Consider the following 72089-nt stretch of genomic DNA (forward strand, 5'->3'; position numbering starts at 1 on the left):
AATAAAGCACTGACATTGTCACCAGCAAATCACCACCACACCTCCTCCTCCATGCTTCATTGTGGGAACCACACATGCTGAGATCATCCGTTCACCAACTCAACTCATCAGACCAAAGGACAGATTTCCACCGTTCGAATGTCCATTGCTCATATTTCTTAGCCCAAGCAAGTCTCTTCTTCTTATTAGTGTCCTTTAGTAGTGGTTTCTTTGCAGCATTTCGACCATGAAGGCCTGAATCGCTCAGTCTCCTCTGAACAGTTGAGATTTGTCTGTTACTTGAACTCTGTGAAGCATTTATTTGGGCTGCAATCTGAGGAGCAGTTAACTCTAATGAACTTGTCCTCTGCAGCAGAGGTAACTCTGGGTCTTCCTTTCCTGTGGCGGTCCTCATGAGAGCCAGTTTCATCATAGCGCTTGATGGTTTTTGAAATTGACTACCTTCATGTCTTAAAGGTAATGATGGACTGTCGTTTATCTTTGCTTATTTGAACTGTTCTTGCCATTATGGACTTAGTCTTTTACCAAATAGGTCTATCGTCTGTATACCACCCCAGCTTGTCACAACATAACTGATTGGCTCAAACGCATTAAGAAGGAAAGAAATTCCACTATTTAACTTTTAACAAGGCACACCTGTTAATTGAAATGCATTTCAGGTGACTACCTCATGAAGCTGGTTGAGAGAATTCCAATAGTGTGCAAAGCTGTCATCACGGAAAAGGGTGGCTACTTTGAAGAATATAATATAGAAACTGTATTTTGATTTGTTTAACACTTTTGTGGTTAATTCAAGATTCCATATGTGTTATTTCATAGTGTTGATTTGATGTCTTTACTATTATTCTACCATGTAGAAAATGGTAAAAATAAAAACCCTTGAATGAGTAGGTGTGTCCAAACTTTTGACTGGAACTGTGTATATCCATTTTAGATCGCAAAGGGGCTGAATACCTATCTATATATACAATACCTTCGGAAAGCATTCAGACCCCTTGACTTTTTCCAAGTTTTGTTACATTATAGCCTTTTTCTAAAATTGATTAACTTAAACATATTCCTCAGCAAGTAACACACAATACCCCATAATGACAGAGAAAAAACAGGTTTTTAGAAATGTTTGCAAATTCATTACAAATAAGAAACAGAAATACCTTATTTGGATAGGTATTCTGCCCCTTTGCTATGAGACTCGAAATTGAGCTGAGGTGCATCCTGTTTCTGTCACGCTTGCTCCCACTCCCCCACTCTGGTGCTTGCGGGCACCAGGATGTCCATCATTACGCACACCTGTCACCATCATTACGCGCCGCTGCGCAATATTGGACTCACATGGACTCCATTTGTTGATTACCCCTTCTTTATCTGTCTGCTCCTCACATTATTCCTTGTGTCAGCATTGATGTAGTTATTTTTCCCCTGTCCAGACGCTGTTCCTGTCCTGTTTCATGTCCGTTATTCTTTAAATGTTCTCCCTGTACCTGCTTTCTAAGGTCTCCAGTGTCGATCCTCACTGTTTCCAATGATCATCCTTGAGATGTTTCTACAACTTGATTGGAGTCCACCTGTGGTAAATTCAATTGATTGGACATGATTTGGAAAGGCACACACCTGTCTATATAAGGTCCCACAGTTGACAGTGCATGTCAGATCAAAAACCAAGCCATGAGGTCGAAGGAATTGTCCGTAGAGCTCCGAGACAGGATTGTGTTGAGGCACAGATCTGGAGAAGGGTACCAACAAAAAAATTCTGCAGCATTGAAGGTCCCCAAGAACACAGTGGGCTCCATCATTCTTAAATGGAAGAAGTCTGGAACTACCAAGACTCTTCCTAGAGACCAGCCAAATTGATCAATCGGGGGGAAAGGGCCTTGGTCAGGGAGGTGACCAAGAACCCGATGGTCACTCTGGTAGAGCTCTCCTATTCCTCTGTGGAGATGGGAGAACCTTCCAGAAGGACTACCATCTCTGCAGCATTCCACCAATCAGGCCTTTATGGTAGAGTGGCCAGACTGAAGCCACTCCTCAGTAAAAGGCACATGACAGACCATGAGAAACACAATTCTCTTGTCTGATGAAACCAAGATTGAACTCCTTGGCCTGAATTCCAAATTTCACTTCTGGAGAAAACCTGGCATCCTCCCTACGGTGAAGCACGGTGGTGGCAGGGACTGGGAGACTAGTCAGGATCGAGGCAAAGACGAACGGAGCAAAGTACAGAAAGATCCTTGATGAAAACCTGCTCCAGAAAGCTCAGGACCTCAGACTGAGGTAAAGGTTCACCATCCAACAGGACAATGACCCTAAGCACACAGCCAAGACAATGCAGGAGTGGCTTCGGAACAAGCGTCTGAATGTCCTTGAGAGGCCCAGCCAGATCCTGGGCTTGAACCCGATCTAACATCTCTGGAGAGACCTGAAAATAGCTGTGCAGTGACACTCCCCATCCAATCTGACAGTGCTTGAGAAGAATGGGAGAAACTGCCCAAATACAGGTATGCCAAGCGTGTAGCGTCATACCCAAGAAGAATCGATGCTGTAATTGCTGCCAAAGGTGCTTCAACAAAGTACTGAGTAAAGGGTCTGAATACTTATGTAAATATGATATTTCCGTTTTTTTTTTATATATATATAAATTAGCAAAAATCTCAGAAATCTTGTTTTTGCATTGTCATTATAGGGTATTGTGTGCAGGAATGGGGGGAGGGGGAAATTTAGTCAATTCTAGAACAAGGCTGTAAAGTAACACAATGTGGAAAAAGTCAAGGGGTCTGAACACTTTCTGAAGGCACTCTATATAATGTATTTTTGCTTTTGTCCATGTTTTTTATTATTTAGAACTCTTAGGCAATATGCAGGCAAATGTGCTGTCGAACATGTGAAAATAACTGGAATCCCCCCTATAATAATAATAACAACAATAATAACAATAATAATGATGATAATAATGAAGTGTTATTAATATATGTTCATGTTCTATCAAAATATTGATTTTAAGTCACAGCCTACTTTATAGCCCATCAGCTTGGTTGATATGCACTTTTTAGTAACAGTTTAATAGGCTAATACAATTCATATTATTATGAGAATTGTATCTACTGTAATTATTAAGTAGCAGTATCGCTTTATTACTCCCCTATTATTATTATTATCATCCTATTGTATCCTATTCAATCATTGTTTTCACCATTTACTCAGAATCAAAATGTGTTAGTGTTATTTTAGCTAAATGTAATGTCAATATGTTATATGCCAAAGAAACAGGCTGTGAAGTCCTGTAATCGATTGCCGAACACAGACAGGCAGTCAGAGAGAGAGAGATCCGTTTCTCTGTGTTAGACCAAGTTCCCAGAATAGACACTCGCGGACTCGTCTGCTTTTCTTTCTAATATGGAGGAAGTATCGGCGGATTAACTGTTGCTGCCTGCGCCACTAATGTAATATGTTACAGTGTGATCCAAGAAAGATATTCCTATGGGTGAAATGTGTTGGCTAGTCCTAATTTCCGAGCATAGGTGGTGGCATTATTCAATCTCCTGCGTTTATAAGGTAAAGAAAGAAAGAAAACCAATGCAACTCAGTGATGATATTTAGCCTACAAGGATAACGGTTACTCTGCTATAATGACATATAAAATATGCCCGTGGATAAACGCTCAACATCCGACCATTGATTCATCCAGACAATGCAATGCGTGCTGCTGTCTCCACGACATCCAGCGAGACAGGTGGGTCTCACGTATGAAAGCCAGACGGCTCGCGACTCAACCGTGATCCGATACCTGTTGATGCAGGAGTGGGGGGTTCTGCGAACTCTCTATGACACCATTCGAAATGGTTTTTTTTCCCCCAAACAGCAATGCCAAGAGAGACACTCTATCATCTTATGTAAACCTAATTGAATTAGACTGAATGGGCACTATAGTTGAGGAGACGTTCTGTCTCTACTGAAATGTATTTCTCACGGCACCTGTGAATATTTTGGCAGGTTAGTATGAGACAGCATGTTATCTGGCATATCTCTCAGGGACTGCCTACTGACTCACTCACTCACTCCGACTTCATCCAATACCTTTTGAATATCCTACGTATGCTTTTCTGATTCCTTAGCCCCCCTCGGTTTAAAATAGGCTGCTCCTTACTCCTTTTCTATGGCTACTTCCTCAGGAACCGGTGGATCCAGTTTTATCCCCTCGTTCTTTATTTCATTTAGCCTCAAAACAAGTTGAGTCTTCGACCTCATTGCTGCTGTAGTAAAAACAACATCCAGTAATACACAGTCTATAAATGTTGACGTGGCCATATTTAGGCTTATGAAAGTGTACTTCATAGAATACTGTAGGATACAGGGAAGGTGTGTGCGGGGGTCACGTTTGAGGTGGAAAAGTTGACGGTCTAGTTCAGCACAGAGGAAGTAACTACCAAAGCTACTTATTGAGGAGTGCACTGCTCTGTTCCTGAACTTTATTCAGGTTGTATGCAGGACAGGACAGTGTTATACTCAACTGAAGTTTTTTGGGGGGGCATCCCACTTTTTTTGGAGGAGAGTATCCCCTCATTGTTTTGTTTGTTATTGTCTACCAAAAACATATTAGGCTACTGAGCATTTGCATTTGAATTTTAAGAGGTGCAACTTCCGCTGACGAAGATCACTGATTATCACTTGAACAGGGGAGACACAAAAGGTAATGTCCAATCAAATATTTTGTCAATTTATCAAGTTACAGGCATCCTACACATTATAATGCACTGAAAACGATTAGGCTACCATCCTTAAAAGACAAGGTTATGTAACTTTGTAATACGTTCATAATAACTTTTCATAATTGTTTTATCTGGACGCAATATATCAACTTCGACGATGCTCCCTCTGCGTACTGTTTAGGAGCGATTGATCGACACATTGACAGTGTATCCCATTTGATTGCTCATGTCATAACAGGGGACGGCCGATTGTGTCAATCAAATGCCTTGATTCATATAATATAAATGAGAGAAAAAATCAACCCATATAGTTTTTCTTAAACTGAAGGGAGATCTTGGGCTGTCAGTAAGCCTACACACGTGCACGGCGGAGCGTTTGTAGAGACAGGTGTCCACCACGGAGGCGCGGATCGCTGGTGAAAATACTTCTTATGGGCTTTCCGTTTATTGCAGATGAAGCACTTCTAATTTCAATTGTCAAAAATATAAAGGTAAATTATGTTGATGGAATTAATCGAATAACTTAGGTTGCTTATCACTAAAACAACTGTTATGTATTTATGTATTTGAATAGCCTAGTCTACCCATGTATGACTGACTATAAATTCAAGAGAAAATATAAACATATCATGGCTCTTAGTCTTATGTATGAATCGTTTGCATTGTAGGCTAGTAGATATCCAAATTATTGAAGAGTCAATTACTAGGGAAAATGTAAGTGCATGCCGTTTTTTATTGACTGATTATGAATATGTCTTGTGTGATTTTTATTGTATTGTATGTAGAAAGAAGTGGTAATCATTTACAAGACATTTGCCAAAATGTTGACATTTGTATTCTAGTTCCTAGTAGAAAATGTTTTGCTCTGTCAGTCCTCAAGATTGGGTTTCTTTTTTTTTTTAACTGAACTATGAGGGCTTATCCCCCTTGTGGGTCATACTATGAGGGCTTAGCCCTCTTGTGGGTCATACTATGAGGGCTTAGCCCTCTTGTGGGTCATACTATGAGGACAAACTCCTCTTGTGGGGTCACACTATGAAGCTGTACTCCTCTTGTGGGTCATAATTATCTTGTGCATCAAACATCAATACTACACAATTTCATGTGAACCACCAACAGATAATACATGTCTACTACATTTCCGTTGATACTGATAGCAGACATTAGGTTGGCCAGGTTTTTTTTTGCACCTCACTACTGTTCTCTCAGACATATTTATTTTTAGCTTAAGGCCTTTGTCAGAGGACGTGAAACTACTAGAACTGCAGTGTGTGTTCTCACTCCATGTACATGTATAGCCCATATTATAGTTTTAGCTGAATATATGTGTTACTTCTCTAACAGTGCAACTTTCAATGAGCCACTTCATTCTATTCAAAGGCTGCTTTTGGGGGAGTTGAACCATAGAGTTTTATGTGGCGAGACAATAAACTGGTGGTGTGAACTTTTCGGCTTCAGTTGTATTTGAACACTGTATCATTTTTATACATCGTATAATTGTATCAGTCATAATGAGTTTAATGTATTTTCACTCAACCTTTATCGTAAAATATTAGTGAAATATCGCAAATTAATCATTGCCTTTTTCAAAATTAAAATATCCTCTAATTTGGCTATTTTAGCATTTATAAATATTTATTATCATTCATAATGGGTTATTAATTAAATGTATTATGAAGTGTTGCCTAAATGTACAATGATCGCGTAAAAAATAAAAAAATCACTCCAAACAAACAGTATAATATGGATGATTTCATAAGGATTTAGAAGAGGTTAGGATCTACATCTATTCCAAGTTGGTTCAACTTCATTTCATTGAAATGATGTGGAAACAAAGTTGATTCAACCTCTGTGTGCCCAGTGAGTAAGCATCGTGGTTCAGCTCAAGTGCTCTTCTAATTTATTGTTTCTTTTGATACCCAAAGCTCTCCACCGACTATGGAAACAGAGGCAACTGATGGATATTCTGCAAGTAAGTCAACTCTTCAATGTCTCTAACCTGAAGCTTCCTGACCTATTCTAATTCTTTAAACTTTTGAAAAGTTGTATTAGCGAGATCCTGTTTCACATTGCAGATGCTGGATGTGTCTCTCAATTGTCATTTTATGGTTTTATACAAACTGGTCTTTCTAATCACGTTTGAAGCATATCCGTCCGTATCCAAAGAAATTGTAGATGTTATATTGTTCTGGTTCCCTGATGAGAGGCCTAGGCCTACAGGGATATTGGGCAGATGGACCAGGTGTAGGAGCAGGGGCGGACAGTCCTGCTAGGAGAAGGAGGTATCCCCTCTCCTCTCCCAACCTCCTTCTCCTTCACAAGCTACATGTGTTCTGATCCTGTAAAACGATCCTGACAACTTCGCTCTCCTAGAGATGTCTTATCATCAGTAGGGTGGTTCTGTACCAGGTAGACAGTGGTACTTCCCTCCTCTTTACATTCCCCTTCACAGATTCCCACTGATAGAACATACTGACAATCTGGAGTTTGACAACTCCTTCTTGTGTTTGTTGGTAATAGGTTTGGGATGAGTGGTCAAAAACATGAACGTTATAGTGTGAAGGAAAAAAGTAGGATGAAGTAGGATATAGTGCCTTCTGCTTTCATTCACATCGCTGATACACATCTATTTTGGTTAATGCTTGAAGTATACTGCCATATCTCCACTAACATGTTCGTAGGCAAGTTGGTGAATGAGTTCTCTCACAGTCTAGAGGGAAGGTCCGGAGGTTGAGAGTTTGACAGGAAAAACCAGATCCTTGCTCCAGCCTGTGTGTTTCCAACAAGCCACAACATAGTTACTCTGTCATCCGGGGGGAGAAATCCTGCACAGTTCCAACCCTTGATCGTTCTTACTTTGTGTCATTCCTGTTTCTGTGGCTCATTATAGTCCTCCCACTCAGAAATTATGGCATTTTTATAACCAGCCAACCACTTGTTGCTGATAGTTTAACACAACACGTTCTCAATCTCACTTCATAAGACAACCTGCAGTAACTAACATGTCTGATAAGAAAAATCATATACACGGTAGCCTATATCATGATTTCTTGTTCTCTCTTTGTCATTTTCATACATTTTATTTTCCTTTTGGCAACGCCAACACATGGAACAATCCATTGTCTTCTTCCAATGAAGCCTCCACTGTCTATACAAGTCATCTGGGCCATGGTGTGGTGGTAAATACAGTATTGAGTCAGCTAACAAGTGGTGTGAATCAAAGCTCTGATTCTGACTTAGCAGACTGTGTGTGTGTGTGTGTGTGTGTGTGTGCTGTTGGCCCCAGTCGCTGATGTGGCCATACACTGTCTCCTCAACCTGGCCCACGGGTTCCAGCATGCATCACTTTGGGGGCAGCGAGCTGCGAGCTGCAATTGTAACTATTGTATGAGGAATGGCAGATGATAAACAAGTGAGTGTGTTTGAGTGCACACATATGACTGTATCAAACCATTACATTTACATTTGAGTCATTTAGCAGATGCTCTTATCCAGAGCTACTTACAGTTAGTGCATTCATCTTAAGATAGCTAGGTGGGACAACCACATATCACAGTCATAGTAAGTACATTTTTTGTCAATAATGTAGATATCTGCCTCCCGAGTCACGCAGTGGTGTAAGGAACTGCATCGCTGTGCTTGAGACGTCACTACAGAACTGGGATCGTGACTGGTAGACCCATGAGGCGGGGCACAATTGGCCCAGCATTGTCCGGGTCAGGGGAGGGTTTGGCCGGCCGGGATTTCCTTGTTCCATCACGCTCTAGTGACTTCTTGTGGCGGGCCGGGTGCCTGCAAACTGACTTTGGTCGCCAGTTGGACAATGTTTCCTCCGACACATTGGTGCAGCTGGCTTCCGGGTTAAGGCAGCAGCGTGTCAAGGAGCAGTGCGGCTTGCCAGGGTCGTGTTTCGGAGGACGCATGGCTCTCGACCTTCCTCTCTCCCGAGTCCGTAGGGGAGTTGCAGCGATGGGACAAGACTGTAACTAGCAATTGGATACCACAAAATTGGGGAGAAAAAAGGGTAAAAGTACAACAACAACAAAAAACATTTCAGAGCTAAGTGTGAGTGTTAGTTCACTAAATACTTTATTAATTATTGTTATTAATTTATTTATTTTTGGTGGGGGGAGGTGTGAGGAAGGGGTGCGAGGGGGGGTGCTGTGGGATTATTTAAGATACTCTTTGAAGATGTAGGGTTTCAGATGTTTTCAGAAGAGGGGCAGGGTATCTGCTGTCCTTGGGGTCCCAAGACAGAGAAAAGCTTGGACTGGACTGAGTGGGAGTTGCCCTCCCTTGAGCAGAGCCAGAAGGTATGGAGTGGCAGTTCATCTTGCTGCTCCATAGGCAAGTACCATGGTATTGTAGTGGACTGTGTTGTATTGTAGTGAGATTCTTTGATGTTTGCAGAGAACGACAGGGTGTTGTCCAGGGTCATGCCAAGGTTCTTTGCACTCTGGAAGGGGGACACCATTAAGTTGTCAACCATGATGAAGAGGTCTTGGAGTGGGCAGGCCTTCCCCAGGAGGAAGATCAGCTCCGTCTTGTTGAGGTTGAGATTGAGGTGGTGGGCTGACATCCAACCTGAGATATTTGCCAGGCACACAGAGATGCATATCACCACCTGGGTGTCAGAAGGGGAAAGGAGAAAAGAAGTTGAGTGCCATCTGCATAGCAATGATAGGAGAGACCATGTGAGGATATGACGGAGCCGAGTGACTTGGTTTATAGAGAGAAGAGGAGAGGGCCTGGAACCGAGCCCTGGGGGACACCAGTAGTGAGAGTAGTGAGTAGTGAGAGACGCAGATCCTCTCCACATCACCTGGTAGGAGTAGACTGCCAAGTAGGATGCAATCCAAGAGTGTGCAGAGCCTGAGACTCCCAGCCCTGAGAGGGTGGAGAAGAGGATCTGATGGTTCACGGTTTCGAAGGCAGCGGATAGATCTAGGAGGATGAGAACAGAGGAGAGAGATTCAGCTTTGGCAGTGTGGAGAGCCTCCGTGACAGAGAAGATCAGTTTGGGTTGAGTGACCTGTCTTGAAGACTGACTGGTTAGGGTTAACCTCTATGGGCTAGGTGGGACGCTAGCGTGCCACCCGTGGTGCACTCCATCAACAGCAGGTGCATTTCAAGAGCGGCAAATTTGAATCCAAATAAATGTCAAAATTCAAATTTTTCAAAAATACAACTATTTTACACCATTTGAAAGATAAACATCTCCTTAATCTAACCACGTTTTACGATTTCAAAAAGGTTTTACGGCGAAAGCATAAATTTAGAGTATGTTAGGACAGTACATTTACAAGAGTTGTGTGTAATGTTTTGTCAAGTCAAAGACAGGGTCACCAAAACCATAAAACCAGCTAAAATGATGCACTAACCTTTTACAATCTCCATCAGATGACACTCCTAGGACATTATGTTAGACAATGCATGCATTTTTAGTTCTATCAAGTTCATATTTATATCCAAAAACAGCGTTTTACTATGGCATTGATGTTGAGGAAATCGTTTCCCTCCAATAACCGGCAGTCAAGTCAGCGTCACAAATTAAATAATTAAAATTAGAAAACATTGGTAAAATATTATATTGTCATTTAAAGAATTATAGATTTACATCTCTTGAACGCAATCAACTTGCCAGATTTAAAAATAACCTTACTGGGAAATCACACTTTGCAATAATCTGAGCACTGCGCCCAGAAAAATACGCGTTGCGATACAGACTAGACGTCATGTTGGGGAGATCTAAAATCGAAAATACTATGTAAATAATCCATTACCTTTGATTCTCTTCATCAGATGTCACTTCCAGGTATCACAGGTCCATAACGAATGTAGTTTTGTTCAAAAAAGCTCATCATTTATGTCCAAAAATCTCCGTCTTGTTAGCACATGATCTAAGCCAGCCGGACTTCTCGTCATGAACGAGGGGAAAAAATATATTTCCGTTCGTTCAAACATGTCAAACGTTGTATAGCATAAATCATTAGGGCCTTTTTTAACCAGAACATGAATAATATTCAAGGTGGACGAATGCATACTCTTTTATAACGTATTGGAACGAGGGTACCCAACATGAACTCGCGCGCCAGGTGTCTAATGGGACATCATCGTTCCATGGCTCTTGTTCGGTCAGATCTCCCTCCAGAAGACTCAAAACACTTTGTAAAGGCTGGTGACATCTAGTGGAAGCAATAGGAAGTGCCAAAATATTCCTCAGCCCCTGTGTTTTTCAATGGGATAGGTTTAAAGTCAATACAACACATCAGGTATCCACTTCCTGTCAGAAAATGTCTCAGGGTTTTGCCTGCCAAATGAGTTCTGTTATACTCACAGACACCATTCAAACAGTTTTAGAAACTTTAGAGTGTTTTCTATCCATATATAATAAGTATATGCATATTCTAGTTACTGGGTAGGATTAGTAACCAGATTAAATCGGGTACATTTTTTTTATCCAGACGTGCAAATGCTGCCCCCTAGCCCTAACAGGTTAAGAAGATGGTTCTGAGAGAGATAGGGAGAGAGACGGTCAGAGACGGCACGCTCAAGTGTTTTGGAAAGAAAATAAAGAAGTAATACCAGTCTGTAGTTTTTGACGTCAGAGGGGTCAAGTGTTGGTTTCTTGAGGAGGGGTGCGACAGTGGTCAAGGATGAGTTGATGAGGGAAGTGAGGAATGGGAAAAGGTTTCCAGAGATTGTCTGGAGACAGGAGGAGGGGATGGGGTCGAGCGGGCAGGTTGTTGGGTGGCCTGACCTCACTAGTCACAGGATTTCATCTGGAGAGAGAGGGGAGAAAGAGGTCAAAGCGTGGGGTAGTTATGTGTGAGTGCGACCAGTGGACTCAATAAGCTGTGAATGAATAAGAGTGAATAAGAGTGAATGAAAAGCGGATGTCGTCAATCTTCTTTTTAAAGTGGTTGACAAAGTTGTCCTCAGAGAGGGAGGAGGGAGGGGGGAGGATTAAGGAGGGAGGAGAAGGTGGAAAATAGTTTCCTAGGGTTAGCAAGTGTGTATACTGTATATAAGAAGTCCTACCACAGTTCGTCTTTGAAACCAGTTTCAGTGAAATGCCTTTAAGGGTTTCAGTAATAATTACAAGTACATAAAACATATGAACATCAACATTCAGGTGCTACGAGTACACACCACCTTTGAGACACACTGAGCCTTTACCTGACCTGAGAGGCCCTACAGAGCTGCCAGGCAGCCGTCAAGGCGTCAACACTTAGCACAGTAATGGAAAATCCTTCATGACAAATCTGGGCCACCCCTATCTCTACAACAGACACCACTGCCATTGGATAGCCACCTGTCAGTCACCTGAGATTTCATCCAACCCCAGCATGGCGTGCAATCGGAGACCAGACCCAGGGATTGTGTCATCATGGTCATGGACCACAACTCCCAGTGTGTCTCACTCAGCAGCAGCCAATCACAACAATGTAACACCACATAAAATACAAGCATTTTGTTTTAGCTTCCATGAGAAAAGCTTTGGCGAAGATTAACTGTTAGACTGTTACTTTCAGGTACTTTCCTGTAAACCTATATTAACAAAATACTCCCAGGTGCTACCTGGTACCGTGTTGTCTTTGCTGTGGTCTGGCTCCTGTGGGATTTGACACCTGGGTCAGTGGGGGTGCTGTGGTGTTGCTGCTGCTGCTGCTGTATTGTCTGAGAGGCTGTGCTGGGGCCAGGCTGTAACGGGATAAGGGATTGTACAGCTCTCCTTCTGAGTGGACAGGACAGGACCCACAGCTATAGCTATCCCATGGCATTGCCTGTGTCAGGGAGGGTGCTGACAGGCCGCAATCTGATCTGATCTGTATGGAGAGGACACGAGGCTGATAGAAAAAGTAGCCGGCAGACAGGAGCCATACCACCTTGCACTCTGGTACTGTACTGGTTAGCACCTAGAAGCTAAGCAAGTGCTGGGTCTGGTTGGCAGATCATCCACAGAACATCTGTTTGCTACTGAAAGTGGTACAGAATGATTTCCTGTTATGAATTAGAAGTGTGAAATACAGCATTAAATGATCCCCTAGCTAAGTATCTCCGCGTATAATCAGACATTTTTACACTTTTTTTTAGATGGTGTGATTGCTACAATTGACACCTCTCAAGGCATTTATGTGAGGATGTCATGACATTTGGAGAGATGGAGTTTGTATGTACAGTATGTACTGTATATGTATACTGTGCAGTGCAATGGTGTGCAATGCGATGTTCCCAGCTCTCTTGTTGTCTGTCTGTCACCCAGGTAACGGAGACTGCTCTCCCAAGAAGACAGAGAACTCTAGAATGTTGGTGGACCTGTCGGCAAACACACCCAACGCACAGCAGCCCCAGGGTCCTTATTCACCGACTGGTGAGTGGATACACACACACACACACACACACACACACACACACACACACACACACACACACACACACACACACACACACACACACACACACACACACACACACACACACACACACACACACACACACACACACACACACAGACACACACACACGCACACACACACACACACGTCAAGAAACAGTTTATTTTCTTTTATCAAAGTGTCATCAGAAATGTATGTCTTATCTGAAGGGTCTTGCGTAGTTCCCTTCCCTTAAATGAACAGAAATAGGAAGAGCTGAGACATGGTGCCATTCTTCTCATTGTCCTCAGACATGTCACCATGAGGTGGCTGAACCAGAAAAGGGAAGTTGTTTCCCGCAGCATCCCCCAGTATTAGTAGCCTGGTCCTAGATCTGTGTCAGAGGGAGAGAGACTCTCACAGATACAGCTTGTGTCATCCCGACACAGAGGTTGCCTAACACCACTCCGCCATGACACCACTTTTGTAACACAACACTGAAATTAAGCAGTTGTGTCAGTGTGTACAAAACTACAAAACATGTTTGCCTATACACTTATGTTTAGAATCAAACTATTAGTATGGTATAGCATTTTAAAGTATTTTTTCATTCACTTCAGCAAAATACCTCTACAGTTCTACTAGCAAAATACCTTATGGGTGGCTCTTCTTGACCTTCTTGATCTCTGACCCTTGAGTAATGTAAACTATGAGGTGTTCAATACACAGCCAGGTATGGGACAGGTATCCTTACTCAGATTAGCTTATGATAGCACTTTTCACTTAGCTTGGATACCTACTGTAGTTTCTCCTCCTTGGTAACATGACCCGTCATGCTTCGGGAGTTTCTTTATATTTTATTTATCTGGGTTCTATAAAATGCTGTTGTCGCAGCAACCATCTCAAGTTCAGCCAGCTTCGACAGAGAGTGGCGAGCTCTTCATGTGTATACCCCACCTACAATACCCCTCAATCTGCTAGCTCCATGTTGCCAGGATACAGCTCTGGAGGATAAATTCAATGTCATGGTGTTAGTAAAAGAGGAGCTCTTTCAGTTCACACAAGGCTAAAAGATAAAAGGGGAAATATTGCTTAAGAAAATACTGCCATGTTGTTACAGAGATTGCCATGTCATTGCTAACAATAGCAGGACTCCAGAAGTCTATGTGGTCTGTGTTGGAAGATAGATGGAAGTTGTCAATCATATCACCTCAGTGGAGTGGATAATGTGACTTAGTGTCAACCCTATAGCAGTCACCATTACTTAGTGTCAACCCTATAGCAATCACCATTACTTAGTGTCAACCCTATAGCAGTCACCATTACTTAGTGTCAACCCTTATAGCAATCCCCATGACTTAGTGTCAACCCTATAGCAATCCCCATGACTTAGTGTCAATCCTAAAACAATCCCCATGACTTAGTGTCAACCCTAAAACAATCCCCATGACTTAGTGTCAACCCTATAGCAGTCACCATGACTTAGTGTCAACTCTTATAGCAATCCCCATGACTTAGTGTCAACCCTATAGCAGTCACCATTACTTAGTGTCAACCCTATAGCAATCACCATTACTTAGTGTCAACCCTATAGCAGTCACCATTACTTAGTGTCAACCCTTATAGCAATCCCCATGACTTAGTGTCAACCCTAAAACAATCCCCATGACTTAGTGTCAACCCTATAGCAATCCCCATGACTTAGTGTCAACCTTATAGCAATCCCCATGACTTAGTGTCAAACCTATAGCAATCCCCATGACTTAGTGTCAACCCTATAGCAGTCACCATTACTTAGTGTCAACCCTATAGCAATCACCATTACTTAGTGTCAACCCTATAGCAGTCCCCATTACTTAGTGTCAACCCTTATAGCAATCCCCATGACTTAGTGTCGCCCTAAAACAATCCCCATGACTTAGTGTCAACCCTATAGCAATCCCCATGACTTAGTGTCAACCTTATAGCAATCCCCATGACTTAGTGTCAAACCTATAGCAATCCCCATGACTTAGTGTCAACCCTATAGCAATCCCCATGACTTAGTGTCAACCCTATAGCAATCCCCATGACTTAGTGTCAAACCTATAGCAATCCCCATGACTTAGTGTCAACCCTATAGCAGTCACCATGACTTAGTGTCAACCCTATAGCAATCCCCATGACTTAGTGTCAACCCTATAGCAATCCCCATGACTTAGTGTCAACCCTATAGCAGTCACCATGACTTAGTGTCAAACCTTATAGCAATCCCCATGACTTAGTGTCAACCCTATAGCAGTCACCATGACTTAGTGTCAATTCTTATAGCAATCCCCATGACTTAGTGTCAACCCTATAGCAGTCACCATGACTTAGTGTCACACCTATAGCAATCCCCATGACTTAGTGTCAACCCTATAGCAGTCACCATGACTTAGTGTCAATTCTTATAGCAATCCCCATGACTTAGTGTCAACCCTATAGCAGTCACCATGACTTAGTGTCAACCCTATAGCAATCCCCATGACTTAGTGTCAACCCTATAGCAATCACCATGACTTAGTGTCAACCCTATAGCAATCACCATGACTTAGTGTCAACCCTATAGCAATCACCATGACTTAGTGTCAACCCTATAGCAATCCCCATGACTTAGTGTCAACCCTATAGCAATCCCCATGACTTAGTGTCAACCCTATAGCAGTCACCATGACTTAGTGTCACACCTATAGCAATCCCCATGACTTAGTGTCAACCCTATAGCAGTCACCATGACTTAGTGTCAATTCTTATAGCAATCCCCATGACTTAGTGTCAACCCTATAGCAATCCCCATGACTTAGTGTCAACCCTATAGCAATCACCATGACTTAGTGTCAACCCTATAGCAGTCACCATTACTTAGTGTCACACTATAGCAATCCCCATGACTTAGTGTCAACCCTTATAGCAATCCCCATGACTTAGTGTCAACCCTATAGCAATCACCATGATTTAGTGTCAACCCTATAGCAATCACCATGATTTAGTGTCAACCCTATAGCAATCCCCATGACTTAGTGTCAACCCTATAGTAATCCCAATGACTTAGTGTCAACTCTATAGTAATCCCAATGCCTTAGTGTCAACCCTATAGCAATCAACATGACTTAGTGTCAACCCTATAGCAATCCCAATGACTTAGTGTCAACCCTATAGCAATCCCCATGACTTAGTGTCAACCCTATAGCAATCACCATGACTTAGTGTCAACCCTATAGCAATCACCATGACTTAGTGTCAACCCTATAGCAATCACCATGACTTAGTGTCAACCCTATAGCAATCCCCATGACTTAGTGTCAACCCTATAGCAATCCCCATGACTTAGTGTCAACCCTATAGCAGTCACCATGACTTAGTGTCACACCTATAGCAATCCCCATGACTTAGTGTCAACCCTATAGCAGTCACCATGACTTAGTGTCAATTCTTATAGCAATCCCCATGACTTAGTGTCAACCCTATAGCAATCCCCATGACTTAGTGTCAACCCTATAGCAATCACCATGACTTAGTGTCAACCCTATAGCAGTCACCATTACTTAGTGTCACACTATAGCAATCCCCATGACTTAGTGTCAACCCTTATAGCAATCCCCATGACTTAGTGTCAACCCTATAGCAATCACCATGATTTAGTGTCAACCCTATAGCAATCACCATGATTTAGTGTCAACCCTATAGCAATCCCCATGACTTAGTGTCAACCCTATAGTAATCCCAATGACTTAGTGTCAACTCTATAGTAATCCCAATGCCTTAGTGTCAACCCTATAGCAATCAACATGACTTAGTGTCAACCCTATAGCAATCCCAATGACTTAGTGTCAACCCTATAGTAATCCCAATTACTTAGTGTCAATCCTATAGCAATCAACATGACTTAGTGTCAACTCTATATTAATCAACTTGACTTAGTGTCAACCCTATAGCAGTCACCATTACTTATTGTCAACCTTTTATTAATCACCATGACTTATTGTCAACCCTATTGCATTCACCATGACCTAGTATCAACCCTATAGCAATCACCACAGTAAATGTTGTTGTCAACCCTAATGCAATAAGTACACAGTCAACCCTAGCTATCGCCACACTCCACTTGTATATAAAATAAATGTTGGATGAAATATTGAGTTTGGTCTTATTGCTATTAACTCATCGAAACAGGTTGAATAAAAGATTCATACATGGAAAAACAGATGGTAAAAAAAAATCTAAACGAAGTTTGTGTCTGAGAGATATAGGAAAGATCATGAACTTATTTATATATATATTTGAAACATATTTAACCCCTTTTTTTAGGCACAAACATTTGAACTGGTACCAGGCTACCTTCAGACAAGTCTTGGGAAGCTTGTGGGTGTCCTAGAGAAAAACATGTACGTGTTCGTGAGAGTCTCATCTTTCCATAGATGGGTCATATTAACGTGTTGCCCAAACTGTTCGGCAAAGGGGCAGGTGCTCCAGCACACCTAGGGCTCCATCTGTGCAAGTGCCTGGTCTAGTATGAAGGAAGACTTCAAGTTTCTGTGCTAAGCTAGTTAGCATTGGCTCATACAACCTTTAACTTCCTTCATACTGGATGCAAACATAAAAATGGTACTCACGAGTTCATCTGACTCTCGGGACGTAGAAACTGTAAGTGGCCTTATTGCCAAAATACCCTTTAATGGAGCCTAGGAGCCTGAAGAGACAGTCAGGAGGTGGATTATATGGATGTGAGAGGTTTGGGGTTTTTGCTCTGGCTCCTTCCATACCTACGCTATGATTATGGTTTCAGTCACAAATCACAAACAGGCTTGACTGGATGGTTATGATTATCGTCCGTATCAGGTTTTCCTTCAGACTACTGTAGAGGAATTCAAGAAGTCTCCTTCTCACGGCATGATGCCTCTGACCTTGTATGACCTAAAAACTTGTATGTACTGTATATGCTGTATATGAATATGTTATATGCATATGCAGTACAGGAAAGAAATGTGTTCTATTGTTCTTATTTAAAATGTGTGTTTCTGTTCTTGTCTAATAGAGTTATGTATTTTGTCATGCTTTATGTTTTGTGTGGACCCCACGAAAAGTACAGTAGCTGCTGCTTCTGCAACACTTAATGGGGATCCTAATAAAAAAACAAATTCCAAATGTTCAAGATTAAGGTCCCTACGTATATGCTAAGCATACCAGAATCTTAAAGCTGCAAAATACTACTTTTTGGGTAACTCGACCAAATTCACATAGAAACGTGAGATAGATCTGTCATTTCCATTGAACGTAAGTCTAAGAAGCGGTAGATATGTTCTATGTGTGCTGTTTCTATGCGTCCCGTTCTTAAGTTTTATTTTTGTGTCTTTTACTTTCAGTTTTATACACCAGTTTTAAACGGCTGAAAATACAATAATCTTGGTTATTGAAAATATATTTTAGATGGTACCACGATTCTCTACATAATAGATTGCTTGTTTTGTCAAACAAACTGAAATTAGGAAAACGATTTGAATTTAAGCAACCAGGAAATAGCAGGACAATTTCTGCATATTGTACCTTCAAAAGTTGTGTGGGAGATGACGATCTCTAATTATTCTGTGGCTATGTGTGTGTGTCCCTAGTGACTCAAGAGTCAAAAGTTACTAAAGCCAGACTGGAGGAGTATGTATCTGGGCCATATTTGTGTGTCTGTGTGTCAGTCTCCCTATAATGTCGGATGAGGGATACTGAGAGTCTGGTGGCCAACCCAGTAGAGTTGAGGCCTTTGTGCCTTTAGTCAGTCAGAGTCCCCCCCCCCCCCCATCAAGCCATCCAGCCAGTCTCCCAGTGCCAGTCAAATCGAAACCCACAGGGGCTAAGAAGCACCTGGCCGCAGCACTCCGCTCTTCCTCTCCTCCTCCTCCTCCTCCCCAGGGACCAGGGCTGGGGTCAATTCGAATCAAAGGCAGTCAATTCAGGAAGTGATTTTAATTAAAAATAAAATGAAAATAGATTTAAAAAATGTATTCAATTTTGAATTGTTATTTAAGTTTACTTGACTGCCTTCAATTAGAATTGACCCCAGCCCTGCCAAGGACTGAGTGGAACTAGACCAGCCTGTTTCTCAGCTCTCCCTCCACAAATCTCTAATGTTCAGACCAAGTCACGTATCGCCCGTCCACTTCTGGGACTAACCCCGTTTTTCTCCACATAACTACTTTACTGTGTACATTCCAGAAGTCTCAGGTTTAAAATAGATAACAGAAATAATTGAGCTCCTGAGTGGCACAGTGGTCTAAGGCACTGCATCTCAGTGCTAGAGGTGTCACTACAGACCCTGGTTCAATTCCAGGCTGTATCACAACCAGCCGTGATTGGGAGTCCCATAGGGCGGCGCACAATTGGCCCAGCGTCGTTAGGGTTTGGCCGGGGTAGGCCATCATTTTAAATAAGAATTTGTTCTTAACTGACTTGCCTAGTTAAATAAAGGTAAAATAAAAAAATAATGGCATGTTATTAACAATAACATACCAATAACTAACAATATTTTTGTCAGATTTGGTGAGTCCCCGCCTCTAGGGGTTAGCATTAACTTTGGCAATTTATGTTGAGCATCATTATATTACTTATTTCTCCAGGGGAAATAACATGCAGATTTGATGAACTTGTTCCAATCAATGGATGTTTACTTTCAAAGAGAAACAGATTTACAAGGTTTAGACTCGTAACCTAGAGCCACTGCACCTCTTACTGGAAGAACAAGGATCATCCACTAAAGCCATGTCATGTGATTGTCATGTGATTGTCTGAAAAACTGTAATTGGATTGGTCATACCTGTCTCTTCCAGAACACACCATCAAACAAGAAGAAGAGACAGAAGATGAAAGGGACAGGAGGACCACAGCTGAGGATATGGGACAAAGTGGGGAAGAGGAATCGGGATTGGAAGAGCCCATGATTGACAGCCCAAACAACCTACAGGATGGGGTTCCTGGGTCAGATGGGTCATGTGACCCAGGAACTCGGCTGCCCAATGGTAAATGTTTCTCTAAAGTTGTTACCCCTTATGTCCCTTTCACAGTATATGGCCCAAACCTAATGTACTTTATATTGATCAACAATGACTCAATACTCTCTGATGTATCTAAGGATTGTCAATGTTTTACCATTAACATCTAACAAACTGCAAAAACCCATTAGTTATACGTTAATAAATGATGAATACATTATACTTCACGTTGTAGCTCCCTATGAGATATGAATTTTACAGACTCAAGCAATTGTACGTCACTCATCCTATGATTTAAAAAAAAATCTGTGAGTCAGAAATTGTTTCTACGGGTGTGAGAGCTTTGCTGTTTTGTAGAATACAATAGTTTAGCCTTGGAATGATTTTCATGGATAACATCCCAGGAATCCTCCACAACCTGTTCCCGAGCCCTTAACTGACGCCATTACTGTGCCTCGGTCTTCACAGATTTAGGATAACATTTCACTTTTCCAAACGTTCGGCCGCAGATCAAGAGACGATCATCAAGATGATGATGAGACTACTGTCATTTACTGGTGAACCGGGCAAACTTTTTGCATAGATACAGACAAACATACTTCCATGGTAAAGCTGGTATTAAAGATGTACAGCACTTTAACACAATGGAAGATTTTATGACACACTGTAAGACTCCTTAAGTCTTAACCATTTACTATCTGAAAAGACGTTGACGGCCACACTAAACCTTATTAACTTATACCAACTTAGTGGTGTTGGTGGTGTTTGTGTATCTGTGGGTAGAACACATACAGCCCTACAGGGCGCCTGGTGAAGGATGAAAACTCACTGTATTTCTACACCTACTCTGTGGTGAGAGAGGGAGCTGTAGAAGAGACCCAGAGCAGAGCTATTAGGGTGGAGATCTAACACCTCATCTCGCCACACTCCAGACACTATTACTGTAGTAGCAGTAGACCATAGTTCAAATGTATCAATTGTACACAGCACACGTCAGGCACCACACTTTAGTGTTTTTCTACCCACTGACAATCCTCCTAGAAATATATTCTCTGCATTATTTGAGATGTTACAACGTTCTCAGCTAAGGCGTGTTGCTTGCCTTTACCAATCAAACCATGTTTTACCATTGCAATGTGTTGATTGCTGTTGAGTAGCTGTGAACCTCCATTTCCGTCTTTATCAAGTTTGTTCGGTCCATTAGCCGAGTGAAAACTCAAGACTAGGTGGCTGGTGGTCTGTGGGTATTGTGTGTTGCTTTTCTGGCTACATGTAAAAGGGGGAGTGAGAGATGAGCGCCTGCACTTCCTGTGCCCCTTCAAGTGATAGGCCGTTCCAGTGTAACACTTCCTGTGCCCCTCTCAGGTGATAGGCCGTTCCAGTGTAACCAGTGTGGCGTGTCGTTCACTCAGAAGGGCAATCTGTTGAGACACATCAAACTGCACACGGGGGAGAAGCCCTTCAAATGCCCCTTCTGCAGCTACGCCTGCCGCCGTCGTGACGCACTTACAGGCCACCTACGCACACACTCAGGTCAGCTCCTCTACCTCCTCTCTTTTTTGGTTTCTTCCTCTATGTTCTTATCCTCTTCCTCTTTTTTCTCCTTGTCTCACTATTCCCTTTGTCTTGGGTCCATGCTTCCTATAACTGTTTTATTACTGTGGTTACTCCTTAGTATTTATCCTGGTTTCAATAACTTCTAAAATAGTCCATACTATGTTGATGCTATAGAACCAGCCTGTCTCGATGTAACTTAAAGCATGATTTGGTCTGACCTGTGTCTAAGTTTTTGTGACAGATTAGCAACAGACCCACTAATATCTAACCCTGACAGGGTTTTGTATTGTTGGATGGATGCATCTATCTGGGGATTTTTGTGCAGACAGACAAGGGCTGTGGTTAGGCACCCAGGACATGCTGTTCCTATAACCTGCTCAGCTCACGTCTCCTCAGAGAGGAACTCTGTCTGTTATCTGTAGAGATACAGTATGGGGAGACCAGAAAAACACTGCCCTGCTCTAACTGTAACCCACTTTCCTATCTCTGCGTCATAGGCCTCTGTCTCTGTGTTCTCTCCTGCCTCTTCTTTGAGATCCGGGACAGACAACAGTATAACCTCATCTCTAGTGTTGTCCTCTTAGAAGTACTCACATGTACAGTGCATTCGGAAAGTATTCAGACCCCTTGACTTTTTCCATATTTTGTTACGTTACAGCCTTATTCTAAAACTGACTAAATTGTTTGTTTTTTTTCCTCATTAATCTACACACATTACCCCTTAATGACAAAGCAAACACAGGTTTTAGAAATTATAAATGTAAAAACTGAAATATCACATTTACATAAGTATTCAGACCCTTTACTCAGTACTTTGTTGAAGCACCTTTGGCAGCAATTACAGCCTTGAGTCTTCTTGGGTATGACGCTACAAGCTTGGCACACCTGTATTTGGGGAGTTTCTCCCATTATTCTCTGCAGATCCTCTCAAGCGCTCTCAGGTTGGATGGGGAGCGTCACTGCACAGCTATTATCAGGTCTCTCCAGAGTTGTTCGATCGGGTTCAAGTCCAGGCTCTGGCTGGACCACTCAAGAACATTCACAGACTTGTCCCGAAGCCATCCATGCCTTGTCTTGGCTGTGGGCTTAGGGTCAATGTCCTGTTGGATGGTGAACCTTCTCCCCAGTCTGAGGTCCAGAGCGCTCTGGAGCAGGTTTTCATCAAGGATTTCTCCATACTTTGCTCTGCTCATCTTCCCTCAATCCTGACAAGTCTCCCCCAGTCCCTGCCGTTGAAAATCATCACCACAGCATGATGCTGCCACCACCGTGCTTCACTGTAGGGATGGTGCCAGGTTTCCTCCAGATGTGATGCTTGGCATTCAGGCCAAAGAGGTCAATCTTGGTTTCATCAGACCAGAGAATCTTGTTGCTCATGGTCTGAGAGTCCTTTAGGTGCCTTTTGGAAAACTCCAAGCGGGCTGTCATGTGCCTTTTACTGAGGAGTGGCTTCCGTCTGGCCACTCTACCATAAAGGCCTGATTGGTGAAGTGCTGCATAGATGGTTGTCCTTCTGGAACATTCTACCATCTCCACATAGGAACTCTGGAGCTCTGTCAGAGTGACCATCGGGTTCTTGGTCACCTCCCTGTTCCTGTTTTACATTTTTAATACATTTGAAAACATTTCTAAAAACCTGTTTTCAATTTGTCATTATGGGGTATTGTGTGTAGATTTATGAGCGAAAAAAATTATTGAATCTATTTTAGAATAAGGCTGTGTCTTATGAGGGCATTGGGTCACCACGAGCAGCTTCAATGCACCTTGGCATAGATTCTACAAGTGTCTGGAACTCTATCGGAGGGTTGCAACACCATTCTTCCACAAGAAATTACCATCATTTAGTGTTTTGTTAATGGTGGATGGAAACGCAGTCAGTTGCTGCTCAGGAATCTCCCATAAGTGGTCAATTAGGTTAAGATCTGATGACTGACACAGCCATGGCATATGGTTTACATAGTTTTCATGCTCATCAAACCATTCAGTGACCACTCATGCCCTTTGGATGGGGACATTGTCATTGTATGGGGGAATAGCCATGGTAGCCAAAATAATGGCCTGCCCAGCATTTTTATTAATGACCCTAAGAATAATGGGACATTAATTGCTTAATTAACTCAGGAACCATTCCTGTGTGGAAGCCCCTGCTTTCAATATACTTTTTATCCCTCATTTACTCAAGTGTTTCCATTATTTTGGCAGTTACCTGTATTTCCATGTTGAAGCCAGTAAAAACAACTAGATCGGCTAGGCTACATGTACACTATTTAATAAACTATCTTCAATGGATAGGAAAACATCCATGGCTCCAGGGAAGAGCCATTAGGCCTACAGTGTGCACACATTGCTTTATGCTCATGGAACGAGAGATTTATGATATTCTGCTTCTGACCCGATCCTATTTAGAAATATTGTTGTTGTTAAAAAATATATATTGATTGTTTTCCCTTTAATTTGAGTTCCCCTTTCCTGCAGTCAAATGACCTAGTGGCCTCATGGGTGGAATTTTATTAATACTTTTTAATAGTTTCATAATTAATAAACATTATTTATTTATTTTATGCAGAAAATCTGGTGTTTCTATGTCAAATGATTTTGTTATATTTCAGTCTTCTGTGATATATATATAAAGTATCCTATTGGGATGCAAAGTCAAAATGTAGTACATTTCAACTCTATTTGCGGCAGGTAGCCTAGTGATTAGAGCGTTGGGCCAGTAACTGAAAGGTTGCTAGATCGACTCCCTGATGTAACGGCTGTTGCAAGGAGTAGACCAAGGCGCAGCGTGGTGAGTGGTCATCATTAACTTGTAATAGAACACTTTCAACAAAACAAGAAAACGAACGACAGCTAAACAGTTCTGTCAGGAACATGAACTAAACAGAAAGTAACCACCCACAAAACCCAAAGGAAAACAGGCTGCCTAAGTATGGCTCCCAATCAGAGACAACAATATACAGCTGTCCCTGATTGAGAACCATACCCAGTCAAAACAAAGAAATACAAAACATAGAAAAAAGGACATAGAATGCCCACCCTAGTCACACCCTGGCCTAACCAAAATAGAGAATAAAACCCTCTCTATGGCCAGGGCGTGACAGTACCCCCCCCCCAAAGGTGCGGACTCCGGCTGCAAAACCTGACTCTAAAGGGGAGGGTCCGGGTGGGCCTTCCTAACGGCGGCGGCTCTGGTGCGGGACGTGGACCCCGCTCCACCTTCGGCTTGGCCCACTTAGGTGGCGCCTCTGGAGTGGGGACCCTCGCCGCTGACCCCGGACTGGGGACCCTTGCAGCGGGCCCCGGACAGGCGGGCGACTCTGGCAGCTCCGGACAGGCAGGCGACTCTGGCAGCTCCGGACAGGCGGGCGACTCTGGCAGCTCCGGACAGGCGGGCGACTCTGGCAGCTCCGGACAGGCGGGCGACTCTGGCAGCTCCGGACAGGCGGGCGACTCTGCAGGAGGCCTGGCTCTGGGAGCAGGCAAAGGATTCACCATGCTGGGGAGACATGCAGGAGGCCTGGCTCTGGGAGCAGGCACAGGACTCACCAGGCTGGGGAGACATGCAGGAGGCCTGGTTCTGGGAGCAGGCACAGGACTCACCAGGCTGGGGAGACATGCAGGCCTGGCTCTGGGAGCAGGCACAGGATTCACCAGGCTGGGGAGACATGCAGGAGGCCTAGCTCTGGGAGCAGGCACAGGACTCACCAGGCTGGGGAGAAATGCAGGAGGCCTGGCTCTGGGAGCAGGCACAGGATAGACCGGGCTGTGGGGGAGCACTGGAGATCTGGTGCGTAGGCTTGACACCACCCGTCCTGGCTGAGTTGTCTCTGTAGCCCGGCACGGGCGAAGCGCTGGCACAGGATGAACTGGGCTGTGCTGGGGAATGATGGCTGCCGTGCGTAGAGCAGGCGCAGGGTAGGCTGGACCTATGAGACACACTGGTGGCCAGATGTGCTGTGCCGGCGCACTTCTCCCTGGCTGAGTGCCAACTCTAGCACGGCAACGCTGAGGAGCTCGTATCGACCGCACCGGGCTATAGCTGCGCAATGGTGACACAGTGCGTAACTCAGCATAACAGGGTGCTTGCTTGATTCGTCGCACCTCATAATAAGCACGGGGAGTTGGGCTCAGGTCTCCAACCTGACTTACCCCAGTGCGTAACTCAGCCAACAGGGTGCTTGCTTGATTCGTCGCACCTCATAATAAGCACGGGGAGTTGGGCTCAGGTCTCCAACCTGACTTACCCCAGTGCGTAACTCAGCCAACAGGGTGCTTGCTTGATTCGTCGCACCTCATAATAAGCACGGGGAGTTGGGCTCAGGTCTCCAACCTGACTTACCCCAACTCCCCGTGTGCCTCCCCCAAAAAATGTTTTGGGGCTGCCTCTCAGGCTCCTGTAGCTGACTTGCCTGTTCCTCCCAGTATCGCCGTTCCGCCTTCGCTGCCTCGAACTCCCACTGCAGGCGGCGATACTCCCCAGGTGTTGTCCAGGGTCCCTTTCCATCCAAAATCATCTCCCAAGTCCAGGAGTCCATAACCCTCTGTTCCTCCATACCACGCTGCTTGGTCTTCTTGTGGTTGGTGGTTCTGTAACTGCTGTTGCAAGGAGTAGACCAAGGCACAGCGTGGTGAGTGCTCATCATTAACCTTTAATGGAACACTTTCAACAAAACAAGAAAACGAACGACAGCTAAACAGTTCTGTCAGGAACATGAACTAAACAGAAAGTAACCACCCACAAAACCCAAAGGAAAACAGGCTGCCTAAGTATGGCTCCCAATCAGAGACAACGATATACAGCTGTCCCTGATTGAGAACCATACCCGGCCAAAACAAAGAAATACAAAACAGAAAAAAGGACAAGGAATGCCCACCCTAGTCACACCCTGGCCTAACCAAAATAGAGAATTAAACCCTCTCTATGTCCAGGGCGTGACACCTGAGCTGACATGGTCAAAATCTGTCGTTCTGCCCCTGAACAAGACAGTTAACCCACTGTTCCTAGGCCGTCATTGTAAATAAGAATTTGTTCTTAACTGACTTGCCTAGTTAAATAAAGGTTAAATTAAAAAAGTATTATTTCTGACATGTTTCAGCTGTCTTTAATTTAAAGCCCATAATCATGTGTGTGAGGTGTATACTTTTAATTTGTTTAACACATCCAAGAAACACTCTGTGTGACCTTGATTTAGCCCACTGCAGTAAAAGGTTTTAAAAACCAAACTTATGTTGAGAATATACAGTGCCTTCAGAAAGTGTTCATACCCCTTGACTTATGATGTTGTGTTACAGTCTGAATTCAAAATGGATACAAAAAAATCTCACCCGTCTTCAAATAAAATGTTATTGGTCACATACACATATTTAGCAGATGTTATTGCGGGTGTAGCGAAATACTCATGTTCCTAGATCCAACAGTGCACCCGATAATGATAAAGTGAAAACATGTTTTTAGACATTTTTGCAAATGTATTGGAAATGAAATACAGAAATATCTAATTTACATAATTATTCACACCCCTGAATCATTTCATGTCAGAATCACCTTTGGCAGTGATTACAGCTGTGAGTCTTTCTGGGTAATTCTCTAAGAGCTTTGCATACGTGGATTGTACAATAAAAACACATTATTGTTTAAAAACAAATTTAAGCTCTATCAAGTTTAAGAGAAGAGACAGCCATTTTCAAGTCTTGCCATAAATTTTCAAGCCGATTTAAGGCAAAACTGTAACTTGGCCACTCAGGAACATTCAATGTCATCTTTGTAAGGAACTGCAGTGTATATTTGGCCTTGTGTTTTAGGTTAATCTCCTGCTGAAAGGTGAATTTGTCTCCCAGTGTCTTTTCAAAAGCAGACTGAAGCAGATTTTCCTATCTTATTTTTCCTGTGCTTAGCTCTATTCAGTTTTCTTTAAAAAAAACTCCCTAGTCCTTGCCAATGACAAGTATACCCATAACATGATGCAGTCACCACCATGCTTGACAGTGTAAAGAGTGGTACTCAGTGATGTCTTGGATTTGTCCCAAACATAACTTAGTAAAGTTCATTTCTTTGCCACATTTTATGCAGTTTAACTTTAGTGCCATATTGCAAACAGGATGCATGTTTTGATTATATTTTAATTCTGTACAGGCTTTCTTCTTTTCACTCTGTCATTTAGGTTAGTATTGTTGAGTGACTACAATGCTGTTGATCCATCCTCAGTTTTCTCTTATCACAGCCATTAAACTCTGAAACTGTTTTATATTCACCATTGGCCTCATGGTGAAATCACGGAGCGGTTTCCTTCCTCTCCGGCAACTGAGTTAGGAAGTACGCCTGTATCTTGGTAGTGACAAGGTGTGTTGATATACAATCCAAAGTGTAATTAATAACTTCACCATGCTCAAAGTGATATTCAATGTCTACTTTTCACTACAAAGATTCAGGCATACTTCCTAACTCAGGGATTTCACCATGAGGCCATTGGTGACTTTGGCCCCATAGGAGAAGCCTTTTCGTTCCATGTAGAACCCTCTGTGTAAAGGGTTCTACATTGAACCCAAAAGGGTTATACCTGGAACCAAAAAGGGTTCTTCAAAGGGTTCTAGAACCCTCTTAGGTTCTAGATTGCACCTTTTTTTTCTAGGAGTGTAGTTATTCCACAATACTAACCTAATTTACAGAGTGAAAAGAATGAAGCCTGTACAGAATAAAAAATATTCCAAAACATGCATCCTGTTTGACACAAGGCACAAAAGTAATACTAATAAAAATGTGGCAAAGAAATTCACTTTTTGTCCTGAATACAAAGTGTTATGTTTGGGGTAAATCCAATACAACACATTACTGAGTAACACTCTCCATATTTTCAAGCATAGTGATGGCTGCATCATGTTATGGGTATGCTTGTAATCCTTAAAGACTGGGGTGTTTTTCAGGATGAAAAAGAAATGGAATGGAGTTGAGCACAGGCAAAATCCTAGAGGAAAACCTGGTTAGGTCTGCTTTCCACCAAAAGCTAGGAGATTAATTCACCTTTCAGCAGGACAATAACCTAAAACATAATGCCAAATCTACACTGGAGTTGCATACCAAGAAGACAGTGAATGTTCCTGACTGGTCGAGTTACAGTTTTGACTTAAATCTACTTGAAAATCCCTGGCAAGACCTGAAAATTGTTGTCTCGCAATGATCAACAACCAATTTGACAGAGCTTGAAGAAATTAGAAAATAATAATGGGTAAATGTTACACAATCCATGTATGGAAAGCTCAGAGACTTACTGCCAAAGGCGCTTTTACAAAGTATTTTACGTAGGGGTTTAAACTTAATTCCACTTTGACATTATGGGGTATTGTGTGTAGGCCAGTGAAACAAAATCTAAATTGAATCAATTTTAAATTTAGGCTGTAACTCAACAAAATGCGGAAAAAGTCAAGGGGTGTAAATATGTTCTGTACATGGCTCGAATGCAATGCAATTATGTCTGCTATTTCTGGAGAAGTGCAAATATGATCTGTAAGATGGTTCCATGGTGTTTGTAAAACATTCATTTGGGAGCATTATAATGGTGAGTGGATATTCCCCCTTTCTCTTTATATTGGATCTTTGTCCAGCGCATTTGAAAAGGTTGGATGTGCGTAAAACCATCCATAGTCTAAGTTGCCTTGTCTGTGTTTAACATATTTACCATGTTTAACATATTTAGCAGATATGGGTCGGGCTATTTAACGAATTAGGCTATAACGGACTAACAATCAACATTGGAGTTGAGTACAATGCAATACATGAAAACCGTAAATAGACAACTTGAAGCAACCACATATTTAACCATGGAGCATATTCTGATTGGCCAGTGAGGTGTCAACCCTCGACATACCCGCAACATTTAAAAAAATCAAAACCCAGCTCTTTCACGCCATCGCCAGCTACTGCGCACATAATTCTGGTTGTGAAAATAGAATAAATATTTCCCCGGACTTATAGCGGTACCAGATTTACCATGGCGTTAAGTTTGTTAAAATAGAGCCCTTTGTATCTCTCTCTCTTTTTCTGTCAATGCTCTCAGACACTCTTTCCATGTCTCTTTTTTTCTCTTTTGACCTTTTTCTAATTTTCACTTCCTGTTTTGTTAGGCTAAATTAATTCTTTACCCTCCTCCAGTCAGTGTAGACGGCACATTTAGGTGTACTGTAGTTCCCTATGCAGTGCTATAGTATGTAGTAGTGCTGTATGAATCCCCTCAGCCTGCCTATACTACACTAGCTGAGGGTTGAATGGAATATTACACTACCTGAGGGTTGAAAGGAATGTTAGGAACTCTTCTGTGGCGTAGGGAGTTGGTTGGAATGGCGTTCTCTAGATGAAAGGCCTCTTCTCCTTTCTCCTCTCTCTCTCTGCCTCTCTCCCTCCGTCTCCCTGCCCCCTGGCACACTGCCAGGAAACAGGTGGAGTGACGAGAGAGGGAGGTTAGGTGTGGGGAGATAGATTGAGTTGGGAGAGAGACAGAGAAACAGAGAGAGAGACAGCGACAGGTGAATGCTTTGATGTATTGTGCAATCCGAGGGGCAAGACAAGAGTATACTTTCCCCTGTCAAGACACAGAGTGGCACTACATGGACTGTGTTGTATCTGAACCCCTCCCAAACACATTGTTAAATATGAATATCAAGTTATTCTTTGAATTGCTGTTCAAATATGTGCAAATGGTTAATCGTGAAGGTGTTTAAGATGCTACATTAAGAGTGATGGGCTCACTCATTTTTGACATTACATGAGACAACAATACGTTTCTGAGAGAGGTTCCTGTTTATCACCCAACTGGATGCAGCCAACTGTATCTGAAGGCAGAGAGAGTTGAGGCTATTTGCATGTTCAAGAATAGCTGCTGAAAGTGGGATTTTTGTGATACATCCAACATCTGCAAATGGCTGGAGGTTTTGTAAATGAGTAATAGCATAAAATGTGTGTGTGTGTGTGTGCGCGTGCGCGTGCATGTGTGTGTGTGTGGCCTATTCCAATATGAAAGTGTGACTGCCCAATCCGGCTGGCTACAGTTAGCAGGTGCTGTGGCCAATATCATTGGAGCAGACAGACAGTTCAGGGTGTTTTTCAATTACAAGGACATTGTATTAGGCTACATATGGAGAGACTCATAAGTAAAATAAAGAAAGTGTTATGTAATGATGATGATCATGACCTGTAAATTACATGATAATGCCATTGCTAGTATAAAGCTTACTCATGAACCACAGTTTCAAATACACTAAACCAATTGGCATTCACAGGCCACAAAATTGCATTAAGACAAGTAACCTATACAGTCATTTGAGATCAGCATGAAAAAACGTAAGCCAGACGTTCACACACTCACCAATATTTCCAATCAATTCCCATAGACTTAGTGAAATGTTGCCTAAGCCTATCTGTGTCTTACTTTCAAAGTACTTGTCAGACTGAAACATGTTATTCCCACAGTAACAGGTCAGGGAGTTTCTAGTAACTGGTGTCACCTCTGGTACTAGAATATTTTCTCACGTGAACGGCACCTATTTTGGGCCAGTGTCTGGGCCACTGCTTGGTGTCGTCTGGACAACAGTTCCCCCTTGATGACTCATCCCGAAGACTTTCAGAGCCTTGTTTCTACTACAGAAGACTTTGAGTAGTACTTTTCAGTAGATTCAGCCTTTAGTTGCCAAATCACGGTGAATGTATTCATTCATTCATGAGTAATTCATGAGTGAGTGAATGATTGAAGTACAGTTAATAAATGAATGGCGGAAGATTGGAAGGAAGGGAGGACGGAAGGAAGGATCAATGGATGGACCTTCTCTAGGGGAAAGCTAGAGGAGGTTTTGCACAGTCTCACCAGCATAGACTCCATCAGAATGGAACTGGCAACATGAATCACTCCCCACCTCCAGCTGCTGAGGAGAAACACAGACGTTGTTTAGGTCTGACGTTAGAGTTATTTTCCTTCTTCTACGGGATCTGTGTCTGTGTACAGCAGGCCAATTGAGTTGTGCACCATAGTAGTAGTGATGGGCTCCCGGAAGAGTTGTAGGCTTTACCAGTTGTTCCAGGGCGTATGAAAGGCAAATGTGTGTATTCGAGTATTTTGGTATATCTCGCCTGCCCACACCTTCTCTGTCTGGTTTGTAATGATGGTGTGTGGGATCCCACTAATGGAACATTATCACTCCATGAGCTCATAGCCCTGCTCTAGTTTCTGTGTTCTCCACGGGTTCTATGTGTTTACTAAAACCTCCTAGAGAGTTCACATAGAATTGCGTTACCGGTCTGTTTATGTGAGTTGATGAATGAATGAAATTAATCGTTTTTTTCCTTTGATGTCATTTCTCTAATTTAGTGGGTAAACCACACAAGTGTGACTACTGTGGGCGGAGCTACAAACAGAGGACGTCATTGGAGGAGCATAAAGAGCGCTGCCATAACTACCTTGAGAGTGCTGGCATGGATCCCACCTCTGTCACTGGGCCTTATCCAGGTGAGTGTGAATGTCCTGCTCTGGTACAGAGACCTGCTATATGGTATCTCTGTTGATGGCATAGACTCAAACATTTGCTTTCTCTTTTTGCACCTTTTTTACACCTTGCACTTTAACCTTTAATCATTTATAATTTAGGTATGAAGTTAAATTAAAGATCATTTTAGTTTCTCTTCCTACTTCCTTTTTATAGGTTGTGTGACTATCCTGTGAACTCTACTTATGTTACTTTTACACACCAGCCACCTACAGTACTACAGTACTACCTAAAGCCTTGGTGCAGACCTCTCACACACTCTCATCCTCTGACCCCTGACCCCCAGGTGAGATCCCTAAAGAGCAGAGGCCCCTGGCGGAGGCCGCTGCCATGGCAACATTAAACCGGCCACCTGTCATTGAGAAACTGCAGAGTAACGTAGGGAAGAGGAAGAGTACCACTCCACAGAAGTTTGTGGGTAAGCATCATTGCATCACTTCCTGTCTGAGAGCCCCATAATGTGTTCACCATAAGGATCACTAACTCACAATTATTAATTGTAGCTTAGATAATTATTGTATATAAAAGGACAATAACTAATTTGTAATTTTCATAATTATGGTATTAAGGGTATCAATAGGGTATTTATTTAATCCCATTTTGGGATTGAATTTGACCTGTTCTGTTGGATTAAATTCAGTTTACAGTTTTGACTGTTTATTTGTTATGTTCAGTTCAACATACAGTCACTGCAACAGAATGAGTGTATACATGCAAAAAAGGAATTGAATTGCGTGCCTGGGCAGAGGTACATTGAAACATGATACTGTTGTTTTGCATCTAACAGATGACCTTGACTTAATGGTAGAAATGAAGACACTATTCACATACTGCACACTTTAGTTTTATTAATGTAGATTTCACATTTCAGATCTGGTTGTTCCACTCTGAATATTTCTCAATCTTTTCATTTGTAATTTTAACATTTTGATAATTTTTTAATACATACATTTGAAAAATATATTTGTTTTGTATTACGAAACAATTGTTACGGTGTTGCAAACATTTTGTTGGCATATAACTGGCAATTTTTGCATATTAGCGTGGAAGACAATTAATTAGTTTTTATTATTTACTGCTCTATTAGATAGAGGAAAAGATCGAACGAGACACAGAGAGCGGATGAGAGCGACGAGGACATGTTTTCACTCTGTGGTTTGTTACACCTGTATCTCTGCAATAGCTCTTATCGAGAGAAGAGCAAAACAGCTCACCGCATCCCTGTTTTGGAGGGGTTAAACAGTGCATTCAGATGGATGGGGCTTTCCACTATTAAACAACACAAGAGAAAATACAATAAGACGAAAACAAGAGAACTTTGATAGTGTTTAGCTTATTAAAAAATGGAAAGGTTAGACACGCACACAAAATTAAGGCACTCTTTCATATTCTACAGAGTTACAGTTGTATGTATTCTGTATTATCCAATGGTGTCATTCGACCGGACAGTTTCTCTTACGGTGAGCTTATGCATATGTGAGTTTCATTGTGGTAATATGCAAGCTGTGCTCTGCAGGTGAGAAGATGATGCGTTACAGTTACCCGGAGCTGAGCTATGAGATGGGTCTGAAGTATGAGAAGGAGGCAGAGCTGATGCAGGCTCACATGATGGACCAGGCTATCAACAACGCCATCTCTTACCTGGGCTCTGACTCCCTGAGACCCCTGGTCCACCATCCCCACCCCCATGGTCCCCACGGTCCACAGCCGTCTCTTTCTATGGCTGAGGTGGTACCCATGGTCAACCCCCTCTTCCACCACGTCTACCCTCTGGGGTCAGGGCTGCGTATGGACGGACCGGGTAGCCGCGACGCCCCACCTCATCCTTCACCTCTGCCTCCACCTCCTCCTGACTTCCATCCCTCCTCCAACGGGCCCATCGCCCTCACCAGACCCAAGCAGCACCACCCACAGGGTACCAGAGAGGAAAAAGAGTCTCCTAGCAACAGTGGGCTGGACTCGGCCGACTCCGCCCAGAGCAGCCCACAGGATAGGCTGGGTTACCACTGGAACAACCCCCACCACCGTCCCAGATCCATCCCAGCATACGGCGGCAGAGAGGAGGGGCGAGGCGGGGCTGAGGTGGCCCAGGGAGTGGCGGCAGAGAGGCCTATAAGTCGGGAAGGGGTGCGTGTGTTTGGGCGAGAGGGGCGGAAGATGAGGGTGTTCCAGTGTGAACACTGCCACATTCTCTTCCTGGACCATGTCATGTACACCATCCACATGGGTTGTCATGGTTACAGGGACCCGCTGGAGTGCAACATCTGTGGCCACCGCAGTAAGGACCGCTATGAGTTCTCATCTCACATCGTCCGCGGGGAACACACCTTCAACTAGAGGGCTGGACTGGACAGGAGCCACCACTGGTCCCTGCCCCATCCCACCTCAGGACAGTGATGTTGAACTAACTGTGTGTGGTCAATGCAACCAACCAGGAGAGAGAGAACTAACCAACATTTGCTGCAGCATAATGATACTAGCTATATATCATTCCAAACAAATATATGAAGGTCTGGGCCAAATACACATTTTAATTTTACAAGGTGTTTTGAAGAATTTGAGGTTGAGATATGTATCTCAAGTGAGGGATTTTTTGGGGGAGTGAAGAAGATCACAAAGAAGTAGTACACCTAGACAGTTTTGTCATGGTGTGTCTCAGATTGTCACAGAGCAGCTAATACTGTGAGTAGTTCTATTATAGTTTATCACTGTTCCTTTCTTGCTGAATAATGTACTGTTGGACTTGTTCATTGCCACATAGACTGCCATGTAAGGACTCAACTTATCAAGGGGGCTTTCCATGACCCCACCAACTGAACCATACTTTAGAATATAATATTCTTTCTTGCATGATTTCTTGCAACAGACTGTATATCTCCTCTGTCTTTCTAACTGCTAACTGCACAGGCGGGTTGTCACACTAGCCACATTAAAGAATTACATTTTCTGCAGAGGGAAAGAGAGTAGTGAGAGAGAAAGAGAGAGAGCAAGAAAGAAAGGGAGAAAGACAAAGAGAGAGACAAAAAAAACGACAAATATGGAAGAAAGTGAGGGAGAGGGAGAAAGAGACGGAGAGAGAGAGACAGAGAGAGAAAGAGAGTGAGACAGAGAGAGAGAGATAGCGAGACAGAGAGTGTGTGTGAGAGAGAGAGAGAGCGAGAAACAGAGACGGAGACGGAGAAACTTACTCATGATTTACCTTTTCAGACATTGTCTACAGATTTGTTATTGTTTCGTTCATTACCCTAGCTAAATATCTGTTTTCTGTAGAACAGTTCCTGTAACCTTCTCAGTTTCACAGCACTTCACAGAGGAAAGGAAAAGCACTGCACTGCAGCCCGCCTCCTCCCTAAACCTGTTCTTTCACTAGCAGCCTGATGCCTTGACGGATGGGGAGGACGGAAAGGGATTCCCAGTTTTGAAGCCAATCCCTGTTTTGATGGTTCAATAGTAACTTCAAATCTCCAGCTCGCAAGTTGCCTTTAACCCACTCATGTGTCTTATAGTAGACAGGCTGCTTTCTGCAAGCGCCATGTCAGTGCATGCGCTCTACTCCTCGGTTGGGATCAATGCCATTTTAATTCAGTTAATTTAAAAAAATCTATGAGGAAAATTGGAATTTGGATTTGCAGTTTATTTCTTACATTGATAGAATTGGAATGGCATTGATACCAACCCTGCTGTGCATTGCATGTGAATGTGATGTGGAAAGCATTGTGCCCAGTACAATTAAGCTGATGCACTGGTACTGTTTCGTAGATAGATAGCAGTGTGGTTTAGGGTTTTTTAGAAGTAAAATGCCAGTGAACGGTGATGGTATGTATGTGGATCAAATAAAATAATCTATGTGCACTTGGACAAATGCTTAAGACAATGTACATGTTGCTCTTTTGATAACAAATATTTTGCTGGCAAAATATGTAATGTCTCTGATGTTGTGTTTATTATGCGTCATATACCATATTTTGAATTGCCACAGTCTTTTGCCCTGATGGTCTTTGGCCATAGGAATGGCCCTATATGTATATGGCCAGGCTCAGTTCATTGTTCAGTTCAAACTTCTTCACTCCTTCTGTATGTTATGTGGTACGGTATGCAACCTCCCCAGTCAAAGTGGCAGCTTATTTCTCTTTATATTTCAAAACACATACTGTACTTTTATTGCAACAGCTTATTGTTACTGTAAAGTATTGGCAATCGTGTTTGTTTACATCTTTTAGCTATTGTAGTAGCTATTACATGCATTCTGCATTCCCTCAATGCATTATTCTTTTTAAATGAAAGCCCCTATTTTGTATTTACTCACAGCTTTATCTTTGATAATTCATATTTCTATAGATGTTCTAATGCACCGGTATAGGCCTATTCAATGTTATGTCTTCAATCTACTGTATGTCCGCCTATTGTTTTTTTTAAACAAATCCAGAATCATTACTATTCTTTTTGAAGCAAGCATGGATGCTAACAAATAGTTTTAGAGTATTTGAAAAACTTATGTCAGCCCACCTGTAGCAAAGTGCACACTATTGCTTTACTATCTGTTATGAAATAATTGCTGTAGGGGCATTGTATGTTTTACTTGTCATTGTAGATAATCTTACTGTATTCTGATTTGTCCCATGTGTACATCAATTGAGGGAGACAATGTGAGCACCAAGATTAGACTTTTTAAGAATTTTCTACATAACAAAAAGTCAGACTACCGCACCGGGAAGAAAAATAATAGATTATTGTCTGTGAAAGTGAGATCGATATTGTAGTTACATTTATTTTTCTGGATTTTTTTTTTACTACAGATGTAGGATCTTAATTTGTTCACCCTGTTGTAAGAGAACTTTCCTGCAATGCATTTGAGGTTTAAAAAGGCTTCCAAAGTTAGTAATTTCCCCTTAGAAATTTCAGACTTGTTTTTCCCTTACGAAAAATGTCAATCCCTACAAAAATATCTATTATTTATGCTCCACATAATAATTCACATTTCCTGTTGCTGCAGGATTATTTTCCTGCTTTAGCAAACTGGCTCAAATTAAGATCCTACATCTATATGTGTCTATGGAAAGGCCTTAGCTCATAAAGTGCTTTCCCACTGTGCACAGGCATCAATTCAACGTCCATTCCACGTTGGTTCATTGAAATGACGTGGAAACGACGTTGATTCATCCAGTGTGTGCCCAGTGGGTTGTAGGGGCATTGTATGTGGGTTGTTTTGGAGCTGTATGATCCGTCTTACCTCTGTAAGTACTGTACAACCTTGTTAAAGAGTGATAAATATAATGTTGAAGCATTGTGTGTAAATATATCTGGAGGCTACAAACTATATATGAGCCTATATGAACACAAAGAAGAAGTGATCTTATTGACAGACTCCACACTCTTAGATGAAGAGCATACTTGAAGCAGAATTAGTGACACTCGATTGGGGTGTATTTTATATGTACTAAAAACTGCACTGGATTTCAATTTTTCTTGGTAAATGTAAAATTTGAATTGTTTTGTAAAAATTATGTTTTTTATTATTATTACATAACAAGTGCTAACGAACAATACTGGTAAATGAGCGGGTTGCTGTGTACTTTTGTGTACATAATATGAATGGTGAATATTCTGGCACTATATTAAAATGGGTTAGTAATGTGCACAGATACGCACTGATGATGAAATTATTATCATGTGGGGGTCTCAGGTATTTGTATTCTATGTACTTCTATACACTGTTGTATTTCTTCCAGTACATCTTGGAATACATCATTTCTTTATCAACAAAATCTCAAAATCATAATTTGGGGTATTGCTTAAAAAAATTAAAAATGTAATTGTATCACAATCATTTAACTTGCACGTTTACGTTGCCGATAGAAACACCAGCCACTCTGCTTGTATACAAGCATGTTTACAGCTTCAAATTATGTTCATTGAAAGAAGAAATACATCTCTTATTAAGGACTCTTGCTCCTTTAATTCTATATATGACACAATATTGCTTATTAATTGCTTTAATTAATAGGTCAATCTCTGAATTTGGTGGATTACAAAATTCAAATACCTCAAGAGAATATTGAGGTATTACCAAAACCAATGTTGCTAATATCGTTGACATGAGAAGAAGATACAGGGCTGGAAATGGCTAATATATGTTTATAAGGCATGGGCTTCCCACTTTTAAAGTATAGATTTTACTTATATGGATGTCAAGATGTTTACAATATGTACTAGTTGAATATCAGCATTACCTGTTTATATGTTAAAATACAGTATATACACATACAATCTATGTATTTTAATACCTGCAATTCTGCATATACAGTAAATGTGGACACAGGATTGTAAAAAGATGTAACCCGTTCTTGGTCCTCACCTGTGACCCAGTAGGACTGTCTCTCTCACACCCTGTTCCCACTCAGGTTGTTTCAACTGATGTTCAACACATTCGACACAATGGTTATTTATGTGACAACGAAGAGTCTGCACATTTCTTTTTTTATACAATCAAGGTGTGGTGTCTCCCCACAACCCTTGAGTATTCATGTTTGTGCATAAAAACCCTCAGTTGTATCTCAACCGTTGTTCCAAATGTGCGGTACAACTCAAGTGTGTAGGGGGCCATTCAGCCAGACTCCCGTGGGCGAGAAAAGACTAAGTGGCCCCTGGCCTCCCTGTGCTAAGATGAACCATGGGTTTGAGAGAGACTTCCTCTGTGATGTTTCTCTGGCATTTGGGCAACATGCGGCCTGCTTCTTGTGCTACGGATCCAGTGTGAAGATACTGTACAGTAAGTGTTGTTCAGAGGTGTTGGGGACACAGCAGCTATTCACACACATTTGTGCTGTGGATAGGCTCAGCCAAGATCTGACAGAATCAACCCCATGACAGTTCATCAAGTCAGGCAGCTCAGTAACACTACTGAAGCCCTCCTCTGCAATCCTGAATGATCCTGAAATGTCCAAATAAACTGAGCAGATCTAAGATGTGACCCTGTTGATTCATCTCATCCCAGAAAGGTTACTGCAGTTTGGCTTTGTCTAAGCTTGGAAAATAACCAGCAGTTTGGATGGATGGATGGCAGGTCATTCACACTAGGCACAACACATGGTTTCAACATGGATAATTGGGTAATATTTGGTTGAGATACTGATCATTGAGATTATAGCCTACAGTATATTCACCCACCCAAAACGAAAGCCAAAAGTTAGTTGATTTTCCAATGTGTTATCACTATACTTTCAACCATCTAAAAGCACAACCAATTTCCAATGGAAAAACAATGTCAGATTTTTGGTTCAGAAGTCAACTCAATTTCTATCACTGCGCTTTCAACCATTTTAAACCACAGCAATATTCAAATGGAAATAGAATATCAGATATGTTTTATTTTCATGTAATAGATTAATGTGTTATCCCTGTGCTTCATCTAATAGCAGAACCAAATAACCTAAATTGCAGTTGAGTTAAAATTACATTAATAGTACATGGTGCAAGTTTTCAAGACCGGTCAAGATTCTGCAAAGGTGATTACAGCAATTGTGAAGATTACAGCAATTGTGAAGATCTCCACAGACCTGCGACGACCTATACATTTTGGAACATGCACGCTTTATATGATTACAAAGAAATATATAGTTACAGTAACTCAAAATGTGGCTATTTTTAAGTTTGAATGTTACATCACTTTGTAAGAAAGTGTTAACTTTAGTCTATGAACTGTATTACAAAAGTAATATTGAATTGTGTTTAGTTTACAACTCAACCAAATATCACAATTTTAAGGAGATGTAGCTCTATAAACTGCTTGGTAGTTTGATCTGAGCCACTGGCTTAATCCCATTTTATAACTTTTATTGTTGGTTGAGTTGGAGATGTGATTCCAACAAATAATATGTTAACTTGTCGACAAGTTAGTATACTATTTATTGTATTTCAAAACTGATATTGAATTTTGTTTGGTTGTCAATGCAACCAAATATCAACATTTGAAGGAGATCTGCTTGGAGAGTTTCGTCTGTGCCACTGATTTAGTCTGGCTTTAATTCCAGTTTGTCTACAAATTAATAATGTGCACTGAACAAAAATGTAAAGGCAACATGTAAATTGTTGGTCCCATGTTTCATGAGTTGAAATAAAAAATCCTGTAAATTGTCCATATGCACAAAAAGCGTATTTCTCTAAAATGTTGTGCACAAATTTGTTTACATCCCTGTTAGTGAGCATTTCTCCTTTGCCAAGATAATCCATCCACCTGACAGGTGTGGCATACCAAGAAGCTGATTAAACAGTATCGTCACTACACAGGTGCTGTCACGACTTCCGCCGAAGTCGGTCCCTCTCCTTGTTCGGGCGGCGTTCGGCGGTCGACGTCGATCCACTTTTCATTTTCCATTTGTTCTGTCTTTGTCTTACACACCTGGCTTCACTCAACCAATGACTTGTTTATTATTTAACCCTCTGTTCCCCATGTTGTGTTTGTGAGTGATTGTTTATTGTAATTCGGTCCGTCTTTGTGGGCTCGTTATGTTACTTTGTATATTTGTCTTTTTGAGTAAAAGTACGTTGATTACTCATAGCTGCTGTCCTGCGCCTGACTCTCTACACCAGCTACACACAGGACCCTTACAGGTGCTCCTTGTGCTGGGGACAATAAAAGGCCACTCTAGAATGTGCTGTTTTGTCACTCAACACAATGCCACAGATGTCTCAAGTTTTGAGGGAGCCTGCAATTGACATGCTGACTGCAGGAATGTCCACCAGAGCTGTTGCCAGAGAATTGAATTTTAATTTCTCTACATCTTTTTTGAGAATTTGGAAGTACATCCAATTTGTAGACAAACTCGAATTAAAGTCAGACTTAGTGGCAGAAATGGAACTATCCGAGCAGACAATACATCACCTTCAAATGTTGATATTTGGTTGCGTTGACAACCAAACACAATTCGATATCACTAAATGTCATTACATTTTAAATCAACCAGAGTTTGAAACCCTAGGCCTATGTTTAGTTGAATCCTGGGGTTGAATTTAAACAATAGCTGTTGATGACTTTGCAAATGTTATATAGGCTTAAATAACATGCATCATTGATGGTATGAGTGTTAAAGTATTTTTATTTAATCTTTATTTAACTAGGCAAGTCAGTTAAGAACAAATTCTTATTTTCAATGACAGCCTAGGAACAGTGGGTTAACTGCCTTGTTCAGGGACAGAACGACAGATTTGTACCTTGTCAGCTGGGGGATTCAAACTTGCAACCTTTCGGTTACTAGCCCAGAGCTCTAACCACTAGGCTACCCTGGTCACATTTCATTTTCTCTGTTAAACCTATCCTTTGAAATGATTTTGTTTTTAAGTGGAAGTCAACAATAATACTCACGATAGCACATTGGTTATAGTCAGCGACAAATATCATAGCTAAGCCGGGCTTAGTTAAGACCCTGGATGGGAGACCAAAAGGTATCTGTAGATAGATCAACTTCCAGTAGGAGGTGCTGCCTGACTATTCTTTTTTTTCTGATAGTGGAAATTCCACTTCACAATACGTTGACAAATTACGTTGAAACAACGTTGATTAACCAGGTTTGTGCCCAGTGGGTTGTCTTGTGAGTTTGATGTTACAGTAGGAGGTTCCAGATATCTTAAGCCCAGATATAGCCGCTCGGTGGTTGTGCAATCTCTACCTGGTGACTCCTATTCCTGTTTTTCCTGCCTGGCTATGGGGATGTTAGGGCTGGTCTGCTAAACCATCTCTCTCTCTCTCTCGCTCCAAGACACACCCAGCACACATCACAAGACAATACAGCAACAGGCTGTACACTGCTAGAGAAATGGTGTGAGAACCAAAAGTGGTTCTATGGCTAACCCAGGTTACTGTACCTCTCGTGTGTGTGTGTGTGTGTGTGTGTGTGTGTGTGTGTGTGTCTGGTGATTGACTGATGTTACAACACATCACAGTGTCAGAGCCATGTCAGTAACAATAGGGAGTAGTTCGGGGAGGGGCCTCCAGACAGGAGCTGTAACACTGGGGAGTGTTGGAGTGTTGTTAGGGGAATCCACAGGTGTAGGCATTCATCTGGTGCTACACTGGATTAAACAGGAAACAGTTGTCTGTTCTCACAGGACTGTCATTGTTTAAAAATGAACCCATCACACAGAGTGACAGTGGAATGTTATTTAATCTGGGTGTTGAACTACTCATAGTGTCCAAGCCACCAGCTCCTGCCATTGTGCCCTTAAGCAAGGGGCATAACCCGAACCCTAAACTGGTCCAGGGGCGCTGCACTAGTCTGCAACTCACCCTGTGCTCCAACCTCTTCGTGGGAGAGTTTGTGTGTCTAGGGTTAGGGATATGATAAAGCAACAATGCAAAGACCTGGTGTCAGTGCAAAGGGCTGGTTTGTGGTCAGGCAGCTCAAAGAGCGGGTGGAGAGCTACATGTGGGGAGGATGTTGGACTGTGGGGGAACTTCCACCTTCCTGCCTCTGCTGTGGGCCAAACAACTTGCAGAGAGAGAGAGGGAGTGTGTGTGAGAGTGAGTGAGTGAGTGAGTGAGTGAGTGAGTGAGTGAGTGAGTGAGTGAGTGAGTGATGGATAGATGGATAGATAGATAGATAGATAGATAGATAGATAGATAGATAGATAGATAGATAGATAGATAGATAGATAGATAGATAGATAGATAGATAGATAGATAGATAGATAGATAGATAGATAGATAGATAGATAGATAGATAGATAGATAGATAGATAGATAGATAGATAGATAGATAGATAGATAGATAGATAGATAGATAGATAGATAGATAGATAGATAGATAGATAGATAGAAAGGGAGATACTGACAGAGAAGGCAAGAGAGAGAGAAAGAGAGAGAGGGACGTACAGACTGTCAGACAGACAGACATGTAAAAACAGCTAGCTGGAGCTGGTCTGAGTGGTTGGCTTCTGAGCCCAAACCCGCTATGACCTTCATGCTGATTTGACTTGGTTCTGCCCGTTATAGGGTTGTCCGGTTAGAACACGATGGTGAGGCCCATTACTGTCTTAATTGTCACCACCACACACACATATACACACATGCAGACACAGCTGCTTCCATTGAAGGGTTTTATATAGGTGTGGTTATATTTGCTGGATGCACACACTTCAGTTAGGAATAGCATGTGAAAGTCTATCAGCATCACAACTATTTGCTTATTCTCTTATGACTGCAAACACACACTAACTAAAGGGGAGGGAAGGTGGTGTCCTGCAGCAGTGTGAAGGGTGATTGACAGTGCTGCAGGCAGGCAGGCAGGCAGACAGACAGAGACAGACAGACAGACAGACAGACAGACAGACAGACAGACAGACAGACAGACAGACAGACAGACAGACAGACAGACAGACAGACAGACAGACAGACAGACAGACAGACAGACAGACAGACAGACAGACAGCGACAGACAGACAGACAGACAGACAGACAGACAGGACAGACAGACAGACAGAGATAAAGGAGAGATATGAGAAAGGAGAGCAATTAGTGCATCTGATAAGAGGAGAAAATGGCTGAGCAAAGTACAGCTGCAGGGTTGCTAGGCTTGTTACTGTATTATTGGGAAGTGAGAGAGAGAGAGAGAGAGAGAGAGAGAGAGATATGCTTTCTTTGGCAATGTTAACATATGTTTCCCATGTTTCCCATGCCAATAAAGCCCATTGAATTGAATTCAAATGAATTGAAATGAATTGATAGAGAGAGAGGTTGTGATGTTGGGGAGAGCTGTGGGTTTAAGCTGGGAGGTAGGTTTGGGGATGCAGGGATACAGATGGCCGTTGTCTGACAGAAATGGATGCACAGCTGCCAAGAGTTGAAGTGAAAACAGGAAATATATGTAAATACCACAATAGATAGACTGTCTGTGACTTCACTGTACCTAGCTACCCGTCTCTCTTTGAGGCTGCTGAAAGGAGACACCCTCCTGGAAAAAAAAGAGAGAGAAAAAATAGAAAACGTGCCATTTCTGCAACTAAGCACTTAGGCACGATTTTCTCCTCTTTTAAATGTCAACGCTTTTGTTAGTTTTGCGGTTGCTGGGCCTGGGGTCAAGAGAGGAGTGAATAGGGCTTAAACACAACACAACACTCAGAGAAAGATGTAAAAAGGATGTTCCATAAAGCCCTCTGAACTTTTTATAGGTATAGCAGTTCAATGCATGCAAACAGAGCAGATCTAATGCAATGTACAGGGTAGAGATGCAAGGACAAGGGTTGAGTTCTAGAAACTGACAGATAAGTTGGTAGACACTCACTGGTCTTCTCTGGTGTAGTGAGGTGTCTTGTGGTGTAGTGGGGATGTTGCTACTAGTATAAGTGATGGGATCCTGGTAAAACGTGCCTGGATTGGTGGGTTACAATCTCAAAGATGATCAAACTGTAGGATTATAAGGCCCCTAGTTTTGGTCATGTCTTCTATAACCGTATTCAAAGAAAAACTGTACAATAATCATGTTAAATTCCTGGACGTCATTGTTTATAGTATTGGAAGCCTGTGGTTTGACTGAAATGATCTCACATCATCAAGTTTCCTTTAGTCACATCAGGTGACAGATAGTATTGATGAGTCAATGTAACCAATGTGATATTATCTAACCCTACTTTGTAAAAGTCCTCCAGTCCCTACCCCCACACGCTGACATCAAGTGCAGAGTGGTATTAAGATTGTACTCTCAGTATTGCTCAGATAAAACCAGTAATTCAATCTTGTTTCCACACTGATGGTTAATTTTGAGGGCAGACATCAACACAAGCTGTGGGCAAGTCCTGCCACACACACGCACTTTTACAATCATGTAAAGACCACAATAGTCCTGTAATAAGGGAATTATCCCATTACCTTATTCTCATGCTTGTGCTGCCCTCCAGTGGCAGTACATTGAGATAAAAGGCTTCACAAAAAAGAGAGAAGCTATGTGATTAAGATAACATCTGAATAAAATCATTGAATTACTCTACAGCAGTGTAATGATAGGAATGATTAGGCTCTTTTGGAAACTCGTTGGGATAATAATGAGATATTTTGCCATACATGTACAGTGAATGCAGTTCATTTAGGTGCCAATAGATGGCAGTATTTTTCAGAGGTAAAACAATAACACAGCAGAGATACAATTATTTATTTTATTCAGTAGATGGAAGCAGTGTACATCATACAAACTCTTACTCGTATTTCACTACTATCAATAACATCATTCACATTAAATACATCCTGTAGTGATTTTTTTTAAATGTATTATTGAAAAGCAATATTGCACGTATAAAAAGTGTAAAGTACACACACTAAAGGGTAAAAAATATGTTTTGAGCAAAATAGTGTTTTTAAACACAACTGCAAACTTCAAGGAGGAGGAGTCCAAGGAGTTGGACTGATTGGGAACTATGATGTCCACAACCCCACTTCCCCTCAAACAGAAGGAGCCCACAACATCACTGCCCCTATACTGTAGACAATAATCCTGCCTCTGACTGGATACTGAGCATCTACAACCCCACAACCCACTACCCCTTCCTTATACAGAATCATCTAGACTCACTGCCAGGCCACTGAGCATCCTGCATCTGTCAGCACACATAGCTAGGGTGAGACGGGATGGGATGGGAGTGAACATTTCCCCTAATGGGAAACAATTACACAGTCAGTGGGTTCTTCAGTGACTTCTGATGAGAGTCATTGGCTGAGGAAGTGGCCACGTAATCCTGTGTGTGTAATGTGGTAATGCAGCTTATTGCTCAGTGAATCGCTGTAGCTATGAGCCGAGCCGTAGAGTTGAGGAAAATAGAGACAGAGACAGACTCTGAGGGAACTATTAACCCCTGTCATTCAGGAATCATCACTAGTTTTTAACTCCTCCTAACCTGAATATTTAACCCCTCCAACCCTACAGCTTCTGGGTATAGCCTAAAAATTCAGGATACAATGGGGTGTATACCGTACAATGAAATGCCTACTGCTGGCACTGCACCTTATAGTCACACACAGACATTTGTATTTATTTTTCATTTTAGATAAAGAATGCTGAGGCTTATACTGTGAACAGCAACACTCCTACATGGTTGGTTCTCTTGATCTACTGCACACTCTAATGTAGCCAGTGTACACTACTGTACAGTACAGATTGTCATTGAAAGTGTTTGCTTTTCTGGGAAAATAAAATCCACTTACGAGAGGACATGTAATACCTTGAATTCATTATTCATACAGTACCAGTCAAAAGTTTGGACACACACACTCATTCAAGGGTTTTTCTTTATTTTTACAATTTTATACATTGTCAAATATTAGTGAAGACATCAAAACTATGAAATCATGTGGAATCATGTAGTAACCCACCAAAAAAACATCAAAAACCATCCAGATATATTTTAGAATCTTCAAAGGAGCCACCATTTGCCTTGATGACAGCTTTGCAAACTCTTGCCATTCTCTCAACCAGCTTCACCTGGAATTCTTTTTCAACAATCTTGAAGGAGTTCCCACATATGCTGAGCACTTGTTGGGTGCTTTTCCTTCACTCTGAGGTCCAACTCATCCAAAACCATCTCAATTGGGTTGAGATCGGGTGATTGTGGAGGCCAGGTTATCTGATGCAGCACTCCATCACTCTCCTTCTTGGTCAAATAGCCCTTACACAGCTTGGAGATGTGTTGGGTCATTGTCCTGTTGAAAAACGAATGACAGTCCCACTAAGCGCAAACCAGGTGGGATGGTGTATCACTGCAGAATGCTAGGGTAGCCAAGCTGGTTAAGTGTGCCTTGAATTGTAAGTAAATCACTGACAATGTGTCACCAGCAAAGCACCCCCACACAATCACACCTCCTCTTCCATGCTTCATGGTGGGAACTACACATGCGGAGATCATTCGTTCACTTACTCTGTGTCTCACAAAGACACGGCAGTTGGAACCAAACATCTCAAATTTGGAGTTCTAATGTCCATTTCTCGTGTTTCTTGGCCCAAACAAGTCTCTTATTATTATTGGTGTCCTTTAGTAGTGGTTTCTTTGCAGATATTTGACCATGAAGGCCTGATTCACACAGTCTCCTCTGAACAGTTGATGTTGAGATGTGTCTGTTACTTGAACTCTGTGAAGCATTCATTTGGGCTGCAATTTCTGAGGCTGGTAACTCTAATGAACTTATCCTCTGCAGCAGAGGTAACTCTGGGTCTTCCTTTCCTGTGGAGGTCCTCATGAGAGCCAGTTTCATCGTAGCGCTTGACGGTTTTTGCGAAAATGCACTTGACGAAATTTTAAAAGTTCTTGAAATTTCCCAGATTGACTGACCTCAATGTCTTAAAGTAATGATGGACTGTTTATTTGAGCTGATCTTGCCATAATATGGACTTGGTGTTTTACCAAATAGGGCTATCTTCTGATTACCACCCCTACCTTGTCACAATACAACTGATTGGCTCAAACGCATTAAGAAGGAAAGAAATTCCACAAATGAACTTTTAACAAGGCACACCTGTTAATTGAAATGCATTCCAGGTGACTACCTCATGAAGCTGGTTGAGAGAATGCCAAGAGGGTGCAAAGCTGTCATCAAGGCAAAGGGTGGCTACTTTGAAGAACCTCAAATATAAAATATATTTTGATTTGTTTAACACTTTTTTGGTTACTACATGATTCCATATGTGTTCTTTCATTGTTTTAATGTCTTCACTATTATTCTACAATGTAGAAAATAGTACAAATAAAGAAAAACCCTTGAATGAGTAGGTGTGTCCAAACTTTTGACTGGTACTGTATATTGAAAGAAAAGTTTAGCTCTGACAATAACAAATGTCTGTACTGCTACTTTTCCACAGGCTCAGTGTTTGCGTCCTAAATGGCACTCTATTCCCTATATAATGCACAACTTTTGACCTGGGCCCATAAAAAGAAATACACTATGTAGGGAATAGGGTGCCATTTGGGACACAAACAGTGTCTTGAAATTGGACACAAATCACACTTTGAATGACATATTAGTCATGTGTCTCATGTTCTCTATCATCTTTAGGCATTAGATTTTCTATTCAGATCAATCTATTTTGAGAGAACATTCGGTCCTCCTGTTCAAGATAAATATAAACTCATTAACACTGTTGCTTATCATTATGTGAAACATGGTTACATTTTACATTTTAGTCATTTAGCAGACGTTCTTATCCAGAGTGACTTACAGTAGTGAATGCATACATTTCATACATTTTTTTTTTTTCTGTACTGGTCCCCCATGGGAAACAAACCCACAACCCTGGCGTTGCAAACACCATGCTCTACCAACTGAGCCACATCACTACCATCACAAGTTCATGTGTTCAATATGAAATGAAAGCATAAAACTGAATGACGTTTTCCTATTTCCAGATATTTCAAGATACAGTATGTATTGAAATATATATGGTATGGAATGATGTGTTGCCCACAGTATCCTGCGCTTCTTAACATATACTTCCAGCATATCAATAAACATGTTGCCCATAAGAAAATGTTTTCCAAGACTACCATGCAGTCAAAGCTTCAGCATACTTTCCAATGGCAAATCCATACATGGTTATTATATATTAATGTGATCATTGGTATTCAATCTGCAAAACGGACATTTATGTATTTCTGCTGACATCACTATTTCTGCTGACATCACTGTCTATCGGAGGCTGTTAGCTTGTGCTATACATTACATAACCATACACTACTATAAATTACATAACCATACACTACTATAAATTACATAACCATACACTACTATACATTACATAACCATACACTACTATACATTGAATACACTACGCATGGTGTCTTTCCTTTCTGCTGCAACACATGGTTCTATTGTGACAGCCACATGGTTCTAATGTCACCCTATTGCCTATATAGTGCATTACTTTGGTCCAGAGCAGAGCAAAGTAGAGCACTATATAGGGAATAGGATAATATTTTGGATGCAGGGCCTTTTTGAATAACCTTGCTGCAGGGGGAGAGATTGCCTTGGTTGCAGGGTAGCAGTGAAACAAATAAGCACTGTGATGTGTGAGGAGGAGTATGATAAAGTTGCTTCATAAGTTGCAGAACATTGTGTGTGTGGAATCATTATGAGGCATTAGCCCTCTGGAGGCTGCTATGGATTTATTGGCTCGCCTCATGCAGCAAAGACTCATCCATTAAACAAATCAGGGACTTATGTATTAGATTAGCTACACCACTGGAACCAGGGGAGCCCAGGCAGGAAAACACACGCGCACACACACACACACACGCACGCACGCACGCACGCACGCACGCACGCACGCACACGCACACACAGAACATCATAATTTTCTGCTTCTGTTTCATAAAGATCCATGGAAAGAATGATGTAATTGACAGCATTAAGAAGATACTGTCAGAGGAGCGATCTTTAAAATAATGAAATTACACACAAAAAAAAACATAATAGAGTGGTCTGAATTGCATTTGAGGTGTTATTAAAATGATAAAAGGCAGCCATTGGAAATGGTTTAGAGCCAGGAATAAGAATTATATTTCTTAATCACTTAGGTTGTTGTCATCGATATTAAATGCTCATCACATTAAGTCGTATTTTAAAAACAATGTGTCTAAATGAGAAGATGCTCCAATGTGTCAAATGAAGAGACACTGAGACAGTAAACTTGTTGGTACCAGCTTGAGCCATTGTGTGTCCCAAATGGTACTCTCCCAAATGACACCTTATTCCCTATGCAGTGGATGACTTTTCACCATGTCCCAAGGGGTTGTGGTAAAAATGTGTGCACTATAACGTGAATAGGGTGCCATTTGAAAAGCACACATTGAGTCATCCCACTGCTAGCTTTATGCTAAATGTGTCATGATGTGGTAACCTCTCAGGTTATAGTCTAACTCCCCCCTGTGGTGTAAGGTCAGAACTACAGTTTCAGTGAAAAAGTTAGTGTCATACAGTTCAATGCATTGTTATTTATTCTGCACTCATGCAAAAAAACTGTCCCTTGTGACCTTTAAAAGCAAAAATGGCAAACTTCCCATTTTCTACGTTTTTGGGGAAGAAATCAAGGAACATTTGAAAAAAGGACAGAGGAAGGATATATAGTAAAAATGGGGCTATTTGCTTAACATTTAAGATGAAGCGTAGGGGATTTAAACTGAGGCTCAAAGTGTAATACTTATGCCAGGTGGCACAAGTCTCTTCCGGGTTTCATATTTTCATAGCATTATCATTCTAGAATTATGAGTTCATTGTGTTTTCTCTGAATCTCTGAATGTTATTTGGACTATGTGTTCAGCCGTAGTTGTTCTAAAATTAACCAATATATATACAGTACCAGTCAAAGGTTTGGACACACCTACTCATTCAAGGGTTTTTCTTTATTTGTACTATTTTCTACATTGTAGAATAACAGTGAAGGCATCAAAACTATGAAATAACGCATATGGAATCATCTAGTAACCAAATCAAACACATCAAAATATATTTTATATGTTATATTCTTCAAAGTAGCGACCCTTTGCCTTGATGATAGCTTTGCACACTATTGGCAATCCCTCAACCAGCTTCATGAGGTAGACACCTGTAATGCTTTTCCAACAGTCTTGAAGGAGTTTCCACATATGCTGAGCACTTGTTGGCTGATTTTCCTTCACTCTGCAGTCCAACTCATCCCAAACCATCTCAATTGGGTTGAGGTTGGGTGATTGTGGAGGCCAGGTCATCTGATGCAGCACTCCATCACTCTACTTCTTGGTCAAATAGCCCTTCCACAGCCTGGAGGTGTGTTTTGGGTCATTGACCTGTTGAAAAAGGATAGTCCCACTAAGAGCAAACCAGATGGGATTGTGTATCGCTGCAGAATGCTGTGGTAGCCATGCTGCTTAATAAACAAATTAGGAACATTTGGGCAGTCTTCATACAGAATTTGGAACACAAATGCAATGGTTCATTGGATCAATCTAAAACTTTGCACATACACTGATGCCATCTAGTGGCCAAAATCTAAATTGGACCTGGGCTGGATTAATACATTATGGCCTTTCTTTTGCATTTCAAAGATGATGGTACAAAAAAAATTACAAAAAATGTTGTTTTTTTTCTTTGTATTATCTTTTACCAGATCTAATGTGTTACATTCTCCTACATTCCTTTCACTTTTCCACAACCTTCAAAGTGTTTCCTTTCAAATGGTATCAAGAATATGCATATCGTTGCTTCAGGGCCTGAGCTACAGGCAGTTAGATTTGGGTATGTCTTTTAGGCGAAAATTGAAAAAAAGGGTCCGATCCTTAAGAGGTTGTGTGCCTTGAATTTAAAAAAAAATAACAGACAATGTCACCAGCAAAGCACCCCCACCCGTCACACCTCCTCCTCCATGCTTCAAATTGGGAACCACACATGTGGAGATAATCTATTCACTTACTCTGCGTTTCACAAAGACACGGCGGTTGGAACCAAAAATCTCAAATTTGGACTCATCAGACCGAAGGATAGATTTCCACATGTCTAATGTCCATTGCTCATGTTTCTTGGCCCAAGCAAGTCTCTTATTATTATTGGTGTCCGTTAGTAGTGGTTTCTTTGTAGAAATTCGACCACGCAGTCTCCTCTGAACAGCTGATGTTGAGATGTGTCTGTTACTTGTACTCTGTGAAGCATTTATTTGGGCTGGAATCTGAGGTGAAGTTAATTGTTCATTTCTGAGGCTGAATTTATCCTCTGCAGAAAAGGTAACTCTGGGTCTTCCTTTCCTGTGGCGGTCCTCATGAGAGCCAGTTTCATCGTAGCGCTTGACTGTTTTTGCGACTCTACTTGAGGAAACTTTCAAAGTTCTTGAAATTATCCAGATTGACTGACCTTCATATCTTAAAGTATGGATGGGACTGTTGTTTCTCTTTGCTTTTTCGAGCTGTTCTTGCCATAATATGGACTTGGTATTTTACCAGATAGGGCTATATTCTGTATACCACCCCTAACTTGTCACAGCACAACTGATTGGCTCAAACGCATTATGAAGGAAAGAAATTCCACAAATGAACTTTTAATATTCCAGGTGACTACCTCATAAAGATGGTTGAGAGCGAGTGTGCAAAGCTGTAATCAAGGCAAAGAGTGGGTAATTTGAAGGATCACAACTATAAAATATACTGCTCAAAAAAATAAAGGGAACACTTAAACAACACAATGTAACTCCAAGTCAATCACACTTCTGTGAAATCAAACTGTCCACTTAGGAAGCAACACTGATTGACAATAAATTTCACATGCTGTTGTGCAAATGGAATAGACAACAGGTGGAAATTATAGGCAATTAGCAAGACACCCCCAATAAAGGAGTGGTTCTGCAGGTGGGGACCACAGACCACTTCTCAGTTCCTATGCTTCCTGGCTGATGTTTTGGTCACTTTTGAATGCTGGCGGTGCTTTCACTCTAGTGGTAGCATGAGACGGAGTTTACAACCCACACAAGTGGCTCAGGTAGTGCAGCTCATCCAGGATGACACATCAATGCGAGCTGTGGCAAGAAGGTTTGCTGTGTCTGTCAGCGTAGTGTCCAGAGCATGAAGGCGTTACCAGGAGACAGGCCAGTACATCAGGAGACATGGAGGAGGCCGTAGGAGGGCAACAACCCAGCAGCAGGACCGCTACCTCCGCCTTTGTGCAAGGAGGAGCAGGAGAAGCACTGCCAGAGCCCTGCAAAATGACCTCCAGCAGGCCACAAATGTGCATGTGTCTGCTCAAACGGTCAGAAACAGACTCCATGAGGGTGGTATGAGGGCCCGACGTCCACAGGTGGGGGTTTTGCTTACAGCCCAACACCGTGCAGGACGTTTGGCATTTGTGGCGCCCTGTGCTCTTCAGAGATGAAAGCAGGTTCACACTGAGCACATGACAGACGTGACAGAGTCTGGAGACGCCGTGGAGAACATTCTGCTGCCTGCAACATCCTCCAGCATGACCGGTTTGGCGGTGGGTCAGTCATGGTGTGGGGTGGCATTTCTTTGGGGGGCCGCACAGCCCTCCATGTGCTCGCCAGAGGTAGCCTGACTGCCATTAGGTACCGAGATGAGATCCTCAGACCCTTTGTGAGACCATATCCTGGTGCGGTTGGCCCTGGGTTCCTCCTAATGCAAGACAATGCTAGACCTCATGTGGCTGGAGTGTGTCAGCAGTTCCTGCAAGAGGAAGGCATTGATGCTATGGACTGGCCCGCCCGTTCCCCAGACCTGAATCCAATTGAGCACATCTGGGACAACATGTCTCGCTCCATCCACCAACGCCACGTTGCACCACAGACTGTCCAGGAGTTGGCGGATGCTTTAGTCCAGGTCTGGGAGGAGATCCCTCAGGAGACCATCCGCCACCTCATCAGGAGCATGCCCAGGCATTGTAGGGAGGTCATACAGGCACGTGGACGCCACACAAACTACTGAGCCTCATTTTGACTTGTTTTAAGGACATTACATCAAAGTTGGATCTGCCTGTAGTGTGGTTTTCCAATTTAATTTTGAGTTTGACTCCAAATCCAGACCTCCATGGGTTGATAAATTGGATTTCCATTAATTATTTTTGTGTGATTTTGTTGTCAGCACATTCAACTATGTAAAGAAAAAAGTATTTAATAAGATTATTTATTTCATTCAGATCTAGGATGTGTTGTTTAAGTGTTCCCTTTATTTTTTTGAGCAGTATATATTTTGATTTGTTTGAATTGGTTACTACATGATTCCATATGGTTTATTTCATAATTTTGATGCCTTCAGTATTATTCTACATTGGGAACCACAGTGAAGAGGCAGAAGGATGCTGGCCTTCTAGGCAGAATTGCAAAGAAAAAGCCATATCTCAGACTAGCCAATAACTGGCCAATAAAAATAAAAGATTAAGATAGGCAAAAGAACACAGACACTGGACAGAGGAACTCTGCCCAGGCCACCATCCCAGAGTCACCTCTTCACTGTTGACGTTGAGACTGGTGTTTTGTGGTTACTATTTAATGAAGCTGCCAGTTGAGGACACGAGTCAGTTTGCACTGTTCTGTGAAGGGAGTAGTACACAGTGTTGTACCAGATCTTCAGTTTCTTGGCCATTTCTAACATGGAAAAGCCTTCATTCCTCAGAACAAGAATAGACTGATGGGTTTCAGAAGAAAGGTCTTTGTTTCAAGGCATTTTGAGCCTGTAATCGAACCCACAAATGCTGATGCTCCAGATACTCAACTAGTCTAAAGAAGGCCAGTTTTATTGCTTCTTTTATCAGAACAACAGGTTTCTGCTGTGCTAACATAATTGGAAAAAGGTTTTCTAATGATCAGTTATACTTTTAAAATGATAAACTTGGATTAGCTAACACAACATGCCATTGGAACACAGGAGTGATGGTTGCTGATAATGGGCCTTTGTACGCCTATGTAGATATTACATAAAAGATCAGCCGTTTCCAGCTACAATAGTTATTTACAACATTAACAATGTCGACACTGTATTTCTGATCAATTTGATGTTATTTTAATGGACAAAAAAATGTAGTAGAACTGTAGTGTATATATGACATTCATCATTATAGGCCAATGCTAAAAAGACTATGCTAGCCATAAAATGTAATGCTTCTCTATAACATGATAATATAAGCAATAATATAGTGTTAGTTGACATAACATTTCATGCAATAACAAACCCTGCAATAACACATTACTTAATCCTCTTTGTTCCTATTTGGATCATAAGGCATCCATGAGAGCGTGACCTTGCTGTCGATCTTCTGCTTTTTTTCAGGATGGCTTTCCATGACAGGCCACAGTCCTTCATCTCCTTCTCCGTGGTTCTTCACCATGTTATTTGTTTAAATAAGTTTAAATTCAGTCTACCTTTTCATTTACCTTGATTCTACATTTCACTTTAACACTTTAATATTCTTAATACAGTTGTATTAAGGGCAAACAACATGCAAAAGGTTCAGAAAGCTTTTAGGCTACAGTAGGCCTACAACACTGCTTAAAAGTGAGCGTGTGTATGTGTACGTGCATGCGCCTGCGAGTGTGTGTGTGTGCTTGCTGTGTGTGTGTGTGTGTGTGTTCATGCACGCCCTATGTGTGCCAAACATAAGAAAATTTGCTTTTCAGACCAGATGTTTTGGCATATTACAGCTCAGAGGGTGTTCTCCCCTCTCTTGAGGTGGAGAGAGAGAGAGAGAGAGAGAGAGAGAGAGGAGAGAGAGAGAGAGAGAGGAGAGAGAGAGAGAGAGGAGAGAGAGAGAGTGTGTAATTGAGAGGTAGGTCATTCTCATGTTCTGATGTGGACACACAACATTTACATTCTATCCGGTCACTCCAACTTAAGATGCAATTTGTTTGTTTTTAAGTTCAAAAGTCAAAGTTGAATAAAAATGTATTCTGTTTAATTCTAGACAACACATAGGCCTACTCTAAGATTATAACCTGCCCTATAACCTGCCCTCATTATGTTATTATGTGTCAAATCAAATTGTATTCATCACATGCTTCGTAAACATCAGGTGTGGACTAACAATCAATCCGTTTTTTTTAACAACAACAATATTTCTAAATAGGATCGGGTCAGAAGCAGAATATCATAAATCTCTCGTTCCCTGAGCATAGAGCAATGTGTGCACACTGTAGGCCTAATGGCTCTTCCCTGGAGCCATGGATGTTTTCCTATCCATTGAAGATAGTTTATTAAATAATGTACATGTAGCCTAGCCGATCTAGTTGTTTTTACTGGCTTCAACATGGAAATACAGGTAACTGCCAAAATAATGGAAACACTTGAGTTAAATGAGGGATACGAAGTATATTGAAAGCAGGTGCTTCCACACAGGTGTGGTTCCTGAGTTAATCAATTAACATCCCATTATTCTCAGGGTCATGTATAAAAATTATGGGCAGGCCATTAAAAACAGGAATGCCTGTTGACTCAAATCATATTGTATTAGTCACATGCTTCATAAACAACAGGTGTGGACTAACAGTGAAAAGCTTAGATACGTCCCTTCCCAAAATTGCAGAGAAAAAGAAAATAGATAAATAATAGAAAATTAAAATACGTAATAATTAAAGTAAAAGTAGATACACAATGAGTAATGATAACCTGGCTATATACAACGGGTGTCAGTACTGAGTCCATGTGCAAGGATACAAGGTAATGGAGGTAGGTATACAGTATACTGTACATATAACTAGGAATAAGGTGACAGATAGTAAACAGTAGCAGCAGTGTACAGTCTGTGATGAGTCAAACACAGTTAGTGTGAAAAGGGACATTGCAGATAGTCCAGGTAGCTATTTAAAGCTCCAATAATGTAAATTTTTAGGCAACCCAACCAAATTCACATAAAAATGTTAGTTATAGATCTGTCATTCTCATTGAAAGCTAGTCTAACAAGCAGTAGATAGGTTCTATTACTGTGCTTCCTGGTCTTAAATTTCGTTTTGGAATCTTTTACTTTTGGTTTTACACACCAGCTTCAAACAGCAGAAAATACAATATTTAAATTCTTTATTTTGTTTTATTTTACCTTCATTTAACTAGACAAGTCAGTTAAGAACAAATTCGTGTTTACAATGAGCCTACCAAAATCAAAAGGCCTCCTGCGGGGACAGGGATTGGGATTAAAAATAAAAATATAGGACAAAACACACATCATGACAAGAGACACCACAAAACTACATAGAGACCTAAGACAACAACATAGCATGGTTATGGAAAATATATTTCACAGCGGTTTAAACGGTACAATGATTATCTACCTTATAGTTGCTTGTTGTGTCACATAAACTGAAATTAGGCCAGTTTTTATCATTTAAACCACCTTGAAATTGCGGAGCGAATTCTGCATAGTGCATCTTTAACTAGCTATTTTGCAGTCTTATATGGCTTAGGGGTAGAAGCTGTTCGTGGTCCTGTTCGTTCCAGACCCATTTAGACATGTCTCTAGAAATGTAACGATAGTCTACAATTTAAATACATTTTAAGTGGCAAGAATAAATGCTAGAGTAGCCTATTATGCTTACATTTAGGTCTCCCAAAACAGGTAGGCATATAACGCATCATTTTGACAAGCAATATTATTTTGTAGATTTAGTAAATTTCAAGGGACCAACGCAACAAATTCAAGGATTTTGGCAACATTAAAAATCCCTGGTTCTAGGAGGAGGGCTTAAATCAATCAGCGCTAACTTCGACCAATCCTGTTGACTGTGGGAGGAGACAGAATTGCAAGGGGGTGTGTCTCTAGACAGTACGCAGTCGCTTAGTACCGTATCCAACTCCGAGAGTAATGAATGGCATGAGCATTGCTTTACTATTTTTGACAAGCCATATCAAAGCGCTACCTTGGAACATACGCTACCTTCTATCGGTTTGAACTTTTATTCACATTTATTCACTAGGCATAAACCAGACAAGGAGAAGAAGAAGACCGAGTTGGACTAATTAGCCTACTACTAACTCGAATCAATAACTTAACCGCAAACTGACACAAGCTTCTACATTTTCATATTTGTCAAGCCGAAAGGGATTTTGTTTCTGGACATGTGAATCAAAGGAGTTACTGCGAACCCCTGAAAATGAAGCTACTTGCATCGGTTCTGTGTTGCTTGGGCTTTCTGCTCACTTCTGCGCTGTTTCGGAGGATCTCTTCACAAGCAGGTGAGTGACAGTTCGGTGTCTGGCTGGCTGGTGCACAGCGCAGGAGGTTTGTGGCTACTCTTGTCACAACTGTCTGCGCGCTGCGCACTGAACAAGTGGTGTGTTGTATGCCTCTTCCAACAGTCCCCACACATTTGGCCGTTTTGTTTACAAACTCTGGGTTGTCCTTCAAATTATCTATACCCACTATGTTGATTTTCGTTCATATCTGCTTTAAAATCACCCTGGCTCTATCTAAGAACATTGAAGAGTAGCCTAAAGTAGCACATACACGTCTCCTCTAATTTAAAGAGGTCGTATTGAGAAATATCAGTATATAGTAGCTAGGCTACTAGGTTATTCTATTGCCACAATGACAAACCATCCGAAATGAAAGAGTGACGTGTGTTTGGCTCGTGTAGAATTTCTGAATTCCTTATGTATTTCTCTCTAACGAAATTAGAGGAATCTCAACGGACAACATGTTTCTGCTCTCAGCCTCGAGTACAAGCCTAGACAGAGAGCGGCACTCTTCATTTTTTGGGAGAATAAGGAGCATTAAATCACCGACACACGTGTCCCTTGGCTTGGACAAACAGTGGACATCACTGAGACTGAGACCAAGTCCACCATAGCCTCCTGGCTCCTGCTTTATTCTCATCTCGCGTCGTCTGTCTCACTGTGAGAGGGGGTGGGCTAGTGGGCATTGGTCCGTCCGTCTGTGTGTGTTTGTTTTCTCAGACAACATTCGATTCCGGTAAATAAAAATCGTGTTTTGTTGGTTTGGTTTACAAGTCGCAGGTACTTTTGTCACTTTGAAAGGGCACATTTGTTCTCTGAATAAACCTATCTATTAACTTTATACCCATAGGTAATAACAATCGCCGGCTATTATTATTATTATTATTATACTAATATTAGCCTAGTCTTTATTATTATTAGCCTAGTATTATTACCAGTTAGTAGTAGACTAGTTTTAGGCATAATAGTATAATATAGCCTAGCCTATAGTAAAGCAAGTAGGCAAGTTGAGTGCTGTTCTAACGAGGTTATGCCTCGTTTCAAACGTACAATACTATATACATTTGACTATGATCCGATTTTTAACACATCGCCCACATTGGTGCGCCGTGCTTGGAGCAGTGCACCTTTACACATGGTGGTAGTCTATAGTATGAACCGGAGAGAAACGCTCTCCGCTCTGCGCCAGGGAAGGGACTGAGAGCGCGCGCTGATACACACCCACACACACACACGCAACACACACGCATACACAGACGCACGCACACACACACACAAACACACCCGATATTTCAGAGTGGTTTTTCCGATCAATATCTACTATGACTGATTTATACACTCTTTAAAAACAAAGAGGTTGTTATGTTGTATAACATACAGTATTTGGCAGGTGTTCATCCCCTTCAGCAAGTGCACTGGGTGTAGGGTTTCTGTCTCTGTCCAGTAGGTAGCATATACACAGCAGCTGGTCTTTTCAACTCTCGTTTAATATCGAATCACATATTCTAAGTAACCAATCCACCATAGCACCACTCTGTTCCGCGCGCCTCACATTCTATGCAACCTGCATGCGGTTTGTTCAGAGCTAAAGGTGCAATACAGCGCACCCGCACTGCCCCAGGGCGACAAGACCTTGTGTGAATTGTCTACTAAACAAAGAGAAGGGAAGAAATAAACCGTCCGTTGCATTCCCGATAAGACCCGTTTAGTTGATAAGCCCTAGATGGTATCTTTCACGTGAGTAATTATTAGAACATTAGACCAATTATAACAATCAAATGTTGTAAACAACATGTGTAGTATTTTTGGCTAGCGCGCCTCGACTCCAAACGATATATTATAGCGTTTTATTTATTTTACCAGGCAAATTCTTATTTACAATGATGTCTTACACTGGCCATACCTGGAAGACACTGGGCCAATTGTGCACTCCCGATCATGGCCTGTTGTGATACAGCCTGGAATCGAACCAGGGTGTCTGTAGTGACACCTCTAGCACTGAGATGCAGTGCCTTAGACCGCTGCGCCACTCGGGAGTCCTCAGGATTGATTAATATATTTTCTGTATTGGAAAGCGGTTGTAGGCCTATGGCAAATGCACTTCTATATATGTGATGCTTCAGCTGTTGCAGTTTGCTGAGAGCATTGTTATCCATAATGCCGTATTCTTATGCAGTTCAGTCTCAGTCAAATAAATCCAACATCCTGCCTGACATAAAGAAGATATGTCTATCCTGTCAAGTTGCAGTGGGCTGTGGATTTAAATCAAGCAGTACTGTGACATTTAGAAGTTAACATAAAATGGTTGCATGGTGGTGGAAGAATACAAATATCAGTGTTAATCGGCTTACTTTGGATTATGTCCCCTCAAAGAGAAGATGGGACACAGAGAAGGAGAAACATCAGGATCATGATCCCAGAAATGAAACCCAAATATTGTCTCTCAAGGCTGGAGACAATATTTTTTTATACGGTAACAATTCAATCAGTAGATAGCCTACCACTATGTGTGAGTCATTGTCTATTCAGTTTGCATGCGTATGTGTCCAGTCTGTGTGTGTGTGCAGTAGGAGTAGGCCTTGCCTGTGTTGGACAGGCAAGAGGGACAGGCAAGAGGGACAGGCAAGAGGTAGAGGCGAGAGGTAGAGGCCAGTCGGACAGGCGAGATGGACAGGTGAGAGGGAGAGGCGAGAGATACTGGCAGGAGGGACAGGCAGGAGGGAGAGGCAAGAGGGACAGGCAGGAGGGAGAGGCGAGAGGGACAGGCGGGAGGGACAGGCGAGAGGGACAGGCGAGGAGGGACAGGCAAGAGGGACAGGCAGGAGGGACAGGCGAGAGGGACAGGCAGGAGGGACAGGCGAGAGGGACAGGCGAGAGGGACAGGCAGGAGGGACAGGCGAGAGGGACAGGCAGGAGGGACAGGCAAGAGGGACAGGCATGAGGGCAGGCGAGAGGGAGAGGCGAGAGGGACAGGCGAGAGGGACAGGCGAGAGGGACAGGCGAGAGGGACAGGCAGGAGGGACAGGCAGGAGGGACAGGCAAGAGGGACAGGCAAGAGGGACAGGCAGGAGGGACAGGCGAGAGGGACAGGCAGGAGGGACAGGCGAGGAGGGACAGGCAGGAGGGACAGGCAGGAGGGACAGGCGAGAGGGACAGGCGAGGAGGGACAGGCAAGAGGGACAGGCAGGAGGGACAGGCGAGAGGGACAGGCAGGAGGGACAGGCAGGAGGGACAGGCGAGAGGGACAGGTGGGAGGGACAGGCGCGGGGACAGGCAAGAAAGACAGGCAGGAGGGACAGGCAAGAGGGACAGGTGAGAGGGAGAGGTGAGAGGGACAGGCGAGAGGGAGAGGCGAGAGGGACAGGAAGGAGGGACAGGCGACAGGGACAGGCGAGAGGGACAGGCAGCAGGGACAGGCAGGAGGGACAGGCGAGAGGGAGAGGCTTGACTCAGCACTTGACTTCACCTTTGTCATGTGTGCCTCTGGGTGTCCCGATGTCCCACAGCTGCACCTCTGGCATAACACACTTTACAGAGGGTGGTTACACTCTCCAGATTTGCTTGGCCGCATCCGAAACGGTACTCAATAGAGGTAGGGCTCTTGTCAAAAGTATCCCATTTAGGGTATATGGTGATGTGAGGTAGGCAGGTAGTCCATCGTGAAGGCTTTTATTTGCAAGGTGGGAATTTCAAGGTGCCAAACATAGGTCTAACCTACTCACAGTATTTACAAAACAACAAACAGGATGAAGAGCAACGTTACTGACAAGCACAGACTTGACCAGGCCTCATAATATGACTGTACTCTGTCAGGCCAAATGCCCGCGTCAGAAAGTTAGGGTTGAAATACCTTTATCCATGATGCATTTCGTCATGGAAATCAACCAATCAACAGGTGGGAATGCGCCACAACACAGTTAAACATGGCACTCACCTCCATTTTTCTGTCACAATCATTTCCCCAGTATCCGGTTTGGAGCGTGAAGTCACAAGCTCTGACGGTCTCTACTGCATAGCAACCTAGTGGTGCCAAAAGCCCCAGTCTGCCCTAGAAAGCCTATATAAATTAGGATCGCCAGAACAGCCTCAAATGTTTTTTAGACGGACGTTTTGGGCTCTAAAATGTGTTTATTATGATCAAGTTCGATCCTCATAGTGAATTCTTTTAAATCATTTTTGCTACAAATGGAGACAGGCTATTGAATGAAATAGTGATCCATTCTGACTACTACATTTGTCTTCACACAGGACCACGTGCTGACGCAGACCAATCACAGGCTGCTATGAGGAGGCTCTGGCCTTCATGCCATTGACCAGTAGTTCTCAATCCTGGTCCTGGGGACCCAAAGGCCTATAATTTTCTTTAACAAATTAATGAGTAAAAAGGTAGGCCTAAATAGTTGCAATCATATTTCCATGAAGTTGTTTTAATATATGACTTATTGTCAACATTGTAGGCCTACTTGTAAGAGATCAGCTCCGGTTGCCATTTCAGACACACACTGTGTTTGCCCTTTTTGCTCCCTTCAGATGCTGTTTGTTTTTGCTTGCTTTGAAAGAAGGGAAATTTCCATTGAAGTAGGTAAAAATGTATGGCGTCTGAGTCCTATTAATATTTATTGAATTACAAAAAAAACTCCAATTTAATTTGGAGCTTTATCAAGGGAAATGGGACGCAGTCTCGTCTTGGATGTTTTGATCATTTTTCATGATTCATATTTTATGTTTGCCTAGGCCTATATCCCCCGGTAATTTTGGTTGTACTATGTTTGAAAAGCTATATAATTGTAATTAATGTACATTAAGGACACTACATGAAGGTAATTTCAAGTTTTCATGTTTTAATGTCTGGCATTAAGATGTCTTTGGTTCACATAGTGTCAATATTCTGACATTGGGTCTTAGGGACCATATCACCAATTTACAACCAAGTAGCAATGTTGATAAACCATATGAGCAGTCCCTTTTACGCTGAGTATCCCCACAAACAGAGACTACAGTAGATGAAATGACAAGGACAAGTTGATTGTGTGATATTTGGATGTTTTTTCTTATTACGCCAATCTTGAGTTCACAGTACATCTAAATGTTTACATGGTCTGACTGACTCAAACAGGGAGTCTGGACAGCAGAGAATGGGAATGTATTTGGCTTGTGGCTTTCACAGTTTCTCAGCTACGTCACTTGTATTACATGTGCTCCCCTCCATTTCTTTCTATCAAAGCAAAAAAGAATGGTGTCATTTTCTGCCCACACGGCAATACACCACCGTCACACAAAGACCCTCTTATTCATTCCTCTAAAATCTTTGGCTATAAAGATGATGTGACCTCTGTGTCTCTGGCACTCAGCTGGAAGAATAGTGAGCTTTGATTTCCAGGCGATCCCCTCTGTAGCCCAGTGAAGGCAGACTAGCGGGCTGCTCAGTGAAGGCAGACTAGCGGGCTGCTCAGTGAAAGCAGACTAGCGGGCTGCTCAGTGAAAGCAGACTAGCGGGCTGCTCAGTGAAAGCAGACTAGCGGGCTGCTCAGTGAAAGCAGACTAGCGGGCTGCTCAGTGAAAACAGACTAGCGGGCTGCTCAGTGAAAGCAGACTAGCTGGCTGCTCAGTGAAAGCAGAGGTGCTCGTGAGGCGCTCTGCGCTAGCGAAGGCAGACTAGCGGGCTGCTCAGTGAAAGCAGACTAGCGGGCTGCTCAGTGAAAGCAGACTAGCGGGCTGCTCAGTGAAAGCAGACTAGCGGGCTGCTCAGTGAAAGCAGACTAGCGGGCTGCTCAGTGAAAACAGACTAGCGGGCTGCTCAGTGAAAGCAGAGGCGCTCGTGAGGCGCTCTGCGCTAGCTGCTCTCTGCCCCCTGAGTTAAGTGTCTTAATCAGATGAGGAACATGCAATACACAAAACAACTGAAGAGCTGAAGAGAACAGTAAGAACAGTGACACCAGGATACATTTGTGTGTGTGTGTGTTGTGTGTGTGTGTGTGTGTGTGTGTGTGTGTGTGTGTGTGTGTGTGTGTGTGTGTGTGTGTGTGTGTGTGTGTGTGTGTGTGTGTGACTATGGTGGCTTATAAAGGGGGGGGGGGGATGATAGGGCATAGATATAATGTTTGTTGGTTGTTTTTCCAGTATTAGATACAGTAAGTGTTGACAAGCGAGAGAGAGAGGACATACATACAGTAGCCTAGCTGATCTTTGGATCCCCATATACACTCATATATTGTGTGTGCAGTCGCTAGACGCACAAGGAGGGGCAGAGAATGATCATTTCTTAATAGAATTATGAGCACCAACCAAGCCCGAGGTCCACAGCGCTTTGTTTGGACTGTGATTCATCACATGTTGGTAATTCATCACATGTTGGTAATTCATCACGTTGGTAATTCATCACATGTGGCCTAGGTCTACTGCTGCACATGAGATTGCAAATCATGTATGTGTGATTACGGCTTAATCTGCTACATGAGACAAATAGACTACTGTGCTTCTGATTAGGCCTTGTGAGTTCCCCTCTTTCGCAGTCTTTTTGTCTCTGTTTATCTTTATCTCTCTCTCTCTCTCTCTCGCTCCTGTTCTTTTTCATAATGCTCTATCTATGGTCTCAGTAGTTCCACTCTCCTCTCTTTGAAAGTAAATCTTGTTTTTATTCATTATTTACCCCGGTACATGCTCACAACATGGCCAGTCTTAGTGTGCCAGCTGGCTTTGTGTAGGAATTACAATTTACACTAACTGCAGGGTGTCTGAGTATGGGCTGAAAGCCAAGAATACTGCCCAAGGGTGCTAGGGATGCTCTTTCCCCTTTTCTGAATCTGTGTGTGTGTGTGTGTGTGGTTGTGTTTGTGTGTTTGTGTGTTTGTGTGTGTGTGTGTGTGTGTGTGCGTGCGTGCGTGCGTGTGTGTGTGTGTGTGTGCACGCACGTTTTCATGCCTGTGTGTGTTTCTCAAGTCAAGTATCATGATCCTTTTCTTTTTACAGAGAATAATGATTTGAGGGAAAATGTAAATGACATCAGCACATGTTTGCCAAGATGGATTTCTAATAGGATTTGGTCTCGGTGGTGGAATCAATTCTTCTTGTTTTAATTAGGATGTCTATTCTATTATGGGGGAAGCCCTCCCACTGAGAGAAGCCAGCAGTACTGTCACATCCTACATACATACAGCACTGACACATCCTATATCCTACAGGCTTTATCTCGGTACTATTTATGACCGCTGTCATACAGTACTAGGATTGCCAAAAAAAAGGTTTCCCAGAAATCCTGGCTGGAGGATTTGATATTTTCTGTTTATTAATCCCTCCTCTTCTGGAAAACCTGGGATTTTTTGGGAAAGTGCCCCTTACAGTACACTGGCTTACAGACATAGAGTATAGCAGCTGAATAAATCAGATCTCATGTACAGTACAGGAACTGCCAATTAGTGCTTAGCCCATACCGGTAGCTAGCAGGCCTGCATTGCATCACACTGCTCTGCTTTGCACTGGTAAACATCGTCTTCTCTCTGTCTTTCTGTGTCTATGACATGTTCAGTACATTTAGTGTTATGACCCATCTTTCAACAGAGATTTATTCAAATGAGCAGGAAAAATACAGATGTCTAGATCCTTCCAAATGCATCCATCTAGTGTGTGTGGTGTGTGTGTGTGTGTGTGTGTGTGTGTGTGTGTGTGTGTGTGTGTGTGTGTGTGTGTGTGTGTGTGTGTGTGTGTGTGTGTGTGTGTGTGTGTGTGTGTGTGCCAGAGGCTGAGAGACTGTCTGTCAGTTAGGAGGGTTGGCGGAGTGAATGGCCTTTCGACGAGTGTGTTGTGAAGGTTTAAACTGACAGTAGGGCTGGAAGGAGGGAGGACCAGGGGGGAGAGGGGAGGAGACAGAGGGGTGGGGGAGGAGACAGAGGGATGAAGCCTCAATGGGGATTGACAGCATCAACTCTGGTAATCCACAGTCTTTTCCCTCTTTCTCTTTCTATGACTGTTGCACTCGTCTATACAGTACTTCCCACACGCTTCTATCCTTTGTTTTCTCTGTGCGCTTCACAAAAGAGGAAATAATTAGAATGACAATGGAAATATGGCTAATCTCCTCTAAGACGCACTCATTACCACAATGTTTAGAGTTAAATGTTCAGATAATTGTTGCCTTTATAATTTCTGGTCTCTCTCAACCTTGTTATTCCCTCTGAAGTGTCTGACAAGTCAGGGTGATTTGTTTTATTCTCTACTTTTTCTTTTCTCTCTCCCACTCTCCCTCCCTCTCCTCTTCCTTGGCTCCTTAATAATAGTGGGGAACAAATCAAAGAATAATAATAGGTTGGCAAACCCAACCATGGAAGCAGCTCACGCTCCGCTCCACCTTCTGAAGAGTGTTTCATGTGTTTCGTGTTGCGGGGGCGCTAAAGGGCAAATTTCTCTCTTGTTTTTTTCTTTCTCTCTTCTTTCTTTTTCTCTTTCAGTAATCCCTGTTTAAAATATTCATAGCTAATCTGCGTTTACAATGTAATTACAGCAGGGGCTTTGAGTGATATTGACTGCTTCAGGACAGCTGGAACGCTCACTTAAAGCTTAATCTTGATTTAGCCGATTTGTGTGTGCATGAATAAGTAGAACAACAAGGCAACGATGTGTAATTCTGCACGGTCAGTTAAGATAAAGCTGCTTTTAATGTATCAGCAGGCACAGCCAAACAGAGAAAACCTAACATATTAAAATGCTTTTTGTTTGTGTCTCTCCTCTCTATTCTTCTCTTTCTTTCGCTCTTTCTCACTCTCTCTTTCTCAAATTTTCTCTCTCTCTCTAACTCTCTCTTTCTCTATCTCTCTCACTCGCCCCCCCCTCTCCCTCTCTCTCTCTCTCTCTCTCTCTAACTCCCTCTCTTTAACTCTCTCTCTTTTAAACTCTCTCTCTTTCTTTCTTTCATTTTTTCTTTCTTTCTTTTGTTCTCTCTCTCTCTCTCCCTCTCTCAATTGCATTTTCAATTTAAGGGGCTTCATTGTTATGGAAAACATATGTTTACATTGCCAAAGCAAGTGAAATAGATAATAAACAAAAGTGAAATAAACAAAAAGAAATTAACAGTGAACATTACACTCACAGAAGTTCCAAAATAATAAAGACATTTCAAATGTCATATTATGTCTATATACAGTGTTGTAATGATGTGCAAATAGTTAAAGTACAAAAGGGAAAATAAATAAACAAAAATATAGGTTGTATTTACAATGGTGTTTGTTCTTCACTGGTCACAAATCTTGCTGCTGTGATGGCACACTGTGGTATTTCACCCAATAGATATGGGAGTTTATCAAAATTGGATTTGTTTTCAGATTCTTTGTGGGTCTATGTAATCTGATGGAAATAGGTGTCTCTAAAATGGTCATACATTTTGCAGGAGGTTAGGAAGTGCAGCTCAGTTTCCACCTAATTATGTGGGCAGTGTGCACATAGCCTGTCTTCTCTTGAGAGCCAGGTCTGTCTCAAAACCAAGACTATGCTCACTGAGTCTGTGCATAGTTAAAGATTTCCTTCATTTTGGGTCAGTCACAGTGGTCAGGTATTCTGTTATGGGCCAAATAGCATTCTAGTTTTCTCAGGTTTTTTAAAATAAATTATTTCCAATGTGTCAAGTAATTATCTTTTTGTTTTCTCATGATTTGGTTGGGTCTAACTGTGTTGCTGTTCTGAAGCGCTGTGGGGTCTGTTTGTGTTTATGAACAGAGACCCAGGACCAGCTTGCTCTTCTCCAGGTTCATCTCTCTGTAGGTGATGGCTTTGTTATGGAAGGTTTGGGAAACGCTTCCTTTTAGGTGGTTGTAGAATTGAACAGCTATTTTCTGGATTTTGATAATTAGCGGGTATCGGCCTAATTCTGCTCTGCATGCATTATTTGGTGTTTAACGTTGTACACCGAGGATATTTTTGCAGAATTCTGTATGCCTAGTCTCAATTTGGTGTTTGTCCCATTTTGTGAATTATTGGGTGGTGAGTGGACCCCAGACCTCACAACCATAAAGGGCAGTGGGTTCTTTAACTGATTCAAGTATTTTTTGTGTGCTCTAGGGCAATGGTGTCTAGATGGAATTTGTATTCGTGGTCTCTCTCTCTCTCTATCTCGATGTCTCTCTCTCTCTCTCTCTCTCTCTCTCTCTCTCTCTCTCTCTCTGAGTTGTGTTTGTGCTCTTTTTCTGCAGGTAGATTATTCATTGTGCTTCAGGGTTTTGGGGCGATGCGTCCCTTTAAATGAACCACTTGCGTTTGTGACCTGTAATAAATGAGTTTGCAGTCAGTCGTGGAAGCTGTAAGGAGGCATCAGGGAGTGTGGGAATTTACACAGAGGGAGGTGAGAGAGAGAGGATGATAAAGGGAGGGATTGAAAGTGATTTCAGAGATTCTAGAGGGAATGGGATGCAGACTAATAGAATGAGAGAAAGAGAGGAAGATAAATGAGGGAAGGGAGGGTAGAGAAATAGAGGATGAGAGAGTGAGATAAGGTAAAGGAGAAAGTGAAGAGAGAGAGAGTGTGAGAGAGGGAGAGAGGAACCGAGAAAGAGAGAGAGATGGGGTGAAGGAGAGAGAGAAAGTCATGGAAACTGAGTAATCGCTCAGAGAGAAAGAGAGAGAGAGAGAAAGTCAGGGAAATGGAGTGATCGCTCAGAGAGAGAGAAAGAGAAAGTCAGGGAAACAGAGTGTTCGCTCAGAGAAAGAGAGAGAGAGAGAGAGAGAGAGAGAAAGTCAGGGAAACAGAGTGTTCGCTCAGAGAAAGAGAGAGAGAGAAAGTCAGGGAAACGGAGTGTTCGCTCAGAGACAGAGAGTTAGAGAGAGAGAAAGTCAGGGAAACGGAGTGTTCGCTCAGAGAAAGAGAGTTAGAGAGAGAGAAAGTCAGGGAAACAGAGTGTTCGCTCAGAGACAGAGAGTTAGAGAGAGAAAGTCAGGGAAACAGAGTGTTCGTGCAGAGAGAGAGAGAGAGAGAGAGAAAGTCAGGGAAACAGAGTGTTCGCTCAGAGAAAGAGAGAGAGAGAAAGTCAGGGAAACGGAGTGTTCGTGCAGAGAGAGAGTTAGAGAGAGAGAAAGTCAGGGAAACGGAGTGTTCGCTCAGAGACAGAGTGTTAGAGAGAGAGAAAGTCAGGGAAACAGAGTGTTCGCTCAGAGACAGAGAGTTAGAGAGAGAGAAAGTCAGGGAAACAGAGTGTTCGTGCAGAGAGAGAGTGCTTGAAAGTCAGGGAGACGGAGTGATTGCTCAGAGAGTCTGAGTGGCATGCAGTGACAGAAATAGCATGCGTAGTCAACAGCTCTATTGTTCAGCATCTCCCATGGCCCTGAGTTTAGAGGGCTGTGAACCTTGTGTCGCTCTGTGTCACTGTGTGCCAGCACAGCCAGCCTCTGCTACACACACACACACACACACACACACACACACACCACACACACACACACACACACACACACACACACACACACACACACACACACACACACACACACACACACACACACACGCACAAAACACTCTGTGCCAGCCTCCGCAGCCAGCGGGGCCTGACTGTCACCCGACTGTGGCTCCGGTGTGTGTGTGTGTGTGTGTGTGTGTGTGTGTGTGTGTGTGTGTGTGTGTGTGTGTGTGTGTGTGTGTGTGTGTGTGTGTGTGTGTGTGTGTGTGTGTGTGTGTGTGTGTGTGTGTGTGTGTGTGTGTGTAAGCACCAAGCAGTCACCTTGCAGCAGAGCAGAAATAGTGCAGCCCTCTATCCCTGCCTGGGTGTAAAGGTACATTAAGCACAGAATGAGGAGGGGAAAGGCAATTGACCTTGGCTGGGTGGCTGAGCTGGCTGCTTGGCTGGAGGTGTGTGTGTGTCTCTGTGTGTCTGTGTGTGTGGATGGTGATGATGATGATGATGATGCAAGGTGCAGGGAAAGTACCTTTGTTCAGAGAAGAGAAAACAGCCTGGTTAGGTGTAAGCAACAGAAACATGGTCATCTATATGGACAGCTTGCTATGATATAAACCCAACAATTGGCAAAGCTAAGATAGATAAGATTACATTTACATTTACGTCATTTAGATGATGTGTCTGGTCACTTTAATGTCATGAAGTGGTTCATGTTCAGGACGTGTATGAGTCTGTAATTGCATAGTAATTATACTCTTAGAATTATTTCAGAACTTATGTGCAATTCCTTTGTCCTGGAACTGAGATTAGCAAAATGAATTGGTTTGATTGATATGAAAAAGGTCATAATCATGACTCTTAAACAGCAAGATAGTGACTAGGTAAGGGAAGTGGTGGAAAGAAACAATGAGTTAGTGAGTGGAGGATGACAAAGAGGCAGCCCAGGCCCAAAGTCAACTGCCTGCTACCCCTGCTGTTACTGGTCGTTTACCTGAGACACTGGTACTTTATCACACCGACTGCTGCAGCTGCCCACAGTGGCCATGGACACACACACACACACACACACACACACACACACACACACACACACACACACACACACACACACACACACACACACACACACACACACACACACACACACACACACACACACACACACGTGCCCATTGCAAACAGACAGGGGTGTCATGCTGAGGTTCAAGCTGTTTATGTGCCCCCCACTCCTTCGTTCTATCGCTCCTCTCCTGCTAAGAGACATTATCCCCCCTAGCAAGGTGAACACCATGATGATGTAAGATCGTTTGTAGCAGTGAGTGAGAAAAAGAGTGCGAGAGGGGGGTGAGAGAAGGAGAGGGTGAAAGAGAGCGAGAGAGCGCGAGAGAGAGAGGGAGAGGGAGAAAGATGGAAGGAGAGGAGAAAGAGGGAGATTTTAATGGGGAAAGTGTTTCATTTTAGCTGTATGGAGAGGAGAGACTCACTCTGTGTCCCAATTGACACCCTATTCCCTATATAGTGCACTACGTTTGATCAGGGCCCATAGGGCTCTCACTAAAAGTAGTGCACTATATAGGAAATAGGGTGCCATTTGCCACGCAAAACCAGGCGTTCCGGCAGGCTAGGGGTTTTTAGCAGGGACAGACAGACAGGTGTGAAAGGGACATGGGTGAGGCTGGTTGGTCCCCAGGAGAGTTTGGCCACTATCACAGCTGCTGGACGACACATTAATCAAGCCTGGCCCTGGGGGAGAGCTGGGACGGTGACAGGGACACTTCATCCTAACACAGGACACAGGACAGGACAGCCATATACTGATAAGACAGACACACACTGCCTGTCTACTCTTCTGTTCTGTTCTCTTCCCTTCTCTTCCCCTTACAGAAAAAACACATGATTTCACATGTGGGAAAACAAGATTTCACATTCATTTTACATGTGAAATCATGTGAAAATGTGTTTTTGGAACACTTCACATGTTATCACGTTGTTTTACATGTTGTCACATTATCACATTAGCTTCACATGTTATCACATTGCTTTACATGTTGTCACATTATCACATTAACTTCACATGTTATCACATTGCTTTACATGTTGTCACATTATCACATTAACTTCACATGTTATCACATTGCTTTACATGTTGTCACAATAACTTCACATGTTATCACATTGTTTTACATGTTGTCACATTATCACATTAACTTCACATGTTATCACATTGCTTTACATGTTGTCACATGTTATCACAATAACTTCACATTATCACAATAACTTCACATTATCACAATAACTTTATGTGATCACATGTAAACATGTGTTTTTGGAACACTTCACATGTGAAATTCATGTGGTCTCTTCTAGTCTCTTCTTTTCTATTTTTTTCTTTTCTTTTCTCATCTCTTCTATCCTCTCCTTATCAACTCCCATATCCATCCTCCCTCTCTTTCTGCTGCTTGTCTCTCCCTGCTTTTCGTGGATGGCATGGGGTGATTGATTGATTCAGGTCCAACATGCCTGGGTTCATTTGGGGGCAGACCAAGGACGCTGTTAAATTAGTAATTTTGAAAGTAGCACTCACGAGCCAAAAGTGGTCTCTGAAAACAGCTTACTACGTCAGATATGTGCAGGTATGTGCACCACGTCATTGCTCTCTCTCTCTCTATATATCTGCTGTGTCCACTAAGCCATTGGGCCCGCTCTGCAACCTCATTGGATAACGCTGGGCAGGCCTCTTAATAGCTGTCACTCAAACGTGAGGCACTGAAGCTAAATAGGATAGAACACAAATTGCTAGGGGCTAGCCCACGTTGGGGGAAATGTAGGGGAAATGGTGCGGGACAGCTTCAAGAAAGCAGTCGCTTTCAAACTATGGATTTCATAGCTAATTGA

The 72089-nt window shown here is 42.3% G+C and overlaps 2 protein-coding genes across 4 annotated transcripts in view; both read left to right on the forward strand.

Annotated features, from left to right (window-relative positions):
- Window positions 1–3391: 3391 nt before the first annotated feature.
- Window positions 3392–37894, forward strand: ikzf2 (IKAROS family zinc finger 2). Of its 3 annotated transcripts, none has more exons than XM_014173735.3 (8): window positions 3392–3727; window positions 6629–6675; window positions 12970–13077; window positions 19918–20106; window positions 21445–21612; window positions 31989–32126; window positions 32450–32581; window positions 33680–37894. In XM_014173735.3, exons 1-8 carry the CDS (start codon window positions 3624–3626, stop codon window positions 34498–34500), a joined length of 1707 nt encoding a protein of 568 aa, XP_014029210.2. In that variant the 5' UTR covers window positions 3392–3623; the 3' UTR covers window positions 34501–37894. The 3 variants fall into 3 exon arrangements, with proteins under 3 accessions (XP_014029210.2, XP_014029212.2, XP_014029211.2); XM_014173737.3 differs by having other exon boundaries at window positions 3392–3549; XM_014173736.3 differs by lacking the exon at window positions 3392–3727 and adding an exon at window positions 4241–4684.
- A 19542-nt stretch (window positions 37895–57436) lies between these two features.
- The window catches only part of erbb4b (erb-b2 receptor tyrosine kinase 4b), a 483415-nt gene continuing 468762 nt past the window's right edge, over window positions 57437–72089 (forward strand). Inside the window, exon 1 of the mRNA XM_014173740.3 lies at window positions 57437–57822. Coding sequence (XP_014029215.3) covers window positions 57741–57822 — 82 coding nt within the window. The 5' untranslated portion in view covers window positions 57437–57740. The remainder of the gene's footprint in view (window positions 57823–72089) is intronic.

This window comes from Salmo salar, chromosome 25, assembly GCF_965601325.2.
Source record: "Salmo salar chromosome 25, fSalSal1, whole genome shotgun sequence".
Classification (NCBI taxonomy): Eukaryota; Metazoa; Chordata; class Actinopteri; order Salmoniformes; family Salmonidae; genus Salmo; species Salmo salar.

Coding starts and splice junctions, on each gene's coding strand:
- ikzf2 (XM_014173735.3), top strand. CDS start 3,624: ATGACATATAAAATATGCCCGTGGATAAACGCTCAACATCCGACCATT. Junction 20,107..21,444: donor AGGAACTCGGCTGCCCAATG/GTAAATGTTTCT, acceptor TGCCCCTCTCAG/GTGATAGGCCGTTCCAGTGT. Junction 32,582..33,679: donor CACTCCACAGAAGTTTGTGG/GTAAGCATCATT, acceptor TGTGCTCTGCAG/GTGAGAAGATGATGCGTTAC.